Consider the following 71472-nt stretch of genomic DNA (forward strand, 5'->3'; position numbering starts at 1 on the left):
GAATAACACTTTCGAAATAAAAATCAATCTTTTATATGCATCTTTCTATGCATGAATTCATTTTAAATGAGAATGACACTTTTGAATTAAAATTCAATCTTTTATGCATCTTCTCATGCATAAAATCAAAATTGATGAAAATAACTCTTTTGAACTAAAAATAGGTTTCTTTATGCATCTTTCTACGCATAAAATCAAAATTGATGAGAATAACACTTTTGGGTTAAAATAAATTCTTTATGCATCTTTCCATGCATAAATCCAATTTAGTAGTTTAAAACTCATTCAAGCATGTGAAGTAGGCACCTCCTTGAAGGGACTCCCCTTCCTTACACATGTGTCAAAATGGAATCATTATACCCAAAATATCTCATTTTTTTAGTAATACTCATAGTTTTTTATGTACATAGTCAACTCTTCATCTTATGCGAGCATTTACTCATTTTTGGGTATTTTTCTTTTACAAATTGGATTTATCTCCTCCCCACACATGGATTGATCTTATTGGCCCATAGGAACCTTAATTTAAAATTTTGAAAAAATCTTGACCCTCAGGGATAAGGCCTCTATACTTGATTTCTAATGCACCTTCTGAAAATCTTTTTGAACTTCTGTTTCGGGGGAACTTATTTTAATAAGAAGAGATATTTTTCCCTCCAAAAATATTTAAAAATTGAGTTATCACTCTCTAGAAGATTTTCTCTCTCTAAGCCAAAACTGGCAGAAACAAGATCTTTTATATTTCTGAAGAGGGGATTGATTACAGGGGAAGATACTGGACATTCTTTTTCTTAAGATCCAACTAATTTTGGGTTACTTATAGTCTGGAGAACCCAACAGAATCCTGGGATAAAGATCCCTATATAAAACTCATCAAATAATTAATTCACTCAGATCGTAACATTCAATTCTTATCACAATAATGGTCCATTAGACCGAAATTTCTATGACCACTTAAGAGTTGGTGTTTGTATCCAAAAACTCTGGTAGGAATTTTTCGAAAACGTCAGTGTAGAGAACCTTTCACCACACAACCCAACTAGATTCAAACATGCTTTTTGCTACATAATCATGAATCTAAGGATGGAGAAAAGTAATGCCTTCCAAGAAATCCTCTAGGAAGCTCGCAATTGGGAGTGCTTTGCAATGTTACAATCAAGAAGTCAGTGCGAAAACTTCTACAGCCTTGCACGAGCAAGAGGGAGTGTCAGAATTTGTTGGAATTAGGGTTGTAGGAAAGCACACAAAGCTTGGAGAAGAAGAAGCAAGAATGCACACAACACAAAGTGTATTAGATTGTGTCAATGTACAAAAGATAAGTTAGCCCTAGAGTGATGGGCATATATACAAGCCGGGGGAAAAAACCTCCTAAAGAGGGAAAAAGTGCCCCGGCGGTCCTAAGTGTGTTCACACACATCACTGCCTATATATATATGGCAACAAATCCCCCCTGGGAGTGATGGTGTGAACGAGAGCTGGCACTCATGTATAGGGGAGTGCCATGCCCGAAGTAGATCAGTCCACAAAGGGGAGCAAGCCCAAAGCTTTGCGGAAAGCTTCGAACTTCTCACGAGAAAGCGCCTTTGTGAAAAGATCGACGAGGTTGTCCTGTGTTGGCACATAGGCCAAGCTGATCTCTCCTGCTGAGAGTCTCTCCCTGACATAGTGATAATGCACCTCAATGTGCTTTGTGCGAGCATGAAAAACTGGGTTTCTCGCAACTACCAATGCGCTCTGACTGTCAGTGAAGATAGAGGTGGCAGACTCCTGTCCAACACCCAAGTCAGCCCCATAAGCGGTCTGAGCCACACACACTCAACCGTAGCTGTGAAAGCTGCCCTGTACTCAGCTTCACAACTAGAAGTGGCCACAGTAGGTTGCTTGTTGCTCAACCAAGATATGCATGAGCTACCGAGCATGAAACAAAAACCACTTGTGGACACTCTTGTGTCATAGCAACCAGCCCAATCTGAGTCCGAAAAAGCATGTAAATCTGGCGGCAACGATCCCCCCTTGGGATAAAACAACCCAAGATGTATGGTGCCACTCAAGTAGCGAAAGATGCGTTTAACTACCTTCCAATGCTGAGACCCTGGGCTATGCATAAACCTGCTCACCTGTGAGACTGTAAACTGAATGTCCGGCCTCGTAATGCATACATAAATGAGGCAACCAACACCTGTCTGATAGAGTGTGACATCAAAGTGATCTCCAGCATCATGAAGACTCAACTTCAAACCTGTCTCCATTGGAGTAGCAATAGGCTTGCAGTCTTCAAGGCCAAATCTTCGCAACAATGTCTCAATATACTTTGTCTGACACAAAGCAATACCTCCATCACACTGCTTAAATTGTATCCCCAAATAATGATGCAAATGGCCCAAATCTGACATCTCAAAAGAGGCATTCAAATCAGCCTTAAAATCAGCAATATGACTCTCATTTGGTCCTGTGAGCAGCATGTCATTGACATAGAGAGCAATGATTAGATGTACACCATCCACACGTTTAACATACAAAGTGCTTTCTGTTGGACTATTCTGAAAACCATGTGCAGTCAAATATGCATGTATCTTTTCATACCAAGCTCGTGGAGCTTGCTTTAAACCATATAAAGCCTTTTTCAACCTGCACACTTTGTTTTCTTGCCCTCTTTGAACAAAACCACGAGGCTGCGATACATACACCTCCTCATGCAAATCTCCATTCAAGAATGCAGTCTTTATGTCCAACTGATGTACATTCCAACCATTATGAGCTGCCAATGCACAAATGCTACGAATGGTAGTCATACGACAAGTGGGAGCAAAGGTCTCATCAAAATCAATGCCCTTTTCTTGAGCATAACCCTTTGCAACAAGTCTAGCCTTATAGCGATCAACAGTGCCATCTGACTTTCGTTTCAATTTAAAAATCCACTACATCCAATGGCCTTTTTACCAATAGGCAAATCACACAAAGACCATGTACCATTCTTCATTATAGCATCATATTCACTTTGCATTGTAGCCAACCAATTTTTTGAATTTTGTGCCTCATCAAATGAAAGAGGTTCTTCCTCTTCACACATACTAGACACAGCCAAAGTATAACAATCTGATGCATAAGAGGCATGCTGAAAACCTGAACGAGTACGACTAGTAATAGGTGCATCAATCTTACTATCATGCAAGGTTTGCACCAGCCATTTAGGCATACCTCTAGCCTGCTCATTTTCAGCCCTATCCTCATGAATTACATCCTGTAAATCTGCATCAGAAATAGGCTGATCTATGATGTCGTTTGAGATCTGCGTAGGCTGAATATTTGCCTCATTAGGACTTACATTTGAATTCCCACCTGTAAAGAGAGGCAACAACGTATCAAATACATCCCGTGAGCTCACACCTGTCTCTTTGGTACATGATAACAAGGGCTGCACATCATCTTCCACAAAAACAACATCTCGACTAATCAAGATATGCTTTGACTGCGGATGATACAATCTGTAACCCTTTCTCTCAGCACTGCAACCAACAAAAATGCATTTGACAGCCTTATCATCCAATTTTCTGCGTTGTTGCATAGGCACTAAAGCATAGGCCAAGCAACCAAAGACACGCAACAAGTGACCAATAGAAGGCTTCTTGCCATGCCAAGCTTCGTATGGAGTAATAGACTGCAAGGCCTTAGTGGGACACCTGTTGAGTACATATGCAGCACACATGACAGCCTCAAGCCACAATGCATGTGGCAAAGCTTGGCTCTTGACCATACATCGTGCCATCTCCATAAGTGACCTGTTCTTCCTCTCAGCAACACCATTTTGCTGAGGGGTATATGGCACTGTACATTGGTGTTTTATCCCACGACTAGCCAAAAATGCATCAAACTCTTTAGACATGTACTCCCCCCCTCGATCAATACGGAGGGTGCCCACATTACAATTGGATACATTTTCAACCATAAGAAAAACTGTTTGAAGCACAAAAACACTTCGGACTTTGCCTTCAGTGGATATACCCATGCATGCCTTGAGTAATCATCAATGAAAGTCACGAAGTACAAGTGTTTACCAAATGACGGAGTTTGCATAGGCCCACATACATCACTATGTACAAGCTGCAATTTGCGAGTGGCCCGCACAGAACCATCCTTTGGAAACGTAGAACGCTGCATTTTGCCCAAAATACAGCCTTCACAAACATTGGTGCCTCAAGAGGGGGCAATGAAGCAACCATATCAAATTTCTGCAAACGCAGCAAACTAGCAAAGTTCAGATGACCAAAACGAGCATGCCATAGTTTTGCATCTGAAACTGCCTTTTCATCAGAAACTGCATTTACTGAATCTTCCACACACTTGTCATAAGAATTGAGCCTATACAGCCCACGAAACAAGGTGCCAGATATAATAATCGTATCACCTGAAGTCAAATCATGAACAGTACATCTGTCATCCACAAATTTGACTACGAGTCCAAGTCTAGCAAGCGCAGAGGCAGACAATAGATTCTTCTTTATCCCTGGCACATACAAAGCATCTGAAAGTGTGAAAGCGCTGCCATTTGCAGCAGTAAGCATAATTTTACCAACGCCCTTCACTGGGTAAGAAGCATTATTGGCACATGTGACAGTATTCCCATTAGGGACAGCCTCAAGAGAAGTGAACATATCACGATGCGAGGTAATGTGCTTTGTAGCACCACTGTCAAAATACCATACATGAGAGTCAACAGAAACTGCCAAACATGCATCATGTATAGATGGGTCATACTGGCAATACACGCTAAACGCCCATTCTATATCCTGCACAACATTTGCAAAATCTGCATTTGTAGAAGCATCCGCTATTGTGGCTGCATTTGACTCTTTCTTCTTTGCCTCTTTAGCCTTTAGCTTAGGGCAATTCTTAATGACATGATCATTTGCCTTACAATAGTTGCACCCGGTCTTTTTCTTGCCTTTATCAAGAGTCTTCTCAGACTTATTGTTGCTACCTGTGGAAGGAGAAGAAGCTGCAGACCTAGTAATAGGAGAAGAAATAGTGGGTTCTTGCATAATCTTCAATTCTAGCTCTTTATGCAGGTAAGCGATTTTTGCCTCGTTACGACCTGCATACAAACCAGCTAGAATATCCCAAGCCTGTTTTGCTGTTTTAGCTGAACGAATATGTGGGGTGATGTTACGTTTGACAGAAAGTGCAATCAAGGCATGAGCCTGTGCATCTTTACCATCCCAACGAGCTTGTTCAGTAGTGGGTAAAACAGCAGCAACAGTAGAGCTGCTAGAACCTGTAACATCCTCAACAGATCCTACATCCACAGAACCTGGACGTACATCCGTACCCTGCACAATGTTCCACACTCCTTTTGCAACCAAAACATGCTGCATCATGTATGCCCAAAGTGGGTAGTTGCTATCTCCATCCAGTTTGTCTTCAGCAGACAACATGTGAAATACATCATTACTGTTATCAGCCATGGCCAACACTAACTGAAAACTGATGCAAAAGCTGCCTGTAATGAAGCAAAGATTGAACAGAAAACAACTCGTGCTATGTAGCACGGTCCACAATAGAATACGTATGCCTGTTTTACAGAAAACTGCACTGTCAAAATTTTTGCAGAAAATGACGAAAACACCTGTGCAAATGCAAAAACGGAGCCCGAAACAACCTCAGATGCAAATTCTGAGAACGCAAAGCCCTACGGGCCTATTTGCAGAGTATAGGGACCTGCAAGCGCTCGTGAAAACTCACCTCAATCGGAGAACGTGAGTCGGAGGGTGCTGGCGGCGTAGCCTTGGGAGCCGATGCCTGCTCTGATACCAATTGTTGGAATTAGGGTTGCAGGAAAGCACACAAAGCTTGGAGAAGAAAAAGCAAGAATGCACACAACACAAAGTGTATTAGATTGTGTCAATGTACAAAAGATAAGTTAGCTCTAGAGTGATGGGCGTATATACAAGCCGGGAGAAAAAACCTCCTAAAGAGGGAAAAAGTGCCCCGGCGGTCCTAAGTGTGTTCACACACATCACTGCCTATATATATATGGCAACAGAATTCAGGTGCAATTTTCACCAAGAAAAGAAGTGCCAAGAGCGATAAGCTGTGCACAGTCTAGGTCGTCCGAAAAGTCCAAAAAGGGTGGAGCAACAAAACCAAGAAGAAAAACCACAACAAAATCCTCAGAAAAGGTTCAAGGGAGCCATGGCATCATTAGCCAAAAATTTATCGGTGTTCTCAAGAGAGAAAGGGGAAGATGCAGATCTGCATGGGTTTAAGCAATATTGGAAAGTGGCTAGACCTCGGGATGTGGAAGAGCCAGAGCTGAGTGAAATCCGCAAAGATGCTTTCATGAATACCTTCAAAGACAGAGCCATGGAGTGGGTGTCAAGATATCAAGACAACCATTTCTAGACCTATGAAGAGGTCATGATTGCATTTCTTAGGAAGATTTCGCAAGATAAAGTCTTCAACTCAACTCTGTAATCAAATGAGATAGCTCTGACAAGAGGACATGGATGTCGAAGCCTATGCAACAAAGCTGCTAATAAGCGTGAGGTAGAGAGTGGCGGAACAAACTCAACCCTCAATGCAAATTATTGCTGATTGGTTTGTCCAAGGGCTTAAGCTGGACATTCATGCAATAGTTAGCTCAAAGCAAGCAAAAATTGAAGAGGAGTTCGTGGAACTGGTTGAGCTGGCCAAAATGGCAGAAAAAAGAAGTCGAGAAAGAAGACAAAAGAGGAAGCCTAGGAAGAGTGTCACTATTGAAGAGGACGATTCAAGCGACTCCTCATAGAACACTCCAATGGTAAAGAAAAAGAAGAAAATTGGGAAGGCACAAGCTGCTGATAAAGCAGCTCCTGTTGATGCAAGAAATGAAAAAGAGCAAAGGCTTAGATTTCTGCAAAAATGTGTTCTATTCCCAATGCAAAGAGGAAGATCACCTTAAGGAGGAATGCACTTTGCCACCAACTTGTACCATTTGTAACATGTACAATCATAGTACATGGAACTATAGGTACAACATGAAAAATAGAGCTCTGATGGTGAACAGCATGGAAGGAGTAGAAAGAAGACCCCCCAAGAATGGGAAGGTATGGGAATAGAGGCCGTGGAAATTATTTAGGAAGAAGAGGCCAAGGACGTGCCGGTGGTTCTACAACCTTCACATGGAAATATTGTCAACAGCTTAGACACACCAAAGAGGAATGTGCCATGAAGAAAAAGCATGATGAAGAAAGACAAGAAGAATTGATGTAGCTCAAAAGAAAATCCTCCAAGTGCCAACATGACATAGGTAGATGACATGCAGATGTAGGTTCATGACATCTTGGTAGTCACAAGGGCTAAAGCTAATGAATCTGGTGTAGTAATAACTCCGCTAGATAATCAAGACTCGCCCGCTGCAAGAAGGTAGCTGTGGAACGGGGATAACAGGAAAAGGTGAGGATCCAACGCACTAAGGAAATAGAGAGAAGGCAAGGTAAGCAAAAAAAGGATGGCTCATGTGAAATCATCACATATCTTCCGGAAACAAGCAGAAGCAAGCGTGCAGAGCACCTCAATGAGGAATGCTTGGAAGAAAGCTAGAGGAATGCTGACTAGTTGCAAACCAATGTAGTATTAATGCTGCTAGATAGACATGTTCGACTGAGACAAGTGCTGGACTTATGTCTGAGATTCAAGGCCAAAATCCTGATGGCATGCATTGAAGGATGAGCAAGGAACTAAAGCACTCAATAGAAGAAGAAACCCCAGAATGTAGCAATATACAAGCCAAAGAACCCCCAACATCCAGAGATGATGAAGTGGCCAAAGTCACAATTCAACTAAACAACGTACTCATCAATGATGCAGTGCTGGATGGAGGATCCGGAGTGAATGTCATCACTAAGGAAACTACATTGGGATTAGGCCTCAAGTGGGAGCCCATTCTGTTTAACATAAGAATGGTAGATAACAAGGTGGTAATGCCTAAAGAAATCATCAAAAATGTCCCAATGAAAATCAAACAAGTTGACTTCAAGGTCAACTTAGTGATTATTACCACCAAAAAACCACATCGGGTCTCCTTGGCTGAGATATGGCAAGGTAAAGCAGGACTAGGGCAAAAACATAATCACCATCAGAAAGGGAAAGCGGAAAGTTCATGATGTTGATCTTTCCGATGCAAGGGGATTAGTAAAAACTACTCAAAGGCCAGTTCATGCTGAAACAATCAACATGTTAGAAGGCTTTGATGATGATGAAGAGAACATAATACTCTGTGAACACCTGGACCTGGTGCCCTTTTACATGTTAATGAGGATGAAGTAATAGGGCATTATGCAAAAACAAAGGGTGAAAACGCGGAAGTAGCAAACAAACAAATGAAGAAAAAAGAAGTAGATTCCACAAAAATAGAGGGCTCAAAACTGAGCAAAACCTTGCAAGAGAAAGCCTTAGAAGAAATTAAGTGGGCCCAGAGCAAGAAGAATAGATCGAGGAGATCCGAGACTGGGTGCAAAAGCAAAAGGAGAACCAGAAAAACAATGCCGCAAAAGTAAGCACGTACAAACTATAGGAGGTAAATCTAGGGGGATGGAAAAGAAGAAAAGCATGTGAAGATCAATCTGGAACTGAAAGAATAATCCAAACAAGAGTTGGTGTCCATCTTGCTAATAAGGAACACCAAGATGTCTTTGCTTGGTCATATGAAGACATGGAGGGCATCGACCTTAAATTCTTCCAACACAGCATCAACTTAAAAGAGGGAGCCATACCTGTCAGACAACAGAGGTACAGAATGAACCCAAACTATGCAAAGCAAGTGAAAGAAGAAATTGATAGAATACTGATGATGGGTTTTATTGTGCCAGTGGAAAAAGCTGCTTAGATATCCCCAATTGTAGTGGTTCCCAAAAAGAACATGAAAATCAGAATATGTGTGGACTACCACAAGTTGAAAGCCGCAACTAACTTAGATCCCTTTCCACTTCTGCTCACATACTCCTTAGTGGATGAGGTAGCCAAAAAAGAAATGTACTCATTTTTGGATGGATTCAACGGGTACAACCAAGTGAAGATGGCATCAGAAGACAGAGAGAGGACCGCCTTTGAATGGGGTGTCTTCGTGTGGCGACCATCATGATGTTTGGCTTGAAAAATGCACCTGCTACCTTCTAGAGAATGGTGCTGGATATTTTCTATGACTACCTGACAAATTTCATGAAAGCTATTGTGGATGATTTTAGTGTGTCTAGAATGGAATCTAATGTTTTCCATGTGGACCATCAAGCCCTCATTTATCTAGTGAACAAAGCTTTTCTGGTGGGAAAAATGGCAAGGTGGATACTCCTATTTTAAGAGTTTGAGTTCACCATCCAGCACACACCCAGAAAAGAAAATGCAGTGGGTGGTGTTAACCCATTCCTAGGGTTAACAAGAGCTATTGACATTATCTTACATCAAGGAGTGAAGGTAGATACACCAAAGGGTTATACATTCAAGATGTGAAGCAATGGTGTCCAAATCTACAACTTGGACGGGTGCCCGTAATGGTCTGATGGAATACTCAAGGCGATTCCCACTTCAAGAGTGTGTGGTAGTAAGTTAGGATGAAGTCCCAAGTGATTTACTTCATGGATATATTATGAGAGTAGTCATTGTAATAGCATTAGGCCTCTTATGAGCCTAACGTGCCCGACCGACCACAGTTTAAGTGAGTGTGAACACTTATGGCCACGTATATAAGTGAATTTCTCTCATAATACAGCAGACTCTCCCATTATACAATTGAGTCTTACTCTTGCTAATCCTCTTACTAATCTCTCTCTAATGCATGCTAGTGAGTGTGTGTTAGTGATGTGAGGTGAGAGGAGGACGAGTACTTGTAGTGCAACATGGTGGTGTGGCAACGCTCGCAGGAGGCGCGGTGGAAGGTGGAATTGCTTCTTCTCAAGCAGTTGTAGAGCTTGGAGACCTCAAGGGTTACGAGCTCGGCCATTGGAAAGATCATCACTCATGACAGTTGCGGTTCACCAGGTAATCTCTTGTTGGATGTGTTTCAAGAGGGGTCTTTTACTTAATTTTACCTTAAAAGAAGAGACCAAAATTAAGAGTATAATTAATCTCCTATTTTAGATTAATTTACACATTTGTTGATGCGCATAGCTTAGCATTCCCTTGCTCTATCCAATGATGTGCTTAATTGTGTGAATTAATTAGAGATTAGTGGTTAATTAGAGTCTTTGATTAGTGTAAAAGAGGGAAAGATTAATTTTTGATTAATTCTTAATCACTTTTTTTAACACAACTCATTAATGCTAATGAGGATTCAATGAGTAGATACCCATGAGTTGTCAAATTGTTTGTTTTGAGGGGTCATTTATGAAGGGTATAAGGGGGTGTCATAAAAAGGTTGACGTTTTTTATTCCCACTTACCTTTTTGGAAAAATGCTCATATCTCCTTAATTTAAAATTCAAAACATATCCCCCCCCAAAATAAGGAAATTCAAATTTTCCACTAGCCTGAAAAAAAAGAGAGGTTCACACACGTGAACCATTTTTTACACTCTCACGTCGTAGGGGTCCGTGCAAAAAATAAAAAATAAAATGAAAAAATGGTTCACGCATGAATCATTTTCTGTACTCACACCTTAAGGTCTCACGGCCTAGGAGTCCCTGCTTTTTTAAAAAAAAAAAAGTTCACGCATGAACTATTTTCTGCACTCTCATGCCTTAAGGTCTCATGGCCTAGGGGTCCGTGCCAAAAATGAAAATGAAAATCGGTTCATGTCCTAAGTGGTACATGACGTGAACCCTTAAGTGTTTCACATCGTGAAACAGTTCCCATGCAAAAATAAATAAATTTAAATTTTTTGTGAAGTCCAGTTTACGACGTGAAACCCTTAGTATTTCATGGCATGAAACCCTAAGCATTTCATGGCGTGAAACACTAAATATCTCATGGCGAAAAACAATCCATGAAGCTCACTTCACGCTGTGAACTACACCTTGCTAGTTCACAACGTGAAAGGTCCGTTGGCCAAAAAAAAAAAAAACCTCTGGAAAACAACCTTGTTTGGAGGCTCATATATCCTAAACTGTGAATCCAATGAAGGCGCTCTAGTGCTCGGAAAGCTGACATCGAGCTCTTCAAATTTGATCTTCGTCGTCTGAAGTCAAAATTGATTGTTTTGGCCTTGGACTAGCAGCCTCAAAATTTGACCTGAAAATCGAGGCAAAAAAAAAAGATCCTTAAAGCACTAAAAACCACCCAAAACAATGCGAAAATGACTGTAGATCATATTCGGGCTACATTTTGAGGATCCAAATGACAAAATCACAAACGACTCATAGAGACAAAGTTGTAGTACTCCAAAAATACTACAACTCTCTCATACTGAGTTTTTCCAAATTCATTTTGGAACACCTTTAAAAACGGGCTGCAAAACAAGGAAAATTTTCCTGGGAATTTTTTTATCTTGAGACAATGATGGAAAATAGGTTTTAGGACTTCCTCTTCAATCTGGGAAGTTACTAGTATGCACTTTTTCCAAAAAATATCCCTAAGGTCATTCACGTGCGTGTAGTGTCTAATTTAATTAGGGCAAACGAACACTCGTTTGATCCAACGAAGAGTATGCCAGGCCTCTTGAGGCTGTACGGGCTATGAGAAAATATAAAAAGCAAAAAAAAAAAACATGTGTGCTTGCTCATTAAGAAGCAATTAGGCAATCAGACCTGGCAACAATAGAGAGACTACGTGGGGCGACACCCTCACTGAACCCAATGGCTCATATCTTCAAGCCATTGAGATCTATGCCCCAATTGGAACTCCCAATACCATTTGCCATGCCAACAACAAGAGTGTCATTGGGTTTTGTACCCCTTGTCACTTCAATCCCACCGAGCTTTGGTCCTTTACCTAACATTTCCATAAATCCTATAGGCACCAACCCTTTCCAACCCCTGGATGTCCACACCTTGGACATACTGGCTAGTCTAAGAAGGGAGGTAGCCTAAGGACTCAGTGAGTCCCTATCATCAAAAGCACTCACATACGGCCTCAGTGACTCATACATAAATACGATCGTACAGATCTCCAAAATTATGTGGGCAAATACGACGGAACAAGTGCTACATCTCATGTATTATATCATCTCTCTTATTTGTTCTCTCTCTCGTATGTGTGTTTGATGTTTATTCTCATAACTATCTTCTTTATTTTTTCTTTACTACCTTTTTTTTCTATCTCATGTGTGTGCTTCACTTTTATTATATCTTATGTGTGTGTAGCACACATGAGATATCTCACTTTTATTATATCACATGCACATCTTGTTTCATTTTCTCCTCTCCCTACTTTCTTATCTTCATTATTCATGTATTTCACTGTAGGTTCAATAGGAAGCAACAATGGAAAGAAAGTCTCACCTCTATCATATTTATTTTCTCCTCTCCCTCATTTATTATCTATGTTATTTGATGTATTTCACTATGAGTCTCACCTCTATCTTATTTATTCTCTCCTCTATCTTCTTAAAGTTCACTTATAATTATCACCTTTAATGTCATCTTCAGTCTCAGTGACATTCTAATTTATGTTTCTTTTATTCTCATTTTCATTCTATACCCAAGTCTCCCTTCATTCTTAGCGACATTCTAATTTATGTTTCTTTTATTCTCAGTTTCATTCTGCACAAAGTCTCCCTTATTCTAACCTTTATGTGCTTGGGGATTTCTAGACTTAAATAAGGGCCCTCTAAGGGATTTCTCTCTCTTCCTCAAATAAAGGAAGTTTACAAAAGAAAATAAACAAAAAATTTCTCTCTTTCTCTTCTTTTAAAATCTTAAAGATCGCATTTAGGCAATATTCGAATAAGTCAAGCCATTTTGTTATTCTCACAATGTCCGTTCCCAAAAAAGGATTAATCATTAAAATTTGGAAATCTCAAAAAGCTCTTTTTTATTTCAACCAAAAACGTACATTTCAATTGATATGACTCCCCAAACCAACCTCCCAACCTCCTACATTTTCCCTTCTAATTCCATCATTTTATGAAGAGGCATATTTGAGCTCCTTGTCCTTCTATAAGTGTATATTGAGAATTAAATATCTAGAGCTTAATTTTTTTAAATCAACACTCATCTTTATGCTTCAAGAATGTTTTTCCCAATTTTCCTTACGTATTTCCACCTAAACCAGTTTCGCTTCCATTTGGAGGGGTAAATTTATATTTTTGTGTTGTGTCTTTTGGTTTCTCTTTTACATCTTGTTAGCTTTCAATTTGTAACTTATGCCTTTCTTTCCCTCCATTCTAACCATTAAAGTTTGAAAGATCCTCAAAATCTAGAGAAGAGTTTAAAGAGATAAACAAGGAAAATAAGGGGTGTTTTTAATTTTTGGTGCCATTTTCAAATGGAACTAAAATAGCATCTTTCTGTAAGGAACATGTAAAGCACATCAACTAATGACTATTTGGTCTACATTGCCCCAAGAGTGAGAAAGAAAAAATATGGAGGTACGGTTATTGGTTTCATGTGTAATTGTGTAATTAAAAGATAAGTTGTTTTACACAATTTTATTTTTAATGATATATTGGTTTTTTTAGTGTTGTGTAAAGAATATAATGCTTATTATTATGTGTTTTTTATTTCTCTTTATTGTTTTGTTTTTTCTATATTGCTCTAATATGTTTATGGAGTGTATGGTATGATTTTTCATAAGACATGTTGTACAAAAAAATGGACATACACTTCTATTGACTTATCGAGCTTAAGTGTGGATATAGATAAACATGACACCTTTGCAATTATGTCATTGGCATGGTTGGTGGGATTGTGATTGATATGTTGCAAGTGGTTTATAGGGTGCATGAAAGTTATGGCATAGTTATCACTTTAGCTCATAAAGAGCTCATATATAGTTAGGTTTAAACTATAGATCTTTTATGTTCTAGTAGTCCTGTTCACACTGTTGGAGTGGAGATCAATGTAGCAACACACACACATAGATGCAGCAAGCAAGGAGAGATAGATGGAAGCATAACACTCAAAGTAGATTGAAGAGAATGAGTGAGTACAAGTAAAGTGATATGATAAGGTCATTTACACACTCACAAGAGTGCATATATACATTCATTGGAAAAAACCTCCTAAAGAGGAGGGGAAAAAGTGGCCCAGCCCATTATTAGCCTATATCCATACATCACTACCATACAAATAGCTGTAAATCCCCCCTATAGTGATAAGGTGAACATGTACATGGATCATGTGGCTGATCAATCCCAAAGCTGCAAACTTCTCTCATGAGAGAGCCTTTGTGAACATATCTGCCACATTATTATGTGTAAAGATATAAGATAGGCTAATGTCTCCTGTAATGATAATGCACCTCAATGTGCTTTGTGTGAGCATGAAACACTGGGTTCCTGACCAACGGCTAATGTATTCTAGCTATTAATAAACATGGAAGTGGGAGACTGTTATCCCACCACCACCAAGATATGCTAAAAGGCATCAGATCCATACACACTCTATAATCCCTATGAAAGATACCTTGTACTTAGCTTCATAGCTCAAAGTGGCCACTGTCTTGATGACTGATTCTTTCCTAATCCATGATATACATGAATAATGAAGGTGAAAGTAAAGGCCACAATTGGACACTCACGTCATAACATCTAGCCTAATCAAAATCAATGAAAACATGTGCATTGCCAAGGCAAACATAGTTCTGTGATCCAGATGGGTATGACATTATTCCCGTAAGAATGCTAAGACCGATCTATGCAGAAGAACCTCAAGAAGCCCCTAGGTATGAAGCAAACAAATCATTATTGCTAGGAGATATGGTATCTGTAGAGGAAGTATCCCCTCTTGAGTATAGCTCAGCTGACGAAGGAGATGAGGATAGATGCTTAGAATCCTCTGATGGGAAGGATTCTGATGACGATGCCATATCCCTGAATCAGAGTTAGAGAAGATAAGATTGTTGTTAAAGGGCAGAGAGGTCTTGCTGAGTATTCCTAGTGACAAACCGAAACGTAAGTTTTGCAAGAGTCACCGGAAGTTTCGCAAACAGAAAGTCAAGGAAAAGAGACAACAACAACAAAAAGAAAGAGAAGATGTGGATAAAGAAGACTTTATTCCACCTCCAACCTTTGTAGGTAAGAACGAGTACTTGTACTACTTGGGAGCTGATGATTGCATCAAAGACGAGATGAAATGGAGATATGGCTTTCAATTAGTGCAAAAGCTAAACGAGAAGGAGAGTGACAACCCAAAGAAGAAGAGGGAACGAAAACCGAAGCTAAAATCTAAGGCTTCAGTGCATTCAGTCGAGACTAAACAAAGCACCATGACGAGAGTGGAGCGTAAAGCTCTAGTTCAAGAAAGGAAGAGAATGCTAAAAGCAGCATGGTCTTCCATGAGTGATGACTCAAAGGAAGAAGAGGATACCACAAATATCCCCTCAAACTTCAAGAAATTCACCATACAAGATCGGAAACCAGGAGTTTCCTATGATGGCCCTGAGGATGCCAAGAAAATAGACCTGGAAGAACCAAGCGAAGAGCCACGTAACGTGTGGATTGCCATAGACTTAACCCAAGCGGAGGAAGAATTGCTAATCTCTACTCTGAGAGAGTATCGAGATATATTTGCTTGGAGTTACAAAGACCTTAAGGGGGTAGATCCAAAGATCTGCCAACATATATTTGCTTGGAGTTACAAAGACCTTAAGGGGGTAGATCCAAAGATCTGCCAACATATAATTCATGCGAGAGGATGCCAAGCTGTCCAAGCAGCGTCCTTATACGTATAACGATAATTTTGCCAACAAGATCAAAGAAGAGATTGACAAGCTGTTAGCGGCGGCGGCGGCTGAATTTATTTATGAGATTGAACATACAGAATGGGTTTCACCGATTGTGGTAGTACCTAAGAAGAATGGAAAACTACGAGTATGTGTCAATCTAAAGAAAGTAAATGCTGCTACTGTCCGGGACCACTATCCGCTTCCACTCACTGATCATGTATTGGAGAGGGTAGCTGGTAAGAAGGCATACAGTTTTCTTGATGGATTTTTGGGCTACAACCAGGTATCTATTGATCCCAAGGATCAACACAAAACCGCATTTGCTATACAGAATGGGGAGTGTTTGCATATAGAGTCATGCCTTTTGGTTTGACTAACGCTCCAGCCACCTTTCAGAGGTTGATGAGCCATGCGTTCAAAGAATACTTGCAATTATTCCTTGAAATATTCATGGATGACTTGTGTGTGCATTCCATAAACAGAGAAGAACACATAGAGCATCTCAAAAAAATCTTTGAGAAATGCAGAGTATATCGCATATGCCTTAACCCTGATAAATGCAAGTTTATGGTTAGGCAAGGGAAGATTCTAGGCCACATTGTGTCTAGGAACGGTATATCCACGGATGTGAAAAAGATAGCTGTTATTGTTGAGCTACCTAGACCTTACAATGCAAAAGGGGTACAAGTTTTCATGGGTCATTGCTACTATCGTAGATTTATCTACATCTACGCTGAAATAGCACGGCCATTGTACGCACTCCTTGTTGTATTTGAATGGACAGAGGATTGTGAAGAAGCCTTTGAAAAGTTGAAGAAAGCATTAGTGACGGCACCTATTCTCAGGCCACCGGATTGGGATAATTTATTCCACGTACATATAGATGCTTCGGCTTTTGCAATTGGCTGTATTTTAGCTCAACCAGGCAAGAACAAAATGGACTTTCCAGTCTCATATGCTAGCCGCCAGTTGAATAGTGCTGAAAAGAATTACACCACCACGGAAAGAGAAGGCTTAGCTATGATCTATGCTGTGAAGAAGTTTCGGCATTACCTTTTGGCCAACAAATTTACATTCTTTGTAGATCATCAAGCTTTGCTTTACCTTGTGAACAAGCCATGTGCAACTGGAAGGATTGTACGCTGGTTTGTTATTCTAGTTGAATTTGAATTTGAAGTAGCAGTAAAGAAGGGAAAAATGCATCAGAGGGCTGATCATCTTTCCAGAATAACTTCAGGAGAAGCACCCATTGGTATAGATGATGATATTCATGATACTACTCTATTCTTGGTTGAGACGGCACCAAGATGGGCAGAACCCATCATTCAAGTTTTAACGAGATAGGATTTGTTAATCCCATTAGTCTCACCAATGAAAAGATAATGACCTTAGAGCATTGTGCTCCTTATAAGCCTCTTTCTGGATGATTGTATAAATTGGGAAAAGATGGAATACTCCGTCTATGCCCTGACCCTGATCAATATGATGAGATTATCTCATATGTCTACGTGAGCTTAGGAGGCAGACACGTCTCTGGAAAGGATACGGTTAAAAGAGTTTTGTGGGAAGGATATTGGTGGCCAACACTTCATGCTGATACAGAAGAGTACGTACGAAAATGTAAAATTTGTCAACAAAGGAAACCCATTCCTCATGTGACTCTATTTTATATTTCAACAACACCCAATTGGAGTTCGTACATTGTGAAATATTTGACGCAGGGTCATACGGACGATAAGATGCCTAGGCATAGAAAGAGAGCCATAGAGGCAGAAGCAGCGAGTTTTCAAATTATTAAAGGCCAGCTGTACAAAAGGGGCAAAGATGGAAACCTACGGACTTGTGTTTGTGAGAGTGACTACCTTAGCGTATTGACTCATGCACATTCAGGAGTTGGGGGTGGACATTTCTGTGGAGAAACAACTGCCAAACTTACACTATGGTCAGGACTATGGTGGCCTACGCTTTTTCATGATGCAACAGAGTATGTCAAACGATGTGATCAATGTCAAAGATCCAAACCTCCTACCAAGTATGAGGACATGCCATTGAGACCAATTATGGGGGTTAGAGCTTTTGCCAAATGGGGAATTGATTTTGTGGGACCGATTAAACCAGCACCAGGCCATACACATGCTGAGTATATCATTGTAGCCACATATTATCTTACGAAGTGGGTAGAAGCAAAAGCCACAGTAAAAAACGATGCTAGGACCACTGCAAAGTTTTTATACGAACATGTGTTTACATGCTACGGTTTACCTATTGAGATTGTGAGTGACCAAGGTGTGCATTTTATCAATGAAGTCATTACTTTTCTTTTGGAAGACTTTATGGTCATCCATAAGAGGTCAGTGCCTTATCACCCGCAAGCAAATGGTCAAGCTGAGAGCACAAACAAGACTCTTTGCACTGCGCTTACAAAGATTGTTGAGGGACATAGAACAGATTGGGAACAGAAACTTCACTCAGTTCTATGGGCTTACCGAATTGCTTACAAAACGTCCATAGGCACGACACCTTTCAATCTAGTTTTTGGATTGGACGCTATCCTTCCGATAGAATTTATTGTACCTACACTTCGAGTTACAAAACAACTTGAGTGGACGGATCATGAATTCTCTACACGGATCGATGAGTTGGAGAGGCTAGATGAAGACAGGCTAGAGGCTAGATGAAGACAGGCTATTGGCAGTCATTGGCATGTATGCTAAAAAACGACGCCAAAAGCGTTGGCATGATACGCATGTAAAGAAAGGTCGCTTCAGGAGAGGTGATCTAGTGTTGCTTTACACATTGAAGAAACAAAAACGCAAGCTGAAAATGCGAGGACTTGGTCCATTTGTGATCAACAAGCTTAGTGCGAGTGGTGCAGTAAGGTTGGAAACCTTAGATGGAGAACCAATGACTAACTTCATCAATGGTAGCCGCTTGAAGCGCTATGAAGAACCTCTAACAGATGATATGCTGATACGCATACATGCTAGTCAGACACGTAAAGAAGCTCAAGCTTTGTTACAAAGTCAAGCAAAAGAAGAAGCTAAGGCTAGAGTAGCACTAGCACGAGAGTGCCGCAAGGCAGCTATCATGGCCATCCACTTGAATGATGATGAAGACTTTGTAGATCCCTTTCATATTGATGTAAGGATCCCTACTCAAAGAGCAATCTTTGCAGCGTCTGCACTTATAGATTCGGGAGCCGACTGCAATGTTTTGTCTTATGAAGCGTGGACATCATTAGGCCAACCTTTGCTCACCAATGCATCATTGAACTTCCAGAGTTTCTCTGGTGATGAAACCCTAGCTCTAGGCAAGTGCTGTATTAATATGTCCATTCAGGATCAATCCATGCACGTGACTTTTTATGTTGCTAACAAGAGCCAAGCAGTGGTGGACGTTGTTCTAGGCAGATCATGGATTAGAACCACCAGATGCGGTATAGACTAGAACTCATGACAATACACCTTGTTGGTAAATTCTATTCACCTTACAGGATCAAGTGCTTCGGCACTCCCGTCTTTTCAAAAGGTGGAAACCATCCCTACTGTGATAGAGACATCCTCAAAAGATCCAATGATTTGGGTGAATAATGACAATGACAATACTCAAGGATGGCATGTGCCAACATCTCTCTTATATGCACAAGGCTACGGAAGGGGGGAAGCACTTAGAATTCAAATCTGGTTACCTAAAGCAGCTCGCAAGCCAAGACCCAATGCTGCCAAGGAACATCCAAGGAATACAAAGCTAAAGAGGAGGTTCACCAAAACCAACAGTTCCACCTCCAACAAGACCACTCAACAACGGTGGATCCCAAAGAAGGTTCTGCAAGCACAAGGCTACTACGAGGGTGCTACTACCGTGTGGCTACCAAAGAAGAATGCAGGGACTATTGCAGCAAAACATAATTATGTTCCTGAATCTACTCAAGAACAAAAGTAGTCAATACCACCTCACTTACAGAAACGAAATCAATACTGGAAACCACGCCTTACCAAGCCTGAAAGAGTCCAAGTGGAAACACAAGCCGACGCGTCAATCGAACATCATCAGAGGGTCTCGAACAGAAAGGGATACTCCAAACTGACATGGGAAGAAAAAGGTAAGTGGGTACCTTTACTCACTTCTATCTCAGAGGCAACACATCAAAAGGAGGATATTGCAACCGAATCAAGTTCAGAGTCAATTCCTCAAAACACAAGCAATGTCAAAGTTTGTCTTACAAAGCCGACAACCTTCAATCAGGATCCTACACAAGTAGACTCCCTGACTATCAAGGAAAGAGCGTTCTTCCTACAACTCCAACTATTTGGAATGTCGTCAGTATTCTACTCTTTCCCTAATCAAATTACATTACCAGCCATAAGTCTACAGGCATAGGTGTTAGAGTTGAGCACTCTGAAGACCCAAGAAAATTTTGAAAGCCCAATGGGATGGCAAGAACACAGCTGCCATATGGTTGCCAAAGCTCAGAAGTGTTCAAACATCTCCATTCACACCTCCTCCTATTTGTCCCAATGTATTTCCTATGCCTATTTTGCTGAAATCTCACCTCCGACTAAACTTCAATCTCTTGCATGTACTCTGAAAGGGGTACCAAAAAGAGTTCAACAAAAAGGAACCTGTGCCATACGTCAACACCCCAAAAAACAATTTGCATAATGTTACATCCAAAAGCAAATTCATTTTTGAAAGAGCTATCATGTTACAAAAGCTACTCATTCTATTAGCTCTATTTCCGTCATGCCTGTACATACTAGCATTCTTCGTTCAACTTGCATTAAATAAAAAAATCTGAACACTTCCTTATGTGTTGTGTAGAATAACCAAATAGAAACTTGGCTGGACACATGCAGTCCATCTTTGGACCTAGATAGCACTCACCCTAACCATCAAGGGGGCTACAGCATTGCACCTTTTTAGATGCACTCCCGATATTTTTATGCCCCAGTGGGTGAGGATTGCTGTGGAAGACAATTTGTGGAGTTATACTACCAGCAACATCATCCGTTTCCACACTGCCACGAGACTGTGCTCGATGGTATTGGGGAATGCTTCCCATATATGTTGGCAGTGGCACATACTTCCGCCGCTATGGCACTGGTATGATGTAGCAGATCATGGGGGTCACACCTCAACGACATAATCTCTGGGCAATAATGATGCCGCAACGTGGACCCAACCAACAAAGTCTCCTGGAAGAGGAAAGAGCTCAAACATGGCGCGAAGATACCATTCGTTTGCTAACCCCTCCCATTTTGCAGGTTCTTCTTCCCCATGAATCTACATGTCAGTTTTGGCTCAATGTGAGTGAGTCTTAGAACGGTTTCAAAACCATAGGTGCCTCTTTAACCTTCCTACTGTGCCCATACCATATGTTAGTGAAGATGCACTTCTTCCCTTGCCATCTTCTCCATGGGTAGGATTACGTTCTGGGTTATCTTTACATCCTGAAGCTATTGATGTCCACCCACCTAAGAATGCAGACATACATCCACCCCCAGCGCAAGACTAGCACTTGTACTCTCTTAATAAGAACTAGAAGCCAGGGCACTTTTTCCCATTGGGTTTTTCCCCTTGGCCAAATCCGGTGTTTAGCACCAATGTTTTTTATTTTTTGTCTTTTTAATTTTCTTTCTGTTTAGTTTGTTTTGTCGGAATAAAACAGATATAAGCACCGAACTACATCTTCCGCTTCAGTATCGCAACTGACAGTTATACAATCACGTGCAAACAATTCTTCACCAACCAGTGCTTTAAAAGAAACAGGTGAACTCATGCCAATCTCTAGTGTTTTATGTATTTTTCTTGTTGCTTGATTGTTTATAAATTTCACTTTACTAAGCATGGCAATATGCATCTCCTTTGGTCTAGAGTAGGGATAGCATTTTAGTAGCTTTAGACTTGATAGTATAAGTTTGACCGTAATTGTTTTTACCTGTTTAGCAATACAAAGTAATTAGTGTTTTGTGCTAAAGGTAGAGTTCCTGACCTGGGACAAAGAGACTAAATTAATCATAGAACCGTCAGTGGATATCTTGCCTTACTAGGACATTGCTTATTAGGGACAATCTAATAAACCTTCCATAACAAAAATTGGCATGACAAAAATAAAAGAAAAGTGTATATGTTTGTGGCCTATTGCCTTGTTATTCATGGTAGGCGAGGGAGGTCTATACCTTTCCCAGACCAATGCCTTGTGTAGCAAGGAATAGCCATACCGTGGGTGTGCAAACATACTCTTGAAGAAAACCCTGTCCAAAAAGAAAAAAAAAAGGACAGAAAGGCACCAAGAGAAATGCTTGTCTAATCCAGGATGGTCGCCGTTGTGCTTAAAATAATAAACCTTAACACTAAGCAATATCAAGAGTTTGCCAATACATAATTATGTTAGATTTATTAGTGTTGAACTGACATCTTTGACTTAGCATAGGCTAGGTACACTACTTGATAGTCCCTCGATTAACTGTTGTCTTTTGCCTTCTAGGAAAAGAACACTACATTTGGCATAAAACATTCTTTACTTTAGTTAGCTGCAGGTAGTAATTATTAAGGCTTGAATAAACCTATTCAATCTCTACATTGCTTCAATGTTTCCTTCCTCTAGCTAATTGGACGTTTATTGCCATGTCTTATTCAGTAAAATTGCTTGTTTCGTTATTGTTTGTCAGTACTTTTGCTTTCAAAAAAAAAAAGGAACACATAAACCACCTATCGTTTTGCTTGCAGGTACACACTGGAGATGCTACTCTTCCTTGGCATCTACGCGCTCGAGGACGTGCGCAAAATAGGAAGGGGGGAATGTTGCGTGACGAATGGTGATCAATGCAAGGATGCAACACAAAGATGCAAGCAGGAAAACAAGAGACTTGACATTCTTATTTAGGGCTCTTGTAAAAAGTTCCAAGTTGTAGGTGAGTGTGGGAGTGGGCTTGAGAATAATCCCACATGGGAAGTTTTGGGAGTTTTAGGAGTTTTAGTATAAAAAGTGGCTCTTTTGAGAGCTTATGGACACATTGGGCTAAACTTATGCTTGAGCTCTCTTGAGACTGGCTCTCCCTCTTGTTCATAGAGGTGCAAGCTCTTCTCTCTCCCCATCTACACTATTGTATGAGCAATGCTCTTCTAATTCTATGCAATGAGATGATGTTTTTCTCTCTTCTCATCTCTATTCTCTAGTGTGCATGCTTCTTTGTTGATGCTTGTGGATTCTCTATTAGGCTTCGTATGGTAGTGGATTCAAGCTTAAGCTTCTCCATAGCTTGTAGCTTATCCATGGGCAAGGCATTGCTTGAGTAGTGAATGAGAATGCATGTTTAATTCAAGTTCCATTAAGCTTCAAGGTTTGTGTGCATGCTAGGGAAGTAAGTGCTTGAGAATGAAGTATGCTTTGAGCTTGTGTATGCATTAGCTTAGCTTTCTTCTTGTATTGGATGCATGAATGAGTGGGATGATGAGTGAATGAACTATAGCAAGATTGAGCTTGTGTGTGTAAAGTCTATGTCAAGGTAGTGGTGTTCATAGCATTTTCTCCATTTGTGGATAAGCTATCGTGCACCGGTACGGGTTGAATCCCTAGCTCCGAAAGGGATGCAAATCCCATTGGATTGAGCTACACACGGATCATACTACTCATGCTACAAGTGAGAGAGTCTTCCGTCTCTCCAGTGCTCTAGGGAGAATCACCTTCCCATCACGTTTGCTCCATGCCCATAAGTACTACATGTGATCCACCTCTTTTAAATCATCGCTTTGTGCCTTGCTCTCTTTAGCACCTGTGATGGTTTTCCAAAGTATATCCGCTATGTTGTTGAAAATGTGCATAAGGTCAAGAAGATGTTGACTAGAAGATCACTCCAGTATGGGAGTAGATGGAAGATGGATAGCTGCTTCATTCCGGGGGGTGAATAACTTGGATCCAATTCCCATGCACCCTCTTTCAATTACTTGGCTTTAGCACATGAGGAGGCCTCCCTAGAAATCTGTCTCATAACTCATAGTTGTTGGGGAGATACTTTTTGTGGCCCTTGTAGACAACCTTCCTCAAAGATGTTAAGTATCGGGCCTCTAATCTAGGCCCACATATAGGGCATTATAACCACATATTGAAAGCCCTGCCAATTGTGATGAGAGATATGTAAATAATATAAAAATATAGAAATCGCAAAATTATATCTAATCAAGATATCATAGAATAATTAACTTACCAGAGCACTCTCCATAGCCCGGCCAATCATGCATGTTCCACATTAGTATTCCTCGCACTTGCAGCCCTTTCTCCAAATGGCTTAGATGCATCATGAACTTGGATACCATCCCATAATGTGCATAGCTTGTCAACTAATGGAGCCGAGTAGACGTCCATGCTACTAACCTTGTACTTCCCCCCTGGAACTATCAAGGAAAGTAAAAGGTGTCCCTTCTTATTTGCTAACCATCGTGGTTATAGTTGACTAGGCAAACGGGCCATGTACTCCATGATGAACTCCATCCATTGCTAGTCCAAGCCGCGACAAATGTGATGACCTTCTCTTTCGATATGTCTCCATGCTCGAGAATCATCGGGCACACACATAATGTCATATGTGGATTTGGTCTTCTGATGCATGCCAAGTCTTAAAGATGCAATGGATTTGCATCCGAACATTGTTTGAATACATGAAATGATGGGGAAGTGTCATAAGACTTTAGCAGGGCCCCTTTGTTCTTTGACATCTTGCCTATATCTCGATGAACCACACCGTGGACACTCATGAAGAGTGGCGTAAGAGAATACAATTCTTTGGACAAGCATGGTGTGTGTTATAGGCCATCCCTATGGAGTGCAACATTGATTTTTCTCGTGCATGGTCCGAAGGCATCTCATTGTCTTCTAGTAGAATTTGATCCTTCAATAACCTGTATGACATAACAGAATGAATAGTAAAGGAGAAAGACAAGACATTCATGCAAGCATGTGAAACATAGAGCGGGGAAGGGACACATACCCCATAAGATTTAAAATGCTCATATCAGAACACCCATATATTGATTGCAAGTTCAATATGGCAAGGTAAGTGCGCAAAATTAAAACACATGCTCCACGATAAAGTGGTAGACGAGAAAGCCTACATAGCTCTTTCTCCTCTCTCCAGAAACATGCTCCACAATGTCATTTGATGTCTTCTACTTCTTGGGCCGTTTAATGCTCCGAATCATGATCATTTACTCCATGGCTTGTGTCATGTAGGGCATCTATCATGTTGTCCATGTCATGTTCTAGAACTTGATCCGAGTCCATCAAAGCTTGCTCGGATTCCAATCCCATCGAGGTTGTCTTTGCCCTTTCTCTTTTACTCCGCTGGTTAGATATCCACATGATTAACCGGTTCATTTTTGTTTGGGCGCACATTGAGGCCACTAAGTAGATGTTGCTTCACTGGAAATACGCCCCATTTTTTGGAATGCTCATTGCAAATTCTTTGACGGTTGGGTGACTTGGTACTTGTAATGACTGCATGGGCACATTGTTTTCTCCTCTAAATGGATAAAATTTAAAATGTTCATAGCACTCACACAAGCTCCACATATGTTGAATATGCATGCAAAGTTGGGTTTAAATGAGGGGGAGGTGGAGCTTCTTTTATAGTTCATGCATGGCTTAGTCAGTATATTCTAATTTTTAATGGAAAGGTGTTGGCTACCAAAAATGGAAATTTTAAATGAGAATTTGCATGTAAAAGTGACCTGAAGTTGGTGTCAAAAACACAATATTCAATTTTGACACTTTTATCAAAGCCTATTTCGACAACAGTATCAACGTCTATTTTGACTCTGGGGATTTTTTAACAAAACCGTGACATCTCACATAGCGTTTTTGCTGCTTCTTTTTTTTTTTTGCAGGTTGCAGGTTGCAGAAGAAGCCTCAATTTTTCAAGTATTCTCTTCTCTCACCTCCCCCATTAAACCCTAAACCTAAGCCCTTCCCTCAACTCTTGCTTGCTTTTGATTTTGTGTGTGTGTGTGGTCTTTCTTCATTGTTAACATGCTATGTTTTGTTTGTTTTATAGGTCCTTGGTCTCATGTTGCAAACCCCAAACCTTTGAGACTCCAAGTAGCATATAGCCCTTCTCCTTTTCCCTTGCTTTTGATTTATTTTCCCTTGCTTTTGGATTATATGTGTGTGTGGTGTGGGGGGTGTGTGTGGTCTTTCAAAATTCTTAACATGTTATGTTTTGTTTTGCAAGCTCACAAGTTCTCCTTGGTCTATTATGCTGCAAACCCTAAACCCTTAAGACTCTAGGTAGGCGGTAGCCCTTCTCCTTTTCCCTTGATTTTGATTTCTTTGTCTTTACTTTTGATTATATGTGTGTGTGGTGTGGGGTGTGTGTATGTGTGATTTTATTGTTTTGCTAATACGTCTCATTTGTGTTTGTTTTGTAGGTTTTCAATCATTTTCTCTCAAGGCACAAGCTCTCTTTGGTCTCTCCCACTCAATCCCTTCCTCAAGACTCCAATTAGCTTACAATCTCTATGATAAGAACCCTAATCTCATTGTCTTCAGTTTTAAAAAAAAAGAATATTCTTGCTTTTGATGTTGCCCATGATCCTCTCCTTATTAGAGTCATGGCATAAGCATGGGCATGTTGTTGGGAAAACCCTAAACACTAGCGCCCTTGAATAATCATGTGCATAACCACCTTTCATTGTATGTGTAGACCATGGATTGCACATCAGATGACACACCTGCATATAGTCCCAATTTCTTCATTGTGCCTGCACCATAGGCAATGTCCCCACATCAATTTTATGATTTCATCTCGTAAATGAGACCTGAGCAAAGGGCTATGGCTCAGGCCTACTTCGGGGGAGATGCTGACTTATCTACTCATTTAGGGGTGTGTACTTATCTTTTGTATCTGGCACACATTTGTTCATTCTATTCTAGTGAGTTTGTGTGCTCTCAAGCTTCTCTATCTTGTGTGTGTGCATTGTTGAAACCCTAACCCTAATTCCAACAATTGGTATATCAGAGCTAGCTTCCTTGACACTTGATCTAGTAGTATGCCTCCCTCCTCACGACCCTATTTTTATGTTTCCGATTGAGATACCCTCTTAGGAGAAGAAGGTGTATACGATTCGGGTCTGCACTTTTTGTGAAGCGAAGTATAATTCCTCATATTCGATTATGTAAGACTTCAAAACAGGCATGGGATGCACTTGCTGCATTATACCAAGTGCGCAATGAAGCACGTATTGCATATCTGCGCAAATAGTTGGAAGTTTGAGCACATGAATGAGGGAGACTCAATGGATAGCTTCTTGACCAAGATCAAAGATTTTAAGGAGCAGCTTGCTAGTGTGGATGAGATATATCCTGATAGTACATTGGTGCCCATAGTTCTCAATGCATTGTCGAATTCTTATCAGAGTTTTGTCTCTACCCTTAGATTCATGATGAAGGGAAATCCAAATGCCCTTACATTTGATGAGCTGGTTTCAGTACTCTTGCAAGAAGAACAGTCTAGGTAAAACAGATCTAATATGCGAGTTGGTGACCAAGCTTTTGTTACCAACAGAAAGGCAAAGGTAAAGCTTCTTTGCATGGTGGCTATAAGCCAAAATCAGAATCCTCAGGTAAGGATGCAGAGATAGAAGGTGATAAGCCTAAAAAGAAGGGTAAGTGTCACTATTATAGGAAACCAGAGCACTACATACATGAGTGCAAGAAAAGGCTAGAGAAGGAGAAAAAGAAAGAATCGGGCATGGCTGTGGGCTGCTGATGCATCTGCACCAAGTACAGAGAAGAAGGAATCTGTAAGTTTTGCCCAAGATGATTGGGCATGGACTGTACATTGCAGTTATGACCCTTCTGTTCATGATGTATGCATGTCAATGGCAGAATCGGATGCTTGGTACTTTGACAGTGGTGCTAGTAAGCACATTACTTCATAAAAAGTTTTGTTCTTGTCTCTAGAATCTGTCCCAAGTTCAGGAACCATCACATGTGCAAATGGTTCCTCATATCTTGTCAAGGCATTAAGAAGAACTTGCTATCAGTTTCAATCTTAGCCTTGTCAGACTTGACGGTGAAATTTGTGGATGACAGATGTACAAATGATGGTTATTCTATCATTGCCTCAGGTACCTTGTTTCATGGCCTATATAAGATGGATGTATTTGAGAAGTTGCAGCATGAGATGTTTTCTAATGAATAGGTGAAAATGTGTCCATTTTTGTGTGGTATTGTAAGCATTCTTGTTGATTTCTACAATTTTTGCAATTCTTACATGTTTTTCAATTTCTACTTATTTTCCATTTCTTGTGAGTGCTGCAAACAATTAATGCATTTTGATTAATTCTTCTCCTACATATCAATTGGCAAGTCCAATTTGTGTTTTTTTCCTTTTTTGATTTTTATATTTCTTTTTTTAATTTTAAAATAAAAACAATCAATTGAGCATTAAATTGGGTGAATTAGACCACAAAATCGGTTTCCTAGCATAGTGTTTATCCCAATTTTGACTCCTTACGTGAAGAAATTGGGATAATAACAGAAATTAGGGGAGGATTTGGCACACACGAAACTTTTTGTATTTTCTCCATTTTCTACATTTTTGTATTAGTGTAATTAATACGAGTTAATTACAATTAATCCTCTCTCTAATTTGGGACATCTTGATTGGCTGATCGCATTTAATGCATGTAGGCTTTTAGGCCACTAGCTAAAAAAGTCCATTTTGAGTGGCTGGATGCATTTAATGCATGCAAGTCCCAAGTCAAAGATTCTAGGAAAACCTCTTTTCAGTAAAACCAAAAAGTGAAACCGTAAATAGTAAACAGAAAAACTTAAAAAGCAAAAAGCAAAAAATTAAAAAATAAAAAGTGAAAAATGAAAAGTCAAAAGTCAAAAGGTAAAAGGTAAAAAAAATATAGGAATTTTTTGGAAAGTTCTTGCACAAACTTGCCTAATATATGTTTTAAGCTATTGCGATCGTGTTGATGCAACTTGTGTGACACCCGAAAATTTTATAATTTTACATTGTTAAAGAGAACTATGGGAGCTAGCCCTTTAACGCTTGATTGACCCAGAAAAAATACAATATATTTGGTGCCAGACGTGTTAAGAAACACAAGACATGTTTTGGAAAAACTTTGGTCCATCTCAATAAAAAAAATAAAAATAAATAAAAAAATAAAAAATGTCCAAACTTGTCTGGGGCATCTGTAGGACCTTCTTGCACCCTATAATCACATGCACGTACAATCTGGGCGTGTATTAGAGATCGATATAGACGATAGTGCATCTATCGTCGAGCTAAGTACGTACCAGTACACTGGACTCAAGACCTTTGGTCGGAACCCAGTTTAGCATTGTACAAGGACCTGTACTAGTAGGGACCGGTGATACATCGTTAGATTTTGACTCAATGGAATGATCCCTAGTCCCAAGAAGTAAGAACCCTAACCAGGTATCACTAGCTAAGCTAGCTACTAGTCTTTTTGGCTGCATAGCTAGCTACCTCAGAGGTCTGGCCTCAACCGCTACCTTTGAACCAAACCTTATGATTACAGACCATAGGATGGAGTTGAGGTTAACTCCATAGAGACACTTGGTGTACTCTCATCTTTGCAAGCAGGGAGCATTCATGTTGATATCCTTGTCCATACAACTCCTGTTGCACCTGCTACAACTATGACCATCGAATCACCCCCTGCACAAGTGCTTATGCCTTATGGTAGAACATTAGAAGAAGTGTAGGTGGTAGAGGAACCAATCCAAGCTGCTAAAGCAAAGGAAGAAGATAGTGCGATGATTGGCACAACAATGATTAACAGCCCAATACACCCAAAACGAGTCGCAAACCAAGACTACGTAGGTAGTGCTCGATAGCCTCAACACAAGCAATAACATTGCGTCTACCTCGGGGAAAGATCTAGGCTTGCAAATCATGGATCAACGTCTGCTCACAAATGATTGGGAGTATGATGCATCCCCAGAAACTCCTGTGGATTTTTTCCCACAAGCCAAGCTTATGGTTCTAGTTGGGAAGGGATTGTCCAATCCATATCTGGGGACACAACAGAGGAGAAACGATTGCAGGGTATTTGTGATTCTATATATAGGGTCATCGAACATAAAAGGATCCAAAGACCCATGGCATAAGTTGGGACATCCAAAGCAAGAATTCCCACAATGAGTGAAATGGCAACACCTCCTGTGAGCCCAGCAGATCCTACTTTTGTAGTATCACGGCTATACCATGGATCAACCCACATCTTCTAGCCCACAAGGCCATGCTATAGGGACTTAAGTGCAAACTAGCATGAGCTTCACTTTCTTAGATGTTAGAGCTACCCCCGCCCAAGACAATACTAGTACACTACCTCATCCAGTAGCAAGCATCACACCAACTATGCCACCTATAACTGATGCAAAGTTGCCTTTGAGCCACATGCCCACAGTTACCATGATAGCAAAGACCACTTCACACATGGAGCCCCCTGCGCTTGGCATATCTAGTATTACCATTCCTAGAGGGGTCACATCTTATTCTAGTGCACCCGTGAAACATCCCTTCCCTAGAGTGAGTGTGCTACCAACTCCTGCTGCTCTCTGCGAGACCAATTGCAACTAATGCCCACATGACTAGAGCACCTATTGGGGCTCCAAGGTTTAGACCAATGCATCCTCATGCAGTGCCACATGCTGCATCTCCACCTACTCCTATCATTGCTCCTACTATGCTAGCACCAGCTCTACCCACAGACCCGGTTGCTTTTGCACAAGCCCTGGGAAGAGCGGTAATGGAAAGCATAGCACTTGTTGTGAGAGATGGTGGTTGACAGAGCCATGGAAAGGCTGTCTAAATAGCTAAGCTAACTCATAAGTTCATTGGAGATGGTGATCCTAGGAGACATTTGGAAGTATTTGATTAAGTGTGTGAGGCTCTAGGAGAACAAAGTGAGGTTTCCAAGACCAATGTCTTTAGTCTAACATTAAGATGGTAAGTTTGGGGATTGGTATAGAACTCTGAGGGTCGAGGAACGCTTGAACTTCACCGCTCTTAGGAGATTTTTCTTGAAGCAATTTGTGCATGGAGTCTTATGTTGTGTAGCTTCACAGGTACATAAAGTTGAGAGGGAAGAAGAGGAATCGGTTAGAGATTTCATTAGCCTTCTCAAGCATTTGAACTCTCATTGCCTTCCACGTGAACACTCATTGCCTTCCACATGAACACTATTCAAATAATCAATTGTTGGATAGATTCATCCACGAGCATAACCATAAAGCGATATATAATGGCTTAGTCAATAGAGGGATCACTACATGGGATGAAGTCAACAAATGCCACCCAACTAGAGGATAATCTCATGGTCAAAGGAGCTAAAGCATCGGATTCTAAATCTACTGCTTTCGAAGTCATGAGATTTAGGACTTCCACATTTAAACCCCTTACTAAAGCAACACTTTAGCAGAGATGAATTTCACAGAGTTCATGAAAGCACTCCAAGAGGGAATGAAGGCCAAATGAGCCCCCAAAACATACATATGTACCCAAGGAGAGAGCTTCAATGGTGCTCAACCTGTCGGCAAGGACATTCAACAAGTGAGTGTCCAGTCCTAAGGACATGCTATGATGGTAATTGTACTTTTTGTGGGCGTTTTTATGGTCATGAGGCTTCACAGTGCCGCACGCGTTTGCAAATCCTCACTAATGCTTCTAGGCCTTAATAGTTGGCTTTACTGGCTTCATCATAGCCACAAGCCATAATGCCTATGGTAACATCTCAACCCAATGCTGAATAAACGACACAACAACCTATTGCAAGGGGGATTTACAAAGCACAAAATGTCTCGTTTACCTCCACCAGTTTTGGGACCTCAACCTCCACCCCCGAGCACCACACCTCTTAATCAAGTAAGCTTCGAGGAGTCTATTGATCACAAAATGTATCGTTACCTCCACTAGTTTTGGGACCTCAACCTCCACCGCCGAGGACCACACCTCTTAATCAAGTAAGCTTCAAGGTAGATGTCGAACCCACCCCCCACCTAAAGCTTCATCCTAGCTATTATGTAGTGGATGGCAGAGGGGCATTCAAGCCAGTTTACCAACTTGCGATGGGCAGGGGCCGGGACATTAATGCCATAGCTAGAAGAATGCCTCTTCAATGTTACCACTATCAAGGTCCCCATAGAGTTTGAGAATGCCCTTTTTTGAAGTTTCCTCATCTTAACCAAGTAGTGCTCTCAAACATGCCACCGGCTACTTGTAACCACTGTGGCATAGATCATTGGATTAAGGACTGCCCCAACAAGATTGTGATGACAAGCCCACAAACAGGACCCATCATCACACCCCTAAATATGATTGGGGTAAGTAATCAAACTTAAAGGCAGATCCTAAAAAATCTAGATCACACACCGTTGAATGCTATCACTCGGCTACAAGCCTAAAAACAACATGTTCTTGAGCAACGATATGTGGCCTTGGTAGCAGAATCTAAGAAAAATAGGAGAAAAAAGTTAGTTAAGAATGGGAAAATAAAGGAAACTAAAAAGACAAATCTTGGGATGCCTCAAGAGCTAGTCTTCTCTCATTAGGGACCTAGATGAGGACTCGGACTCCTTGGACACAAGGGCTGATTCTGAACAAGGTAGGGAAATACCCTCCAAAACCAAGAGCACGGGGAAGGAGACCCCACGGGAACATACGATTCCTGAAACGAGATCACACAAGACAAAACTTGGCTCTTATCCTGACCCTCAGAAGGAGGTTGAGCAACTCCAAGAATTTGGTGATTTAGTTACAAAAACCCGAGAGGAGCTTGAACTAAAGCCCAAGAAAGTGAGAGGCTCATATACTGTACACCCTAGTACCTTAGCGCCTACTATTGAGATTTACAAATGTCTAGGTGTGTTCGAGTGTCATCATGGAAGAGAGTGAGGCCTCCACCTCTCATAGCTTGATCTCTAATTGGTTCAATGGACAACAACCATATGGAAACCCTGAGCCCATCTCAAAAATGGATTTTCCAGTTTCACCGACACCTACTTATGGAAAGAGGGTCATGAACGCACCTCTAAATATCTCAAAATTGTTAGACTTTATGGCCTCACAAACTAGTACAACTATAACTGCCTGATTGAGTGGAGATCTTGAATTATTTGAAGTGATGAGAGCTCTCCTTAATGGGGAACTCAATGTCGAATTACCACCATTTGCTGACATGCATAAGGCATGTCCCCCAATATACAATGGAGACACCTCGAGTTGTACCCAAATCGATAGTCCTAGTGGAAGAAGAAAATACCAAATCTATGGTTAAAATTCCACTTAACAAACTGGGAAAATATTTTGAAGGTGATGAGTCTAACACATACTACTAATTATAGCCAAGGGAATCACAGTAATGGGAGTCCTTGGATGGTGGTGCAGGAGTGAGCATAATCACCATGAAATGTTGGGAGAAGATAGACAAGCCACGCCTAAAAGTCTCAAGATATCATTGTCAAGATGGCTGATGGTATTGTCACCAAACCTATTGGGATGCTACGAGATGTAAAGATCAAGGTCCTCAAACATCAGGTTAAACATACCTTCATTGTTATGCACTTTTTCAAACAACAAGAATTATATGAAATGATCTTAGAATGCCCATTTTGTAGGAGAAAGGAAGGTACATGACAGGTCTAAGAACCATATCTACCCCCAATTCGATGATTCCATCATCAGGGTTGATCTTATGACTTGTCGCATACATCCTATGGGTAGTGGAGGACTTTTTAAAAACCATTCAAACACCGCCACTCATTCAAACCCATTGTAACATTGCTATACTTTTAGAGAGAAGAGAATGAGGCACGGAAGGATCCGGCCCACAAGGATGTTGAGACAAACAAGCCATTGAGCTTGAAGATGATTTAAACTGGATACATATCATGGCTACAATTGATAGCTGGGGAGCTAGCGGATCTACATGGGTTACACCTAATGGTGAGGAGCTCCCTAAGGTCGTGCCCCTACGAATGATTCGTGCTCTACCTCTGATACCAAGGGGATAGGTTATAGTGAACTCAAGAGTCCACATGAGAGGACTCAAGCTCAAGCACCAATAGTGGTGAGGGGTCTGAAATAGAGACTGAAAGCGACACCAACTCCTTAGACACCACAAGAAAAATAGAGCCCACATATCCAAAGAAATTGTATAGGGAGTAGCTCTGAATTTAATACGAATTTCCAATCTAAAAGAGATGAAGTTCATCAAGATGCTAAGGAGCATCTTCGAAGATGGCGGAGACATAAACGATATGCAGTGAATCATCGTAAAAGGCTGCAAGAAAGAACCACTACCGCCCAGTGGCTCCAGTACATGGGTGCAGTTGACTTACATTGAAAGTTTATATATGATTAGAGAGAAGAGTTACAAAAGGTCCAGTATTGTAGACCACCCCCAATTGATATAGCTAAGTTGGAAGTCTCTGATAAACCATCTCGCTATAAGGAAACAAAATCGTGAACTTGCACAGAAGGAACGAGGGGCTAAGGCTGCAGAGCTAAAGCAATTGACGAAGGAAAGGAAAATGAGCCTGGTTTACGCCTAGCACCTGAGAATTACAAGTCATACACTATAGGGAAACGCAAGTTAGTGTTTTGATAATGCCAAACATAAACCCACAAGTGAGAGTGGGGGAGTCTTTGATGACGGGCCTGTAGAGGTCAAGGAAGTAGACTTGGCTGAACCAGTTTAAGATCCTAAGCTTGTCTACATAGCCAAGGACTTAAATAAGGCCAATGAGGCTGAACTTGAAGCTCTCCTAAAAGGAGTATAAGGATTGATTTGCATGGACATACCATGATACAAAGGGAATTCCTGTAGAGGTGGTATAACACACCATAAACATGGTACCCGAAGTTAAACCAGTCCAACATCGTACCCATCCTATGAATCCCAAATATGTAAGCATTGTTAAGGAAGAGATCGATAAACTCATTGAGTGTGGATTCATCTACTATGAGATTGAACACTTGGAATGGGTCTCACCCATTGTGCTTGTGCCCAAGAAGAATGGAAAACTTAGAGTGTGTGTTGATCTCAAGAAGAAAGTGAATGCTACCACTCGTAGGGATCAATACCCCTTGCCATATTCAGAACATGTGCTCGAATGAGTTGTAGGCAAGGAGGCTTATAGCTTTTTGGATGGAAATCAAGCTATAATCAAATTTTGATGGCACCTGAGGACTAAGCCAAAACAACCTTTGTCAGTTAGCATGGTGTATATGCTTATAGAGTTATGCCATTCAGTCTAACCAATCCACTAGCAACATTCCAAGGGCTTATGAATACTGCTTTTTTAAGGACTTCTTAATAAGAAAGTTTCTTGAAGCTTTCTTGGATGATTTGTTCATTCATTCATCTTGGAAAGGACACCTAGCATGCTTAAAAAAGGTGTTTAAAAGGTGTCAATTTTATCACATATCCTTAAACCCTTACAAATTCTAGTTTTGGGTGAAACACGGAGTTATTCTTAGGCATATAGTGTCCAAAAATGGGATTTCCACTGATGAGAGAAAAATCTAGGTCATCTCGGAATTACCCCCACCAACAAAATACAGATTCATAGGCCATGTCAGCTACTACCGTCGGTTTATTCTTTTCTATGCAGAAATAGCTCATCCTTTGTAACAAGCTATTGATTGTATTTATATGGATTGAGGAGTGTCAAGAAGCTTATGATGTGTTGAAGCAAGCCTTGGCCATTGCTCCAATCTTGCAAACACCTAGCTGGGATCTCATCTTTCATGTGCACATTGATGCCTCTAACTTTGCAATTGGATGTGTCCTAACATAGCCACGGAAACACAAATTGGACTATCTTATTAGTTTTGTAAGTCAGCAACTAGATGAGGCTGAAATCAACTACACCACCACTGGGCGTGAAGGGTTAACAATGGTTTATGTTATAAAGAAATTTCGGCATTACCTTCTTGTTGCTAACAAATTTGTTTTCCATGTTGATCACCATCAAGCCTTGTTGTATTTAGTAAACAAATCATGCTCCACGGGAAGTTTCATAAGGTGGTTGTTGATTCTTCTCGAGTTTGATGTCATAGTAGTTTTGAGGCCTGGCAAGAAACATGTCATAACCGATCATCTATCTCGCATACCTAATGGCAAAGCACCAATCGGGAGAAAATGATGATTTACCAGATGCTACACTATTTAAGGTTGAGGTTATTCCAGAATGGAGTGAGAAAATCGTTAACTTTTTAGCTAATGGTTTTCTAGAAGGAAAGGAACTAAGGAAAGATTTAGTAAGAAAGTTACTAAAAGAGAGTGCACCTTACCAACTTATTGCCGGAACTCTTTGTAGAAGAGGTAAGGATGACATACTAAGACGTTGCCCCAAGGAGGATGAATACTTATATATTATCGAACAAGCACACCAAGGGGTAGCTGGTGGTGGACACTTTGCACGTGACATTACAGCAGCAAGAAAAATATTCCGATCAAGGTATTGGTGGCTCACGCTCTTCAAAGATTGTGCACTATTTGTGAGGAGTGCCAACATTATGTAAAGCCACAGAAAAAGGACATGATGCCTGCATCTTGTCAAAGTCAACCAACCTTTTGAAAAATGGGACTTAGATTTCATTGATCCTATTAGTCCTGTTGCACGTGGCACACAAGCACGCTTCATCATTGTTGTCATAGATTATGTAACCAAATGGGCTAAAGCAAAAGCTTCACAAAAAGCGGATGCCATGGCGACTGCTAAGTTTCTCTGAGAACATCATTACATGCTTTGGATGTCCATTTGAGCTAGTGAGTGATCAAGGTAAGCATTTCATCGATGAGGTAATAAAAAATCTCACTAACACATTCATAATCGTTCACCATAAGTCAATGCCATATTACCCACATCCAAATGGCCAAGAAGAGAACACCAACAAGGTTCTTATCTCAATACTGATGACAAAGACTGTTGAGGCTCGATGCACTGACTAGGACTCTAAGTTCACATAAGCTTTATGGGTCTACCACACATCATACAAAGTTGTAATTGGTTGCACGCCTTTTAAGATGGTGTATGGACTTGAGGCAGCAATGTCTTGGGAGTTTATGATCCCTAGCTTAAGGGTAGATGTAAGTGAAAAGCTTGATGGTAATGAATTGGTGTATGGACTTGAGGCAGCAATGTCTTGGGAGTTTATGATCCCTAGCTTAAGGGTAGATGTAAGTGAAAAGCTTGATGGTAATGAATTGGCTGACCACTTATTTGTTTTCGAACAACTCACCGAGGAGAGACAAATTGTAGTGCAAACATGTTGCCAGAAAAGGACAAAGAAAGAAGTGGTTTTGACCGAAATCTCAAAGGACAAGGAGAACAAGGTAGGAGATATTGTACTTATGTATGGGGTCCATAGTGAAAAGAAAAAGCTTAAATATACTGGAAAGGGACCATTTAGGGTTTGTGAAATTACTCCACAAGGTACTATACATGTTGAGACTCTTGAGGAGAACAAGGTAGGAGATATTGTACTTATGTATGGGGTCCATAGTGAAAAGAAAAAGCTTGATATACTAGAAAGGGACCATTTAGGGTTTGTGAAATTACTCCACAAGGTACTATACATGTTGAGACTCTTGAGACGGAGTTCAAATTGTTGGTTTCCTTAATGGTAGTAAGTTTAAAAAATACTATGGACCTCTTACCAAAGAATCCTTACGTGCTTCTCATGACAAGAAAGCCGCCAAGGAAAGGGCCACTCAAAAGGAGACCTAATCCCAAGAGGAGGCAAGGGAAAGATGAGCCAAACTGCAACAACGTCGAGAAGGAAACCTTAGACCTGCTGCACAAGCCTTTGTGGAAGAGGTTGAAGGGGACATAGAGGAGCACATAGCACCTCTACGAACATCCATTTAATTGCCTAGCCCTTATGGTAAAGTGCTTTATAATGCACTACTTGATATGGGGGTTAGAAACAATCTAATTTCCTTCAAATGCATGGTACCAGTTGGGAAAACCCCAACTCATAGATACCTCCTTAAAGGTGAAAGGTATCCGTAGTAGAAATACCAAGGTTCTTGGGATATTATAAATAGAGATATACTGTGATGGGGCAGCAAAACTAGTGGTGGGAGACTTCCTTGTTATGCCTGCCAAAACATTACCTGAACCAATAATACTTGGTCGTACATGGATGAAGGCTGCAGGATGTATGATTGACTGGCCGACAAGGTGTCTCTCTGTGGGTGAAACCACAACTGAACAATCTACTCACATAAACCCCTACCACATCTTACTATTATCGAGGGTCGCAGAGGAGGAAGCTTCTACATCCACAAAAATCTATGGAAACCCCCTCCACTTCAACATCCAATATTAAAAAAACTCTTGATTCTTCTACCTCCACACAACAAACACCTGCATATATCAAAAGAATGAACAGATATGACGGGCTAAAAAGAGGCAACCCAAATCTACCTTGAAATGGATTCCCAATATTTCTCAATCCATACCACCTCAATCGACCAAGAAAGGAGGACCTCAACACACAAGTCAGCGCAGGAAGTCCAAGTTACAAGCTACCCCAACATGGATCCCAAAATGCTTATTAAAAGCTTAAGGCTACTATGAGAGTATCCATTGTATTTAAATACCAAAACATAAAAGTATACCATTAGTCTCACTGTCGCCACTTACAAATTCCCAAATCTCCTCATCAATGATGGATAAAGGCTTCAACAGCTCCAATGCCAACAAAGGAAAAGCTATTGAAAAAGAATCTTCACCACTAATGCCTAGAAAAGTCTAGATCCCAAAGAGAAACCCTATCACATAAGACATGGTGATTGATCGTGAAGCCTCTACATCATAAAAAGGTTACAAAACCATTATTGGTTATCCAAGCCCCAACCCCATTGGTCTCCCTAGAGCATCCCACTATGCAAGTGTCAACTTCATTCCTCATTTATAAGGGTGAACTCATAAGCTCCATCCGGTCTTATGAGAGCCCTTTGCTGCCATTAAAGCTGGAAGCTGACCCGCCACCACAACAAGGAACAAAAAACACCCCTAGCTAGCAAACATTGATGGTGGAGAAAATTTGGAAGGGATGGTTACAAAAAACGTACAATAACTTCCGCGAGGTCAAGGTATGAAGGGAGGACTTACGTTAATATCATTACCTTTACCCTCCACGTTTTGTTCCTCGACAAAGTTCATGTCCATGTCCATATTAAGAGGAAACTTGTAAGATTCCTCCCCCAACCCCTTTTTGATGTCTAGTATATTCCCCTATAATCAATTCCTTTTCTAAAATATAAGAGATCTTGTTTGTGGCTGTTTTAACCTAGAGAGAGAAAATATTCTAGAGAGAGAATATTCAGATTTTGAATATTTTTGGATAGAAAAATATCTCTTATAATTCAGATGAGCTCCCCTGAATCAGAAATTCAAAAAGAATTTTCCAATGTGCAATTGGAATTAATTAGAAATAGGTATAAAGAACCTTAGTCTAAGGGTCTAGATTTTCATAAATCTTTGGGATTATGGTCCAATTAAGGTTCCTATGGGCCAATAGCATCAATCCATGTGTAAGGAGGAGATAAATCCAATTTGTAAAAGAAGATACCCAAAAATGAGTAAATGCTCACATAAGATGAAGAGTTGAAAATGTACAAGGTTTATTAGTAAATAAACACATATGTAAGGAAGGGGAGTTCTTTAAAGGAGGTGCATATTTCACATAAGATGAAGAGTTGAAAATGTACAAGGTTATTAGTAAAAAAAACTATGACACATATGTAAGGAAGGGGAATTCTTTAAAGGAGGTGCATATTTCACATAAGATGAAGAGTTGAAAATGTACAAGGTTTATTAGTAAATAAACACATATGTAAGGAAGGGGAGTTCTTTAAAGGAGGTGCATATTTCACATAAGATGAAGAGTTGAAAATGTACAAGGTTATTAGTAAAAAAAAAAACTATGACACATATGTAAGGAAGAGGAGTTCTTTAAAGGAGGTGCATATTTCACATAAGATGAAGAGTTGAAAATGTACAAGGTTTATTGGTAAAAAACTATGAGCAATAAAATTTTGACACATATGTAAGGAAGGGGAATTCTTTAAAGGAGGTGCATATTTCACATGCTTGAATGAGTTTTAAACTCAAAAATAATGTGATATTTTTATCTCTCATCTCTCTTGAACCAAACCAAATCAAAATGGAACCAAACCGAATCAAAAAGTAACCAAACTAGGTCCAAATCTAGTCCAAATTCAACCAAACTGACTTGGAAAATTCTAGAATCAGTTTGTTTGGTTAGGAGCTCAAATTTTCCTATAAATAGAAGCCTCCCCTTGTTGAAAAAAATATATAGTGTCTTATGCTTTGTCACTCTACTCCACCTAAGCCAAAATATATAGTGTCTTATGCTTTGTCACTCTACTCCACCTAAGCCAAAATATATAGTGTCTTATGCTTTGTCACTCTACTCCACCTAAGCCAAAATATATAGAGTCTTATGCCTTGTTACTCTACTCCTCCTAAGCCAAAATAGATAGTGTCTTATGCTTTGTTACTCTACTCCACCTAAGCCAAAATATAGAGTGTCTTATGCTTTATTACTCTACTCCACCTAAGCCAAAATATAGAGTGTCTTAGGCATTGTTACTCTACTCTACCTAAGCCAAGAACTGTGAATTCTTTAATAATTCACTAGTTTTTGATACTTCTCTCTTTCTTCAATCCCCATTGGTGGCTCCATCAACATACTAAACCAATTGATTGGTTGGGGGCCTCTACCGTGAATAAAGAATCAAGCAAATTATAAGGTAAGTACATTGAATTTTTGATCTTTTCTATGATTTCTCAATGATTCTCTCTTCTCAACCCCTCTCAAGCTTGAGAAGTTTAATTGGTATGGTTTTTTTTAAATGCTATTGAAGTTAATTGGTGAATAGTAGTGAAGAGTTACATAATTTAATAAATGCTATAGAAGTTAATTTCCACTTATATTTAAATTCTAATGGTTTTTATAATTTCTCTCTCTCACTCAAGAAATGGTCATACTCATGACCCATTCTCAATCCAAATGAAGCTTTTCATAAAGCTTTTCCTTAATCCAAGATTAAGCTATGCTTGAGGCCAAATTAATGGCTTTTTGCTATGCTTTTAGTTTATGCACATTGATGATTCAATCCATTATGGATTGATGACCCAATTAGAGACCATTCTAATTGTTTTCTTAATGATCCAATTAGAGACCATTATGGATTGATGATCCAATTAGAGACCATTCTAATTGTTTTCTTAATGATCCAATTAGAGACTATTATGGATTGATGATCCAATTAGAGACCATTCTAATTAATTCTTTAATAATAAGCTTTATCCTTTAGAAAAAAAAATTGAGATTTATCAGTCATAGTAGCGGAGCTATGGCAAAAGTTTTATAGAAATTACGCATAAAATAAATTCATTCAAAGCATAAAAAGAGGACTTCCTACCATATTCTAGGAACTATCATCCTAGATTAATTAAAAGAATTTTATTATGCATGGAGATGTGGATGTTTGCATGTAGATGTAGATGTATAGATGTAGATGTGGATGTGGAGGTGGATGGATGCATGTAGATGTAGATGTATAGATGTAGATGTGAATGGAGATGTGGATGTATGCATGTAGATGTAGATGTATAGATGTGGATGTGGATGTATACATGTAGATGTAGATGTATAGATACGGATGTGGATGTGGAGGTGGATGTATACATGTAGATGTAGATGTATAGATGTAGATGTGGATGTGGAGGTAGATGGATGCATGTAGATGTAGATGTATAGATGTAGATGGGAATGCAGATATGGATGTATGCATGTAGATGTAGATGTATAGATGTAGATGTGGATGTGGAGGTGGATGGATGCATGTAGATGTAGATGTATAGATGTAGATGTGAATGGAGATGTGGATGTATGCATGTAGATGTAGATGTATGGAGGTGAATGTGAATGTGGATGTGGATGTATGCATAGAGATGTAGATGTATGCATGTAGATGTGAATGTACGCATATAGATGTGGATGTATGGATGTGAATATACGATATGCGATGTGAGGGAATCTGAAGTGATGAGATAGAAATGATGTGATGGGATGAGTATACATATAAATGGAATATGGAATAAGTAATGTAGATTGATGAAGGATAATGTGGAAAAATGAAAGTTAAAATAGAAATTGTGTTGTAAACTGTTTGTAAATACTGTTTGTAAATGCTGTTTGTAAATGATTGTTTTATGTCAAGAATGCTGGGGGAGCATTTTGACCGTCTTGTGATTAAAGTCGTGATGGTAAAGTTGCAATTGCTGACGGGGAGTCAATGAAGGACGTCTCGCGTAGCAAGGTCGGCCGAGGTCTTGACCAGCCTCGGTGCGATTAAAATGGTGAGCTTCCGGTACGGTGGATGAGGGGCCAAGGAAGCGGCCTATGCGTGAAGCGCTAGGTTACCTGCGAAGGATCCTAGAGGGTGCTGACCATACGGTGCTCGGGCTCTGGGTTGCCTAGGATACCCACGCGTGCGTCGAGGAAGATATTGGAACAGAGTTGGAGTTGTTTTCTGAAATCGAGCATGGATCTGGTTGATTGACCTTGCTGGTCTTCAATGGATGAGTCCATGGCTCCTTATATGGATCTGTTGGTTGATCTTGCTGATCTTCAACGAGAGTCCATCTTGTTAAGTGATTATATTGCCAAGTATTATGGGCTAGGAACTATCGAAACGGCTCCTGAGCGTTCTAGTTGCCAATGATGCCATAGATACTCTGATGAAGGAATGATGGGAAATTAAGAATCAATTGGATAAATTGGAAGATGGTGATCAATGATACTAGGGTTTTATTAAAGGATTGTTTTAAACTGGTTGAATCTGGTTGAAAAAGGCAATTTCATATTGGGTGTGTGAGTGGTGTGACTAGTTTTATTTTGCATGAACATCCGGCTAGGGGGCCTTGGAACTCTTTTCCTTGGTACCCGGGACAAAACCTAACCAAATTTTTAATTGGATCCCATCACTACAGTGGTTGGGCGGTTGGCTAACCCATGGGATTGGATGGGGTTAGGCTGGACTGATGGATCCGTAAATCGAGACTCAAACTTTTGTTTTTACGATAGAAAAAAAAAATCCGGACAGTAACTGTTCTATGGATAGGAATCAACGGCTGTGCCTCTTGAATGGGGAAAAAAGCGTTGATCCCAATGATCCAAGTGCAAGTTTCTCCCTTGAACTGACTAAGTATCTTATAGATGTAATTGGATCATCTCGATCAGAAATGATCTTGACTACGTTAGAGTAAAAAGTTATCCTGGTGGAATCGCCCGTGCTCCTGGTTAAGAAAGTTTTTCCGGGTTCAGTTTTGGAACAACCGACGGATTAGTCTCTTATCCGGATATCCGTGGGCGAGGCCCCGAGTCTGGGATCCCTGTCCCGCGCGAGAAGCGCTACTTCCGCTGCCAGTACCCCGAATCCGTTGCTCGGTGGGAACAGGGATCTTACAGTTGGTATCAGAGCATTTGGTTAATAAAGATCAACTGAGAAGACAAATATATCAAAAATTTATCAAGAAACACAAAAAGGTTATAATTGTGTGATATAATTCATACAATTTGATATTCAAACTGAAACTCGTAAATTGGTAATTGGGTCTTCAGATGGAAGTGCCGCAATTATATAGAATCCCTGACTTGCTTGAGGCCTAGACATGATAGTATTTACCTTATAATTCCAAGGGCCGTGACTACCCGTATATACCGAGAGTATACTGCAGCTCTTTACTGACAGTATATACGAGTAAATCTAAGACTTGAAATTATAAGCATTAATGCTATCCAGATGATGATTTCGAATGTGATTGATATGATTTTTAATTCTGTTTGAGAATTGATGAATTGATTGGGATTCTGATTGAAAATGCTAATTGAAAAAAAAATGTTGATTTTTAAAAATTAGTGGAAATATAATAAAACCACAATGAGGGGGAATGGGACGAGTCCCTGTGATGATATTCATAACTAGAATGATGATAACGAATTCAGCAAATCACTATGAGATTAGTGGGTTGTGCGGTCAGATTGCTACTGTTAATACTTGACCGGTAGATCAAGTTAAGGGATGTCAAATTGAGAACTTGCTTGACTGAAATTTCCGTGTGGAGGAATGTTCCGAAGGAAACTTTTCGGTCTAATGGACTAGTATCATGTTAAAGATATGAATGATATAATCTGAATGAATTGTTATTTAATGATGAGTTCTATATAAGGGATATTTATCCCAGTGTTCTGTTGGGTTGACCACCCAGAATATAAGGAACCCCAGAATAAAATTGGATCTTAAGAATAAGAGCTGTCCTCTACCTTGCGAGATGAGGACATCTCGCACTTTTTAAGTGGGGTAGGATGTAAGATTCCTCCCCAGCCTTCGAGGTATATAGGAGTAAGAATCTCCCTTTTGGATCTTATAATTATTCCCTCTCTAAAATAAAAGAAAGTTTCTGTTTAAAAAAGGAATACCCTTTTCCTAAAATACTTCTAAGGAGTCACGCCTATTTTAAGGATTTAGAACAATGAGTTTAGAAGTGAGAATCGGTGTTTTGGATACCAAGGTTTTGGTTTTCATTCGAGTATGGCCCAAAAGGAAGTTCTTTATCTCTTGGGGAGTATAAGAAGTTATCCCCCAGATATTGTGATCATTATATCTGAATTCAATGAAAGTAGGTGACTTAGCCTACAAGTTTCTTTTATCTCCTCATCTCAAAATTCTTAATGCCTTCTATAGAAAAATGTGTCAAACACAAATCATGGAAAGACGGTAAAACTTCAGTGGCAAGTTACCGTTGGCTTCTAGGTTACGCTAGCTCCTTCCTTTATATAAGTCGTAACTTTTACTTGTCGCTCACAGTAATCTTACTCCCATCAATCTCCTTTCTTTCTTAATCTCCTTCATGGCTTGGCAACATGAATTAGTTTTATCCCTGATGATTTCTCACCTTCAAGACGCAAGAGAGTCTGTGAAGAAAGACTTTATAGAACAGTATGAGCGCTCACTTTTTCCTCACCTAGGAACTTCTGTAGCGCAGACCAAATGGCGGACCTATCAAAACATAACTAGGGTAACACCCTGGGGTCAGCAGCACTTTCGTAACAATGTCCGCTTGGCCATGGTTATTGAAGCTTTGGGTTTGGGTCCTCGATACTACTGCGTCATGAGATCAAGGCATCTTGGGTTTTCTGAGCGGGTCTTCTTACTGGCGTGTTTTCTTCCTCATGAGAAGATATGCCTTTATCCCGTTTTTGGCTTGCCTCTCAGAGGTCCTTTTGTTAGATCACCTCATACCACTGAGATAGGTGCGGCAATAACCAGCAGAATCATTCCCATAGATGAGTTACCCTATACTTGTGCAGCTTGTGAGGACTGCTTTTGTGACCATATGATGGACGGGCTTATGGAAGTGTAAAGAGTTTCTCTATCTTTACTGTATAAGTTCCGAGAATGAATAAAGTTTAAATCTTGTTCTTATTTTGAATCTTGCTCTCTTTAAGACTTTTCTTGGTGGTTAATCGTGATTAAAATTTTTCTCTAAGTCTCATATTCGTGCATCTTGCGAAATTATTCCAAGTTGCGAGATGAGGACATCTCGCGTTTTTTAAGTGGGGTAGAATGTAAGATTCCTCCCCCAACCCCTTTTTGATGTCTAGTATATTCCCCTATAATCAATTCCTTTTCTAAAATATAAGAGATCTTGTTTGTGGCTGTTTTAACCTAGAGAGAGAAAATATTCTAGAGAGAGAATATTCAGATTTTGAATATTTTTGGATAGAAAAATATCTCTTATAATTCAGATGAGCTCCCCTGAATCAGAAATTCAAAAAGAATTTTCCAATGTGCAATTGGAATTAATTAGAAATAGGTATAAAGAACCTTAGTCTAAGGGTCTAGATTTTCATAAATCTTTGGATTATGGTCCAATTAAGGTTCCTATGGGCCAATAGCATCAATCCATGTGTAGGGAGGAGATAAATCCAATTTGTAAAAGAAGATACCCAAAAATGAGTAAATGCTCACATAAGATGAAGAGTTGAAAATGTACAAGGTTTATTAGTAAATAAACACATATGTAAGGAAGGGGAGTTCTTTAAAGGAGGTGCATATTTCACATAAGATGAAGAGTTGAAAATGTACAAGGTTATTAGTAAAAAAAACTATGACACATATGTAAGGAAGGGGAATTCTTTAAAGGAGGTGCATATTTCACATAAGATGAAGAGTTGAAAATGTACAAGGTTTATTAGTAAATAAACACATATGTAAGGAAGGGGAGTTCTTTAAAGGAGGTGCATATTTCACATAAGATGAAGAGTTGAAAATGTACAAGGTTATTAGTAAAAAAAAAAACTATGACACATATGTAAGGAAGAGGAGTTCTTTAAAGGAGGTGCATATTTCACATAAGATGAAGAGTTGAAAATGTACAAGGTTTATTGGTAAAAAACTATGAGTAATAAAATTTTGACACATATGTAAGGAAGGGGAATTCTTTAAAGGAGGTGCATATTTCACATGCTTGAATGAGTTTTAAACTCAAAAATAATGTGATATTTTTATCTCTCATCTCTCTTGAACCAAACCAAATCAAAATGGAACCAAACCGAATCAAAAAGTAACCAAACTAGGTCCAAATCTAGTCCAAATTCAACCAAACTGACTTGGAAAATTCTAGAATCAGTTTGTTTGGTTAGGAGCTCAAATTTTCCTATAAATAGAAGCCTCCCCTTGTTGAAAAAAATATATAGTGTCTTATGCTTTGTCACTCTACTCCACCTAAGCCAAAATATATAGTGTCTTATGCTTTGTCACTCTACTCCACCTAAGCCAAAATATATAGAGTCTTATGCCTTGTTACTCTACTCCTCCTAAGCCAAAATAGATAGTGTCTTATGCTTTGTTACTCTACTCCACCTAAGCCAAAATATAGAGTGTCTTATGCTTTATTACTCTACTCCACCTAAGCCAAAATATAGAGTGTCTTAGGCATTGTTACTCTACTCTACCTAAGCCAAGAACTGTGAATTCTTTAATAATTCACTAGTTTTTGATACTTCTCTCTTTCTTCAATCCCCATTGGTGGCTCCATCAACATACTAAACCAATTGATTGGTTGGGGGCCTCTACCGTGAATAAAGAATCAAGCAAATTATAAGGTAAGTACATTGAATTTTTGATCTTTTCTATGATTTCTCAATGATTCTCTCTTCTCAACCCCTCTCAAGCTTGAGAAGTTTAATTGGTATGGTTTTTTTTAAATGCTATTGAAGTTAATTGGTGAATAGTAGTGAAGAGTTACATAATTTAATAAATGCTATAGAAGTTAATTTCCACTTATATTTAAATTCTAATGGTTTTTATAATTTCTCTCTCTCACTCAAGAAATGGTCATACTCATGACCCATTCTCAATCCAAATGAAGCTTTTCATAAAGCTTTTCCTTAATCCAAGATTAAGCTATGCTTGAGGCCAAATTAATGGCTTTTTGCTATGCTTTTAGTTTATGCACATTGATGATTCAATCCATTATGGATTGATGACCCAATTAGAGACCATTCTAATTGTTTTCTTAATGATCCAATTAGAGACCATTATGGATTGATGATCCAATTAGAGACCATTCTAATTGTTTTCTTAATGATCCAATTAGAGACTATTATGGATTGATGATCCAATTAGAGACCATTCTAATTAATTCTTTAATAATAAGCTTTATCCTTTAGAAAAAAAAATTGAGATTTATCAGTCATAGTAGCGGAGCTATGGCAAAAGTTTTATAGAAATTACGCATAAAATAAATTCATTCAAAGCATAAAAAGAGGACTTCCTACCATATTCTAGGAACTATCATCCTAGATTAATTAAAAGAATTTTATTATGCATGGAGATGTGGATGTTTGCATGTAGATGTAGATGTATAGATGTAGATGTGGATGTGGAGGTGGATGGATGCATGTAGATGTAGATGTATAGATGTAGATGTGAATGGAGATGTGGATGTATGCATGTAGATGTAGATGTATAGATGTGGATGTGGATGTATACATGTAGATGTAGATGTATAGATACGGATGTGGATGTGGAGGTGGATGTATACATGTAGATGTAGATGTATAGATGTAGATGTGGATGTGGAGGTAGATGGATGCATGTAGATGTAGATGTATAGATGTAGATGGGAATGCAGATATGGATGTATGCATGTAGATGTAGATGTGGATGTGGAGGTGGATGGATGCATGTAGATGTAGATGTATAGATGTAGATGTGAATGGAGATGTGGATGTATGCATGTAGATGTAGATGTATGGAGGTGAATGTGAATGTGGATGTGGATGTATGCATAGAGATGTAGATGTATGCATGTAGATGTGAATGTACGCATATAGATGTGGATGTATGGATGTGAATATACGATATGCGATGTGAGGGAATCTGAAGTGATGAGATAGAAATGATGTGATGGGATGAGTATACATATAAATGGAATATGGAATAAGTAATGTAGATTGATGAAGGATAATGTGGAAAAATGAAAGTTAAAATAGAAATTGTGTTGTAAACTGTTTGTAAATACTGTTTGTAAATGCTGTTTGTAAATGATTGTTTTATGTCAAGAATGCTGGGGGAGCATTTTGACCGTCTTGTGATTAAAGTCGTGATGGTAAAGTTGCAATTGCTGACGGGGAGTCAATGAAGGACGTCTCGCGTAGCAAGGTCGGCCGAGGTCTTGACCAGCCTCGGTGCGATTAAAATGGTGAGCTTCCGGTACGGTGGATGAGGGGCCAAGGAAGCGGCCTATGCGTGAAGCGCTAGGTTACCTGCGAAGGATCCTAGAGGGTGCTGACCATACGGTGCTCGGGCTCTGGGTTGCCTAGGATACCCACGCGTGCGTCGAGGAAGATATTGGAACAGAGTTGGAGTTGTTTTCTGAAATCGAGCATGGATCTGGTTGATTGACCTTGCTGGTCTTCAATGGATGAGTCCATGGCTCCTTATATGGATCTGTTGGTTGATCTTGCTGATCTTCAACGAGAGTCCATCTTGTTAAGTGATTATATTGCCAAGTATTATGGGCTAGGAACTATCGAAACGGCTCCTGAGCGTTCTAGTTGCCAATGATGCCATAGATACTCTGATGAAGGAATGATGGGAAATTAAGAATCAATTGGATAAATTGGAAGATGGTGATCAATGATACTAGGGTTTTATTAAAGGATTGTTTTAAACTGGTTGAATCTGGTTGAAAAAGGCAATTTCATATTGGGTGTGTGAGTGGTGTGACTAGTTTTATTTTGCATGAACATCCGGCTAGGGGGCCTTGGAACTCTTTTCCTTGGTACTCGGGACAAAACCTAACCAAATTTTTAATTGGATCCCATCACTACAGTGGTTGGGCGGTTGGCTAACCCATGGGATTGGATGGGGTTAGGCTGGACTGATGGATCCGTAAATCGAGACTCAAACTTTTGTTTTTACGATAGAAAAAAAAAAATCCGGACAGTAACTGTTCTATGGATAGGAATCAACGGCTGTGCCTCTTGAATGGGGAAAAAAGCGTTGATCCCAATGATCCAAGTGCAAGTTTCTCCCTTGAACTGACTAAGTATCTTATAGATATAATTGGATCATCTCGATCAGAAATGATCTTGACTACGTTAGAGTAAAAAGTTATCCTGGTGGAATCGCCCGTGCTTCCGGTTAAGAAAGTTTTTCCGGGTTCGGTTTTGGAACAACCGACGGATTAGTCTCTTATCCGGATATCCGTGGGCGAGGCCCCGAGTCTGGGATCCCTGTCCCGCGCGAGAAGCGCTACTTCTGCTGCCAGTACCCCGAATCCGTTGCTCGGTGGGAACAGGGATCTTACAAAACTTGTTGGAAAAAAGCTAACCCATGACAAGATTACACCTTGAACCAACAATGTACATTAATATAGCAACTATGCACATACTAAAAATCCGACTAACCATACAAATTTTAAAAAAAGATGATGATAAGGAGCACATATCAAATAGAAGAATGAAGTACGAATCTACTGTGACTACAAGCCGTGAGCATGGACTTTTCGTGGACCCACACGAGTGACCCTATCTTGGACCTGGATTGCTAGGAATGGTACTATTGAGACAGAGAAGCTAAGTATTCCTCCTTTCCAGACCCACTTATGTTATTTTTATGCACCATTAGGGGAGAGATGTTGTGGAGCCACCTTTGTGGACATGTTCTACCTACAGCTCCATCCCCTTGCACCATGCCTTACCTACAAAGCATCGCATGTTGTACATAGCGTCCTTCTTATTTTGGTAGTATAGAACTTATTTTAGGTGCTATGGGATAGGACTATTGCAGTCAATGTAGGAGAGACACCACAACGACATGATCATGTGAGTGTATGTTACCTAGTGGAAGGACCCCAACAAGATAGAACCGCACATGAATAGCTTGTAGAGAAGTGGAGGAGGGCAAGAACTTATGGACTTACACCATCGATTATGGCATATATATTTCCACTTCCTTGTCCCTTCTTGGGTACAGTGGGTGATTTCCTAGATAGCTTAGCTCACGGTGGCTACTTAGCTAACTTACCTATAGTACCTATGCCATATCATAGTGAGGATACACTCAGACCATTGCGTAGTAGACGAGAGGATGAGCTCTCTGGTTTGCCTTCTCCTATCTCTTCGATGCTTAGGCAGGTGGGAGAGAAGGTGGGTGTGGGGAGGGAAGTTGGCGGAGGAGGTTCAACCGAGGGAGGTGGGCGAGCGGCGCAGGTAAGGTATCTATTAAAAAAAAAACTCTTTTCAAAAAAAAGAAAAAAAAACTTTCATCGAGGACTAGGAAGGAGATATTGTTGTTCTTTTTGTGTATAAAGTAGGGTGGCCACCCCATCTAAAACTTTGGATTTATTTTCTGGGGTTAGGCGCTAGGGTTTTCGATAGGGTTTCCAGATACTTCGTGTGTAGGAAACAGTGGGAGCCTTTAGCTTGTCGCTATTTTCTGGCTTCACTCACTATGAGCCCATCAGGGATTCTGCTGGCTTCCCCGGCAGTGCAGGCGAGCGCCCGAGTGTGCAGAGTGGTAGAGAATCCATCTGTGGCATCAATGTTGGGCGCATCTGGGAGAGCCCAGTTGAAGGCCTTGTTCAATTCCGCAGGCATCGTATTTTCCAACAGAGGGGCCTGCAGGCTCAACATCTCTGCAGCTTACAATTCCAACCGCTACAACAACAACAACTACAACGACTACTACGATGACATAGTGGTGGATATGGACCCCGAGAAGATGCTGAAGCCAGGGGACCCCAACACCTACCAGGCCACCATCAGAAAGGCCATGCCCGTGGGGTACTGGGTCACCATGCCCAGTGGGCGGGAGGCCTTCCTGCCCGCGCAGGACCTGGGGTTTTTGGGCGGCCTCGAAAAGCTCAGACAGATCTTCCAGCCCGGACAGGAGGTCACGGTCCGTGTGGTCACCAGGGGTGGGTCTGGACGTGAGGTGCTGTCCTTGAAGAAGCCTGACCCTAACAAGCCTGATCCACCGCCCAAGCCCCTGAGGAAGGAATTTGAAGGTGGGAGGAGACGCCGCCCATCGCAGTACTAGGTTAGTGCCTACCTTCTTTGTTTGGGTCCGCCTTGTGGTGTGTTCTTTTGTCTTTGGGGCCATTGTAAATGGCAGTTGTCTGCTCTCTTAGCCTATGGATTTGTGTACAGATTGAACCTTCAAGGCAGAATTACGTAACATGAGGGTGTAGTGTTTGACCCTTTGTACTGCTTTTAGTTGCTCTGATTTTCTGCTCTTATTCTTACTTTGGTCTTAACTGGCTTTTTCTTTTCTTTTGGTTATCTGTGTCTATGATTATGTATGTGAACATTGTAGCAGGATCAATGGTGGGGTCTGTTCCCTTGTCTTGCCTGTGCTAAATGAAAAAGAGGAGTATTTGTTTGATCTAGCCTAGAATACTCTTGACGATGATGGCACCATGATCATGATTGGTTCAACGTATCAATTGTGCACCTTAAGGCATCTTGCATATAAAGTAGATAGTCTTTTGAGTGTGCGTTGTAGTAGTGAAGTAGGAGACATTCATGGATTTGTGGTAAGCAATGAGTATTGCCAAGATAGTTTCAACTTTGCATTATCCACTTGTAAGTATTTGTGACCCCCAAAACACATGGTTTTGTAGGCATCCACCCTCATATGTGGGGTTTTTTGTAGCTTCTTGAGTGTTTGGGACCTTAGCCATTCCAAATCCCAATACTATGTATGATCCGTGTCGGCCCCCCAAGTGGAAGAGATCAAAAGATGGAAAAGGTTTTAGAGGTAGGAGTTTTGCACTCAACTGAAAAATTGTATTCTTGTGAATTGATGCCTTATTGTTTAGCAAGGCTTATTTGAAATTAACTTTTTTAAGGTGGTTTACAATGAGGAGCAGAGGTTTGGAGAATAATAATCAAATCTTATGTAAGGAGTACAAATTTGGCTTAACTTATATGCTGGATGTGAAGATTTTGTGGAAGAAGCAAAAATTGCAGAATTGCGTATTACAATCTTGTATATAAGAGAGTTTTGACCCATGAGTATCATCATCATAGATGGGAGATTCAAACCCTAAAGCTGATAAAGTGGAAGTAAAGGAGGGATAGAAGAGAGGAAGTAATAGAGATGGAGGGATAGAAGAGAGGAAGTGATAGAGATGGAGCTAAAAAAGAAGAAATGACTTGAAGGATTTGGATGGAGAGGAGAGAGATAGGTAGAGAGGTGAAGAGTGAAAGAGAGGAGAAAGGGACGTAGGGAGAGGATGGAGATGGCTATAACAAGATGTTAATATAATATGAGAGAGAGAGAGAGAGAGAGAGAGATGAGGATCCTATGCAATATTTTAAGGAAAGAGAGGCCGATGGGGGTACCTCTCATTGATTGGCTTTCTATTTTGATGGATTATGAAGATCACTCTATAGACTGTAAAAGGTGTGTGTTCCCCGTCCAAGAATTATCGCATGTGGCGTACTGTGTTTCAAGGTCAATGGGATATGTTTTGTGCTGTGGAGCATAAACAACATTCCATGGCTGGACAAATGTATGATTACAAGGAATTTTGTGTGTTCTATAATGGGCACCCCACTACACAATTAGGGGTCATGATTGCAATGAAATCTCAGTTTAAGCCATCATTGGTTATGCAGGATATTCGGGGGCGGTTCATTGTTGTGGAAGTGGAGTTTATGTATGAAACATTATTGTGGGGTTGTATGTGCCTAATGGTGTTGCACATCATTAGGCATCGTCAATTATGGGACGATTTATTGTGTTTGTGCAATGTTAAGCCTGGCTTTGTGCTGGGCAATTTTAATGTATGTGAATTGATGGAGCATGCTTCTACACCTCACTTTATTATGGATTGGCCGGAGAGGCTCAACTAGAATGTATTTGCCAATCAAGTTTTGAAACAAGATATGTGGTCATGGCTACACCCGCATGAGAGAGGATTTACATATGCCTCTCAATAGTACGTGGTGTTATGGGCTACCACACCTCCAAGAGGGAACTCAATGGATTCACCTAAAGGAAGAGCAATTGAACACAACTGTCGTAGATCACTTACCAATGCTACCACACCTCCAAGAGGGAACTCAATGCATTCACCTAAAGGAAGAGCAATTGAACACAACTGTCGTAGGTCACTTACCAATGCTTCAAACTTGAGTCCCTTGAGGCCTCTAAGCTCACTTGTTAAACTCCAAACCTCCAAGCTCCACCTCCACGTTGTCACCATAGAGTCGCTTACATCGTCGCATAAGGCAATCGTTCTCTCTCACTCTCCCACACAAGCATGAATCATACAAGCATAGAAGAGGCACAAGTGCTAGAATGCTCTCTCTCAATCTCTCTCAAGACACCATGAAGAGCTCTCAATAGCACAACGGGGGATTGTCCCCTTTCATTGAGAAAATGCCTTATATACAATTGGCCCTTATTCACACTTGGGCACCCAAAACTTACTTAACTAAGGCCTTGGGTGGCCAATATCTCATAATGTATAACTTTTATAGTGCCTTTTCATCATGACCCTTATTAATGTCCTCAATTGGAGGAGCATACTTGTTAATCCAAAATGGGATTAACATCCCACCTACCTGATGCAGGTTTTGTCCTCAGAACCTGTTTACTGAGGTCGAAAGACCTGGTCACCAAACTCATGACGGTAGAGGTTTTGGTGTGACTGAAGCTTTTTGAGGGTTCTTCTGAATGCTGAGTGTGAACGGCAAAACCCTGTGTCCACCATGTCTTCGAACGTGACATGCATGTATGCAGGAAGACACCATAGACGGATGGACATGTGCTGGAGTTCTTGTACTTGCTGGGCATGAATAGCTATGGGCTCGTGGTTGTGGGTAACGTCTTTCTAGAGTTGCTCCTTAGCCTATTCCAATTTTGCCTTAAGGTCCGTATTCTCTTTGATTTTCTAAACAATATTTTGGTGTAGAACCAAATTACTGCTTTCTAGTGACTTGTATCTGGTCTCTTGCTCTTCAGTGGCCTTCAAACTCTTCATGGTGACATCTTGATGCATGGCCTTTGCTGCTGCCAAGTGTTCCTTTAAGGTTTGTATTTGCGTGTTTGACTCATTAAACTGCTTCCAAAGTGCAGCGTTACGATCATGCAGCATGTGTGTAGTGGGGAGGTGGCAGTGCCATACCCTTTGCTTCTGCTCCCATATTGGTGCACTTGTGCTTGTGGCCCCTTCTAGTCGAGCATGCGGTAGGTTTAATAGTTCATCCAAACCTTCCATTGTTTCTTGCATGGACTGTTCATAATCAATATTCTGTAGGAAGGATAGCTGGGGAAGTCTTTCTTCATCCTCTAGATGCCTTCTTTTGCTCGGGCTCATGGATCTTTTACCTGTATCCAGTTGGGCTGCTGGATCTTGCACTGGGGTTGTTGCTGTCTCGATTTCTTGTGATTCTTCAGCTAGCACTGGAATTGATGCTGCTAGCTCTGGTTTTATCTTTGCAGGTGTGTCTGCCAAGGTAGAATCCTTGCGTGGGGACATGTTTGTGAAGATAAGCTGTGCTAGGCTCTAAGGAGGAGTAATCTGCTACTGTGGTTGTTCTTGAGTGGCTTGACTGACTGTGGCTTCTTGTAGTGTCAGTAATTCCTGGTATGATCTTATTTCTTGTGCCAGCTCAGCCTCTATCCTTTGTGATTCTGTAGCCACGTTAGGGATGATGCCCCTCATCTTCCTTTCTGTCTTCTTCTTTCTCCCTTTCTTTATCTCCTTCATTATGGCTTGTGTTTCTACTAGGACAGCTTGGCCCTCTTGCGCATCTTTGTAGTTATTAGCGTGCGCTGGTTTCTTTGGCAGTAATGCTAACTGCATTTGCTCTGCTAAAGGGACATGGTTGAGGACATGTGTCAGCAGGTAAGGGTTGCAGATCTTAGACCGATGGGCCTTGAGATAGTTTTCCATTTCCCTGTGTATGTAGTACGCCTAGTCCTCTTCCTTCTCTTCATGGACTTTTGCAATTCTATTCAGTGTGGGACCCTGTTGTAGCGGTCCACTGGCTTCACCTGCATAATCAGCGACATAGGTCTGCATGCCTTCTCCGTGGCCTCATCCCGGATATTCTCATATTCTGCCCCATTGGAGTTATATAAACTCTTCTTCAGCATAACGTCCAAAGGCATTTTGTCAAAGGCATGGGCGTGTACCTTAACTGTTGGTGGGAACTGCAGAGCTTCATGGATTAGTTCTTCTGTGATTAAGACCTGCTCTGTTGTGCCATCGGCCTTCATGACTATACCTCGCTTGGTAGCTTTGTCATAAGTCTTCATGTACTCCACACAAAGCTCCGTGTCAATGTTTTTGGGAAGAATTTGTGCCATTTTGCCTAGGCCCACTTTCTCCAGCTTCTCTTTGACTTCTGCCTCTGCCAGAATTTGGGAAGAATTTGTGCCATTCTACCTAGGCCCACTTTCTCCAGCTTCTCTTCGACTTTTGCCTCTGCCAGAATTTGGAGGCACTCCAGGCTGTGATACTGCAGTGCTATCTTTCCATGGGCCGTATGGATCTCCTTGCTGATGATGGCCCCATGGAAGGCTTGGGCATATGGGCCCAAGTAGTTCATCTTTGGTCCTTGCATGGGTTTCTTCTTCTGACTCATCGGGGAGCCTGTAGCGTTGGCCTGGGTTACTGCAGGGGTCTCTATAGCTTCGGTGTATGAGGTCGACATCTGTACATGAAAAGAAAATCAATCTCCAAACTGATGGGGTAGGTACCACTCCTTGTCTTTTTTTTTTGGGGGGTAAGATGGTTAATCAAGATGAGAAGTGTGTTAGTGGTAGGAGCAATAAACAAGGTGTGTTAATGATGTAGCCTAAAGGTGCAAGATTTTGGTAGTTGTGTGGAATTTTCGTGAGACGGAATCCCGTGAGATTTTGTCACGTGAAGGGGAGATGGAATCCCATGAGATTTTGTTACGTGAAGAGGATTTTCGTGAGACAGAATCCTATGAGATGCGATAACAAAGGAAAGGGTAGTAAAAGCATGTAGCACCAACTCCCAACTAAAACCAATGCTCAAACTGCACAAACATTAGTATGGTGGATGAAGAAGAAAACTCAAATAAGATGGGTTGAGGGTTGCCAAAGCAATGTCAGTAACCACTTCAATCAAGGAGCTGGACAAGAACCCTAAAGGAAGAAACAAAGAAGTTCAGCAAAGGGACATGGACAAGAGCCCCCAACCACAGGACCCAGTAGTAACATTATTCAATTGAAGAATCAAATACTCCCACACGGAGCTAAAACACATGCAGCAACACCTACCCAGAAGTGCCAAGATGTCACCTTAGTTTTCATGGCAATAAAAGTTGAAGGTATCCATTTGTCACACAATGGATACAAGGTAAAACTAGGTATCATTCACTCATTGAATGCATGTTTGAATGACTGAGCATGAAGAGAAATACAAGGTATCAATCTTGCACACTCATGATCCAAAAAGGTTCACGTCGTGAACCAATCCAAAATGCTTCATGTCGTGACACGATCACTTCTCATACGAGCCAATCGATGCCATGTGGCATTCTTCATTAAGGCAGTCACCTAGTCCGACGGCTGCGCTATAAATTCAAAAATCTTTCCTTTTTTGTCATTTTACATTGTGTGCTCCAACACAATTCGCCGTCCATCTTGAGCTTCCGCATTCGATCACATCGCATTCCCCATTTCCTCCAATTCTAATTGACATTCACCCATTAAGGTGGGAGCTTGGACCCTTCATTGTTTTCTTTTCTTATTCTTTTTTCTTTTCTCTTTTATCCTTGATTATGATCAATCGATATCGTGCACTTTAAAAAGAATCTACATTATCATCACACGAATTCCATGTTTTTTCTAAACTCTGCTTGTAGTATCATCACTTGCACTCATTGAATACCTTGGATAAACAAAAACATAAAAACGTAAACATCATAAGAACCTGCAATTTCATGGAACTACAGTTTCACGGAACTATTAAAAAACTTGCAACTTCACACTTAAAAAAAATTCTCATGGGATTCCGTCTCACAGAATTCCTCTTCATGTGACTAACTCTCATGGGATTCCGTCTCGGAAATCCCCTTCATGTAACAAAATCTCACGGGATTCCGTCTCACAAAAATCCCCTTCACGTGACTAACTTTCACGGGATTCCGTCTCATGGAACTCCCCTTCACGTAACAAAATCTCACGTGATTCCGTCTCACCGAAAATCCCCTTCACGCTAAATCTTATCCCATTGGATATTACATTTGCTAGTGCAAATCTAGGATCATCCTAGGATTATTTCCTCTTCCATGGAACCTGCAGGCATGACAAACACCTTTCCAACCAAGGAATTATTTCTAATGGAAATGTTAACACTTAAAAATCCCTCAGCTTTCGTAGTGATCAAATGCACACTGTGTACTTGTGCATTGGTGGGTTCAATTTGCGGTCTTTCTAAGGCTACCCATGTCTCATATGAGATCAGGTTATGACTTGATCTCGTATCTATTAGTGGAATGCTCGTTGCATGGCATTTAGCCATAGAGAGTTTCACCCTGAGTCGTATTGGCTCAATGTTTAGTTCCTCTTCATCCACGAGAGTCAAGGAAGCCATGTTCACGTGTAACATTCTCTTTTGAAGAAGTAATTATTTAGTTTTGGCCTCCCTTGCCTTAGCCTCTTCTTGAGCTTGCTGGATTTTTTCCTTTGTGAGTTGTTTTTGTTGTTTTACGAGATGTTCTTGCAAGAGCATCTCTTGGGTCAGTGGTCCAAAATATTTTTTGAGTTTGCTTCCATTGATGTAACCCTCCATCTGTACGCCGTCAATTGTCTCAATTCTAACCAACCCCTGAGGTGTGATCTCAGACACTCGGAAGGGTCCTAGTCCTCTGTATTTGAGTTTCTTTTTCCTGGTGCTTCCTACACCTTACATGAGGACAAGGTCCCTCGTTTCTAGTTCTTTTTGTTTTAAATTTTTGTCGAATCAATGCTTTTTGCATAGTTTCTCGACCATGAGTCCATGCGATGCAATTAGCCTAGTCTCATCAAGCTTCTCTAAATCGATTAGCCTTTCAGCTAATGCATTCTTTGTCAGATGTTCTTGCACTACAATCCTTAAGCTCGGAACTAGGTATTCCATAGGCATTACTGCCTTAACACCATAAGCTAGACGGAAGGGAGTGTATCCCGTCGCTACCTTATATGATGTTCGGTATACCCATAGGGCCGCTGTCAGCTTATGTTCCCAGTCCGTTCGACTTGCTTCCAAGGTTTTCATCAAGATAGTACAGAAAATTTTGTTTATGCTCTTTGCTTGACCATTAGCCTGTGGATAATAAGGTGATGATTTTCGATGGACTACTAAGAATCCAACAACAAGTAAATGATCAATCACCTCATTAATAAAATGTGAGCCGCGATCACTAACTAATTCTAATGGCAGTTGAATCTCGATTTGCTCCTCATATAAGAATTTTGCTATTGTTCGTGCATCAGCTCGCTTCGAGGCTCTGGCTTCTGCCCATTTGGTGAAATAATCGTGGTGGCCACGATCACATATCGGGCATGTGATGGATGTGCCGCTGGACTAATAGGTCCAACAAAATCTAACCCCCATTTTTCGAGAAGGGTTGTCTTACAATAATAGAGGTGAGCGGCATCTTGTACCTTTGTTATGGGATAGCAAATCATTGACATTCTTTGCACCTTTTGATAAATTCTATGGCATCTCCGAACAATGTAGGTCACCATAATCCTACTTAAAGTACCTTGCGGGCCGTGATCTCTTCGGCAAAATGCCCTCTTGCCATCCGTGAATGAGCTTCATCCAATATCGTGATGAACACATCTTCTCTCACACATCTTCTTAGGACATTGTCTTTACCTAGCTTATATAGTTCTCCCGCAAATAATTGCAGCAAGCTTGATAAGCCGTTGTATTTTATCTTTGTTCAAGGGTGTTTCCTACGGGAGCTAGATAATCACATATCTCCTCGCTCCATTCGGGTACCATGTCTAGTTTGAATAAGCAAGCATCAGGGAGGTCATCACATCAATACCAGTTCTGATTCTCCATTTGGAATTCTTGACATATGATCGGCTAACACATGCTGTGTCCCTTTCCTTACCGTAACTGTAAAGTCGAATTCCAATAGTAATAGTAACCAGCGTGTGATTCTTTCTGTGGTGCAAGGCTTATTCACCAAGTATAATAAGGCTTGATGGTCCACGAAGAATACGAATTTGTTGGCCAATAGGTAATGTCGATATTTCTTGTGACAGCGTAAACCATGGCCAACAAATTCACCTCTGCATTATTCAATTGACGACTAGCGAAGCAGACAGGATAGTCCAATTTGAACTCACTAGGCTAGGCCAATAGCACAGTTCGATGCATCAATATGCACATGAAATATGAGGTCCCAATTGGGGGGTCGTAGAATTGGCGCTCTAGTCAATGCATGCTTCAATCGATCATATTCTTTCTAGCATTTCTCAGTCCATTCAAAGACAATGAGTAGCTTATATAATGGCATGGCAATTTCAGCATAGAGAATTATAAAGCGGCGATAATACCCAATGTGGCCCATAAATCTTTGCACACCTTTGTAATTAGTGGGCGGTGGCAGCTCCAATATCAACTTGACCTTGCTATCATCTGTGGATATACCGTTCTTTGAGACAATGTGTCCCAATATCATACCATGTTTGACCCAAAGTTGGCACTTTAAAGGGTTTAGGGATATACGATATAATCGACATCGCTCGAACACCTTCCTTAAGCAAGCCAGATGGTCCGCCCATCGAGAGTGTGCACACATATTATCAATGAATACTTCCAACCACTTTTGCAAGTAGTCTTTGAAGGCTATGCACATCAATCATTGGAATGTTACTGGGGCATTGGTGAGACCGAAGGACTTTGTATGCAAACATTCCCCACATTGTATTGAAAGATGTCTTATGCTAGTTTTTGGTGCTATTAACACTTGATTGTAGCCTAAAAATCCAAGAAGCTGTAAGCTTCTTCTCCACTCACTCTCTCCAAAACATGTTCCGTATAGGGTAACGGCGGATAATGGTCTTTCTAGTAGCTGTGTTGACCTTTTTAAGATCGACACATACCCTAAGTTTTCTATTCTTTTTTGGCACTATTACGATTGGTGACAACCAATCCATGTGTTCTATCTCATAGATGAAATTCATAGTAATGAGTTTATCTATTTCCTCCTTTACAATTGCCGCATACTTAGGATTCATCTTTGGTGGTATGGTTTCTGCCTGGTCGGTCTTGATCCTTTCATGATCGGAATTGTATGCTGCACTACCTCAGGTGGTACACCCTTCATCTCCTTGTAATTCTACACGAAATAGTCCTTAAATTCGTTAAGGAGGGCAACGAGCTCATCTTCTTCTTCAGATGAAGTCAAGTCCTTAGCAATATATACAGGTCTGGCTTTCTCCCTTGGTCCCGCAATATCAACTTCCTTGACTTCTAGCACCGGGCCATAGTATGATGTGGACAGCCCATCCTCTCCCTTAACCCTTGTTGCCATCAATCGGACCACTTTTCGTTCATCCAACAGTGTAGGTTTTGAAGTGGTATGGTACTGAGAGCAAGTCTAGTTTATCCTCATTCTCACTTTTTGTTTTAGCCATGACTTTTCTAGCCTCACGCTCAGCTTTTGACCGAAGCTTTGTTCCGTTTTTGACGCCCAACTTTCGTAAGCTTAGGTGTTTCTGGCTCTTGAAGGAGGGTGACTTTCTCCTTTTGTTTTCCCTCCAGTGATATCTTACTCAAATCCTCAACCTAATCCTTGGAAAACTCATCATGTACCTTAGTGGCTTTAAGGTATCTCAGTCCCACTGGGCATCCGTGGGTTTTCTTCGTAAATAAGGCATTTCGTCGGGCAATATATCGTTTCTGTTTTTGCCATCTTCTGAGGCGTTGAGCGTTGGTACGGCTTTGTGTTATGGTCCCTTCTATGCTAGAGGCCTCCTCTTCTGATTCTTCATCAATGGTTTGCCAATTAACCATACAAACAGAGGTCGTAGTAGGGACAGTTCCAAATTCCCACTTTCAAGTGTGCCAAATTTGATTTTTTGCCATTAAACTTTTGTTCATGTCTCATGTCATAAACTACTACAATGGGCAACCTATTCATGATATCAATTGGACTTTTTATTGCTTCATCCTAAAAATAATACCTTAGCAACTTTTGTAATGTGCTTGTTCTTCCTTTCTACATTCCCATTCTATTGTGATATGTACACATCTATGTAAAACTGCCTCACTAAATTCAATAGAGAAATATTCTCTCCTACCATCTAACCTTTGACATTTTTTATGTGCATGCCTTCGTCTTTCTCTACCATAGCTTTGAAGCTCTCAAAGTGATTAAACACTTCACTTTTCTCTTTGATGAAATACACCCATACTTTCCTAGTGTGGTCTCATCAATAAAAGATACATAATAATGGATATCATCTTTGCTGGTTCCCAAGCATGAAAATGCAACCATATTTTTAACTTACATGCTTATAATGCAAAAATGCATGATTAGATTGCTTACCCAATTGGCACCACGTTTCACATGCTTTATGCATTCCATCTACTTTGAACTTTGACAAACTTGCAACAATAATTTGGGCCTACATATTCTTCAACTTGTTGAATATTCAAACAACCCAATTGTACCAACTCTACCTACCATGGAGAGCACTCTACCCCCTCAGTGGAAAGCCAAAATAAAAAATAAAAAGAGGGTGAAGTGGTTACCTACACTTACCGGTTTGTCAGGAAGACATGCATTGACGTTGCATTGATTATCGATACGCCAATAGTGACCAAATGAAGTCTTCTTCTCACCAAGGTTGCTTTGACAGTGGGCAGTGTTATCTTATTGCCAACGTCGGGTTTCATGTACCAGGGTTGCTTATGCTATCGGGTGGCTTGGGGTGGCTGAGATGTTATGTTAGTGAAGTGGATGGGGAGGCCGGTCTCTTTCTAGCCCTGCAAAAGCTTGAGGCTTTGCTTATGTCACAACAACACTTTCCTAATGAATTGTTAGTAAATAGTTGCACATGTGCTTGCAGGAGCATACATATAGTCTTGTCTCCCTCCCTCTCTCTTGCAAGCTTTCCTCTCGTCCTCTAAATACTGCTCTCACACACAAATCAAGGAGCTAGGCATGTGCTTACCATGTTGACATCTGGAAAGGTTACATTAGTATAGCCAATAAAAGGTGAAAAACTAGGCATGTGCTTACCATGTTGACACCTGAAAAGGTTACATTAGTATAGCCAATATATGTATATACTGTGCTTACCATGTTGCTTACCTGAAAAGGTTACATTAGTATAGCCAATATATTGTGCTTACCATGTTGACACCTGAAAAGGTTACATTAGTATAGCCAATATATGTGTATACTGTAATGAAGGGATTTTAGTGTACACATACATATAAGGGATGGGCCTAAGAACATGGGGGCTTAGGAACATTTGCACAATGGGACCTTGGGACTATAAAAGGCTCCAAGATATTGTATCTTTTGACCATTTGATATCATTTATCGTTTTATGATGATATCTTGTCTTCTTGGAGCTTATGCCAAGCTTCCATGGTTAGCTTCTCCCTTCTTGAGATGCTAGGATGGTGACCTACACCCTTGTTGTCTACTCCAAGTATTGAGTGGACCACTATCTTGTAGTGGTATCAAAGCTCTTGGCTTAGATCTTGATGCTTTGATCAAGAGATTAATTATTTTTAGATTATTCTTAATCTGATTTTTAAAACGTATTTTTTTGATCATGATTAGTGTAAATCATTTTCGAAATTGATTTTTTATACAATTTTTAGATTTGCTAATTTCTTCTTTTGATAAAATCAACAATCATTTTTGAATTTATATTAATGATTATTTTTAGAACCCTCCACTTTCTTACTTAATTTCTTGAAGTTGATCTTCTTGATCTTGATTTCTTGAAATTTCTTGGTTTTAGAAATTAAGATTTACAAAAGTTTCAAGAATAAGTTGAGTGATTTCTTGGATTATCTTGCCTAGAAAACATACTTTTTCAGAGATTAATCTTCAAAGCCCTTATTTCTTGCATTATCTTACCTAGAGAACATTCTTTTTCAGAGATTAATCTTCAGAGCCCTTATTTCTTTAAGATTGAATGAAACCCTAGTTTGCCAAATCTTTGAGTTCTTGAAGGAATATTGCAAGGTTGCTATGTAAAACTTTGATACAGTTTCAAAGAAGTGTATAAAATCTTGGTACAGTTTCAAGAAGTAAGCAGAATATAGTTGCAAAATACAATAACTCTGTAGATTTAAGTACAGTCAAGTGTAGAGTTGAAAAATAGTGAAGATCTATTTCAAGATCAATGTAGAGCTGAAGATTATAGTACAGATACTATTCTGTTGTTGTAGATCTACAGTGCAAAATAGAGTAGTTTACAAATTATGCAAAGTTTATTGTGTTGAAATCAAATCTTGATGCAAAACAATAACAATCAGTGATTCTTGATCAAAATCTTTCTAATCATGTCACTTTCTTACAAACAAGTTGGACCAAGATTACAAATCTATGGAATAGTAGAAATTTACACAGATTAGCGTGAATCTTAATGTATTGCAAGTAAAGAGAAGAAAAGTATTGAGAAAACACTCTTTGCAAGCACACATTGTGGATTAGAGTATTTTAGTACATTTTCATCAAGAAATGTAGAGCTCAACCAATCCGTTCCTACCAAGTCCAACAGCCACCACATGTCTCTACATCGTGCACATGCATCTCATGAGTTGATGCAAACCACCAGAACAAAGTGAAGTTCAAAACTTTATCATTGCCTTGAGGAAGGCTCATTAGTCATCATGGAGAGGAACACATCTCACTCCCTCAAGAGCAGAGCTATTCTTCAGCGTGCTAAATCAGTAAGGGCTAGTTTTTTTTTTGCAGCTTTGCTGGATGGAGCTTCCTATGATGCGAACAATAGGCTCGAGCTTTACCTGTGATGCGGACACTGGGATGCTTTGAACTGTCTGTTACTGTGAGTTCTGAGGAGCGAAGGAGCTCTGCTGCAGCACACTATTGTAGAGTCTCAGTGGGGTTGAAAACAAGGAGGCGGATACACAGTAGCAACACAGCGTTCACCAATCGGTTAAGTTCATCACAAGCTTTGAACTTCAAAACATCAAAGACGACTCAGCCAGCTCACACTTAGCAGAGCTGCTTGCACCATCAAGCTTACTACTTGAGCATCATTGCCCTCTGTTAGAGGAAGCTAGGCATAGAAGACAACCCGCATCCTTGGTTGCAGAGAGCACAGAAGCGAGGAAGAGAGAAACCTAAAGGTTAAGCCTTTCACAGTAAACGTTCACACCATTGGCCATCCACATTGGCCATCCACAGTAAACGTGAAGCCCTCACACTAAAAACCTAAAGGTTACGCCTTTCACACCATTGGCCATCCACACTATTTGTCCAAACTCTAGGGTTTGGAACCCCTTTTTTTAATCTCCACAATTTCCATTACCTGATTCTCCTCATTTGACCATTCCGCTATTTTTGTCCTCGAGAGAGGGTGTTCACATGCTAACTTGGGGGTTTGAGGGGAACTCACACGTTATCTTTTGAGCTTTTCACGCGCTGTGTGTGGATTATCAAGGTTCTCTTATACGTGAGTGCATCTTTGTGAGTTTCTTTGGATTTGTTCACGCTATTAGATATCGTGGGCCATCCACAGTAAACGTGAAGCCCTCACACTAATAACCTAAAGGTTACGCCTTTCACACCATAGGCCATCCACACTTTTGTCCAAACTCTAGGGTTTTGAACCCCCTTTTTTTAATCTCCACAATTTCCATTCCTCATTTCTTTTGACCATTCCACTATTTTTGTCCTCGAGAGAGGGTGTTCACATGCTAACTTGGGGGTTTGAGGGGAACTCACACGTTATCTTTTGAGCTTTTCACGCGCTATGTGTGGATTATTGAGGTTCTCTTATACGTGAGTGCATCTTTGTGAGTTTCTTTGGATTTGCTCATGCTATTAGATATCGTGGGCCTCTTTCACATATTTTGGGCTTCTTTCACGTGTGAGTTGAGTCTTGTGAGTTGTGGAACGTGTTCATACGCTATGTGTGGGACATTGGGAATTGTTCATACACTTGGGGATTTTTAGCCTTTGTTCGCATGCATTTGTGTTTTGCTAGCTTTCGTTTGTACGCGTACCTAATTTTGGGCGCTAATTTTGGGCTTCTTTTACATATTTTTTTAGGGAAGATTCTATAGAGATTGTTCATACGCAGTTATAGGCTATTCATTTTATTGATCTCCTTGCTACTCAGCATCATCATCGTTGTCGCGACATCACTATCTCAGATGCTCATCAGTTGACATCTGTTCATGCTCTATTGAGATGGCTCTACCTACTCTATATTGAGCTACCATTTCAAGTCACGTGTTGCATATCATTTTCCAAGTTCAAACATACATTTGGCACCACGAGGATCTGATCTTTAGATCTTTCTTCATCGACATTATGCTATGATGAGGCAGCATATTCATGTCATATATGGGTGTATAAGCTTGAGGGTTTATTACCTAGTAAATTTAGACATCTACTCAATGAGGGGGCTATATGTGCCAAATGGTCTAGATGGTCCTCCACACATGGTGATTTTCTTGTTGATTTATGTGGCTATCTTGACAAAGACGGTTCAACATTGTTCGCTTGGGATGATGTGCGTGGAGACTTGAGCGAGTGTCCTACATTCGTGAGTAGTTATGGTCATGTCCCTTAGGATGTGGACTATTCAGATGATAACGATGAATCACACCCACATACACATGATGATATTGATGTATCACACACACATACACATGATGATATTGATGTATCATGCACACACGTACACACACATGATAGTGATACATGTGCACATGATGCCACTGACACATATGCACATGATAATGATGTATGTGATAGTAATATCGAGAGTGATGTGTGTGAGTTAGATTGTGTGGGCATGATCTTGATGGGAGGGATGGCAGCAAGCATTCCAAGCATTATGATTGATGATACGCCTAAGTTTACCTACCTTTCAACAGATCATAGCGATGCATTAGGAGATAGTGATGCATTAGACTATCATGGGGATAAATTTTTTATTTAGTGATGCATCCATTGGTGTGTTTGAGATTGGGGATGATGATACTTCACATGTTGATGAGCATACAATAGTGCATGGGGAGCATAGACCTGAGTTCCTAGTGCTAGATGAGTCATGCTACTCTTTTAGGTCTTTTATTCAAGGGGATATCTATGATTCATTCTCAACTCCTAGCTCTCACAGCATACCTGGTAGCATTCACTTGGGTTTAGTACATATATTTGGGCAGTCCAGGCATTGCACATGAGTATAGTCATGACTTTGTTGAGTTGAGGCCTTGTAGGAGAGAGATGATTACTCATATGGATCTAGAGAGCTTTTCATTTGATCTAGATATCTACTTAGATCCATTGTTATATTAGAGATAGATTTGTATTGGGATCTAGGCATCATGGATTGGTATAGATCATTCCTATAGGGGTCTTGGGATCCAAGTCCTATAGGGGTCTTGGGATCCAAGTCATATAGGGGTATCATGGATTGGTATAGATTATTCCTATAGGGGTGACCTTAATGATCTTGGAGATTCCAAGGATGGTGACTCTACTTACCTCTCAAGCATAGACACTATCCATCTCCAGTGACGATGAGGTCTACGGTGAATCTGTTGATCATGCTTTTACCTTAGTAGATGCACACATAAAGGATCTTGCACTTGAGGATGTAGTGCATGGTTTAGATCGTGTTTCTACTCACATCTACGTAGTGGATCATGCCTTCGATTATTTGAGTGGTGCTTTAGATCGTGTTTCTACTCACATTTATGCAGTGGATCATGCCTTTGATTGTTTAAGTGGTGCTTTAGTGGATGACGACATTAATTCACATTTGATCTTGCACGATGCCAACTTGAGCTATGTTCTTTTGGCTCCCATGGGCGTCTACATAATTCTATGTTCTTTGGAGCCGGGATATTCATCATTGGGCCACTCGAGATGTATGGTGGATGATTATGTGGCATGACACTCAGATGCACCTATGACACACCTTTGTCTTGGCCTACTCGATGATTCTTTTGCACCATGACCATTCTACATTTCGACCATGAGTGAGGGTTACATTCGGTGGACACCACGGATGTCAGATTTGCATTATGGTCATGAGGATGGACTTACGAGTTTTCCCTTTAACCTAGGAGCTACTACATTGACATCAGAGATCCGTGATGTGCACGATGATATCTATCCGTTTGACCCAGGAGGATTGACCAGCCATGTCATTTTGACATTGGCTCTCTACATTTTCCATTCGATCCAGGTGGTTGGAGGGCCATTGCTTTGGAGTCTACATGACTGGGTTTCTCTTTGATCCCATGCGGATGTGGGTGTATGGATTACTTCATATTCAGGGCGACATTCATATCTTTTCCATTTTATCTTGGAGGATACCTGACTAGCGTCATTATCGACAGGAGTCCTTTATCTTTTCCATTTGACCCCAGGGTTATGAGATTCATGTACTGGTATTGGTGCTCTGTGATGGTGACACTTGGTCATGTATTTGGCTCTTCGTATATAGCCTTTGTAGTTGTTTTGTGCATGACCACCCTTCGATTTTGAGGATGAAATCATTATACGAGAGGGATGGTTTGTAATGAAGGGATTTTAGTGTGCACATACATATGGGTGATGGGCCTAGGCACATAGGGGCTTAGGGACATTTGCATATATGTTACGTAAGGCATATAGGGCCTAGGGACTATAAAAGTCACCAGCCCTAGGATATTGTACCTTTTGACCCTTTTATGATAATGCATTACCTTGATGCCTATAGCTCAAGCTTCCATGGTGAGCTTCTCCCTTTTGAGATGTTAGGATGGTGACCTACACTCTTGTTGTCTACTCTAAGTATTGAGTGGACCTCCATCTTGCATATACCATCTCAAGATAAAATACACAACACCATCATTACAAAATGCTATAGAAGAAAGTCATCATCATCGTGTGAGCGCGTGAGGAGTCATTAGCCTTAAAAGCTAGAAAATATCAAAGTCACTCTATCGCTCTCTATTCACACACACACACACACACACACACACACACACACACACACACACACTTTCTTTCCATACATACAAGAAGATAAGCATGGAAAACACATTTGATTGCATTTAATGGGTTGAAAAATTTAGAAGGAAATCGATCTTTCCCTCTCTCAACCTCACACACCCCCGCTTTTTGCACTCTTCTCTTGCTCTCTTGCACTTAGCTATGTCCCTCTTACACATATATGCTCCTTCTTCGTGATGCAAATCAATCTCGTTACTCACCTTCTTCTATTAATCCCCATCTCTCCCAATTATGCAAGTACTATAGATTCACTATTATCCTCCCTCCTTGTACTTATATTGCACATGGTATGTCCTAGGAATCAATGTGACTACACGGACAAAACACAATACGCTAAGATGACATGGATAAAACCGCTTATGGGTGACATGGAGGGGGCATGATAGATAAGATACACTTGGACAGAGAGACATGTATGAATGCGAACATGCCAACCAAAACTAAGACATGACAATGTAGGAGATGTGTAGACCATAGAAACAACCTTTTGGCCACACTTCTAAAAGAGGCCCCCGATCTTCAATGGCCCCCGGTTTACATGGGCGGGTAATGCCTTAAGGAAGTAGTGAAATCATCTCTGAGACTGGAGACGACGAAGCTAAAAACAAAAGCATTTCTCTGATCGAGTCTCAGAACAAGCTTACTCGTTACTCGTTTCTAACCCCGACTCAAAAAATAGAAACAAATCTACAAGGGTGCGATCAACCCCCACAACGGCTTTCCGACGAGGATGAACGATGCACTCCTTGGCTTGGATGTCGGTTGTGACGTTGTTGAGGGTGTTGGAACTCTCCAACTCCCAAAGGGTGATGTAGGAGTGCGTAGCTAAAGCACAGCAAATGGATAATGTCACCGAAGGTAATCGAGTAGATGCGTGATCCCATAGCATGGCAATGACACCATCACCGCAGGCAAGTGAGAAAATGTGTGCAACTTGTCACTCAAGCTCATACTCTTGGTCTCCCTCTGTACAGTAGTAGGGAAGAGGCTTCTATGAGGTCTGGACTCTGAACCTTGGGCAAGCCAACAAAAGCAAAGCAACAGGGGATGAAGCTGCACAAGGGACTTTAAACGCATTCCTATATATAACAAAAAAAACATTTTGATAGATGGTTTACTAGAAACAATGAACATATCTAGTAAAAGTCCAAATCTAGAAAAAGAGGAACACTTCGTAGTTCTTCATTTTAGGAAAACATTTGCTATATAGCAAATAAACTAGCAATAAACTATGTAGTAAAAAGTTGCTATATAGAAAAATTTATGAAAGCATTAACTATATACTAATTGGTCTTGGAAAGCTTTCTTATACAGCAATCTATGTAGTAAAATATTTCTATATAGTAATCAATAATCAACAAATTACTATATAGTAAAATATTGCTATATAGAAAATCAATATATAAAAATCACTATATAATAATGGAAAAAATAATTTTATAAGAGAAAGATAAGATTTTATAAAGTGAAATGCAATGAAAATCAAGTTTTTTAATGCATAAAAAAATAAAATTTACCATAAAAATTCTCTAAAAATTTTTAAATAATTAGAAAAAAATTTCAAAAATATAGAAATTCAAGGAATTCACTCTACCATAAATATCCGTGGTAAAATGTGTGGTATTTTGGTTAAAATTTCATAAATGCTTCTTTTAAACTAATTTTTTTTGAGAAAAATAGCATTGAACTCATGGAATTTCCTCGCAACATCGATTCGTCCATTGAATAGAAGAAACACGCGTTCCAATCGCCATATCAACGATCCATGTGATAATTATCAAAATGAATCAACAAAATAATATTTTTTATTTAGTAAATATTAAAATTTACTTTAAAAAATACCAAAAATTAAAATAAGAAAGAAAAGATAAAAACAATTAACTAGAGATTTCTCTGATACCACTATTAAAACCCTAAGATCTCTCTAGATAATTGTCATGCATAAACATGCATAAACCAAGCATAAACTCATCCACCCAACCACTCCCAAGCCCAAGGGATGCACACATGAATTACAATGAAGTACCTCATACCTTTATCTTGATGTCCCATACCACCAAGAGATATGTGTCCAATCTAGCAACATGTAGCTACAGTGAGAAATGGTATGAGAGTAGATACAATCCTCTATAATATAAGAGAACATCATATCATCACCTAGCCCCATAACATCCCTTGAGTGTGCCCCATGCTCCTATTATATAGGAGGGCCCTCAAGTGACTCTTGACTCTCCATTTCCCATGTGTGACCCTTGGATGCCTGACCCTAACCTCAACCCTTAAGGTTAGTCCTAACCCATGCTCCACTAGAGCTTGTTCCCATGCTCCTATGCTCACAAGCCTAATGTGGGTTAGCCTCCTAGTATATGCACATATAATGTGCACATAACAGTTACCATCTCTATCATCCTGCTAAAACAAGCGGATTCTTGTGGAGTAGAGATGTATTTTATGGAAGATGCAATTCAACCCTTTCTTTCATGTAAAAAATAGCAAAATGTATATTCGTAGAACATATTCAACACTCTCCTTCCGTTGTTCAATCAAGGAAATGCTGAAAATTAGCTCACACAGGTTAGAAATCAACATGTTTTTTAGCCCACATATCACACTATTGATGAGGCAAATGTGGATGATGCAATTGATAAGGAAAGAAGGGAAATTGTGGAGTCTAAAAGTATGCCAAAAAATGACTAGTGCAAACACTATGTGATAGCAAATTGGCCACTCCTCTGCCTAGCAGAACACGTGTAGGCCCTCATCATGCAGATTATGCTCTTATTTCTAATTTATGTGATGAAAAG

At 40.3% G+C, this 71472-nt stretch overlaps 1 protein-coding gene across 1 annotated transcript; it reads left to right on the forward strand.

The window, feature by feature from the left end:
- The first annotated feature begins 50793 nt into the window (after window positions 1–50793).
- Window positions 50794–51687, forward strand: LOC147639051 (uncharacterized). The gene has a single exon (XM_086786864.1). It carries the CDS (start codon window positions 50901–50903, stop codon window positions 51486–51488), a length of 588 nt encoding a protein of 195 aa, XP_086642990.1. The 5' UTR covers window positions 50794–50900; the 3' UTR covers window positions 51489–51687.
- The last annotated feature ends 19785 nt before the right edge of the window (window positions 51688–71472 follow it).

The sequence above is a fragment of the Cibotium barometz genome, chromosome 4 (genome assembly GCF_041138505.1).
Source record: "Cibotium barometz isolate CiBa-2024 chromosome 4, ASM4113850v1, whole genome shotgun sequence".
In the NCBI taxonomy this organism is placed as follows: Eukaryota; Viridiplantae; Streptophyta; class Polypodiopsida; order Cyatheales; family Cibotiaceae; genus Cibotium; species Cibotium barometz.

Coding starts and splice junctions, on each gene's coding strand:
- LOC147639051 (XM_086786864.1), top strand. CDS start 50,901: ATGAGCCCATCAGGGATTCTGCTGGCTTCCCCGGCAGTGCAGGCGAGC.